Raw genomic sequence first — 72089 nt, 5'->3', positions numbered from 1 at the left:
CAAAAAGAAATGCAGCCCATGAGCTAAAACAATATTTCTCTCTCTCTCTCATGAGTCCCATTAAATATAATCATAACATCCTTTGTATATAGACTCACTAAGAGTCTCCTAGACTTTCCCTTCTGACCAAAAGCTCAGTAACAGTTCAGCTCATCTCTTAAAGCCAGTACAAGGCATTCAGGCAGCAAGTGAATGAGATTTCAGAGTCACAGTCAGACAGCAGGATAATTAGACAGCTTGGTGGTGAATGTAAGAATAATTTTAGTGTTAAGAACAAATCATTATGAATTCAAGATAATGCTACAAGAATAGTGTGTTTAAACAAAAAACAGCAGAAGAAAAAACAAACAAATAGCAGTGAGTGCTTTTGAACATAGGAAATAAGAAACATTAACAAACAAGAGGTTCTATGTGATCAAATCAAAATCACAAATCAAAATCAAAAGATCATAAATCAAAAGATAACTTACCCCAATGTTGGCATTGTTTAACATTTATATACATACTCTGACCGACACAGCCAAAATACCGCTCCACACCCAGCCCCACGGCTCTATGGACAGGGCCACTAACAGCGTGGCAAAAAGTTTTAGCACCAGAGTCAGCGTCATTTATTTTTCCCCAAAGATTCACCAGAAGAGACGCACCACCTGCCTGCTGGTGAAATGAATTCCATGAACATATATCAGAAACGAATGACACCAAGCACCAAAACGTAGCAGCACACACAAACACACACACAGGGGATATCACCGGAATCTGAGTAACTGAATCCTTAACTTGAGGAAGTAGATATTGGTGCTAATCCAATCGCTCCGGAGCGAGGACGAAGGAAGGGTAGCCGATTGCTGGAAGACAAACGGGAGTCTGGAGCTTGAATGACTGCAAAGAAAATCGTGTTAGTACATACGAGACCAGACAACAAGTGACTGAGAGTTGTATTTATAGTGAGTGGTGATTGCTAAATGAGGAGCAGGTGGTGCTGATTAGTACTCAGGTGATTGTGATTGGTGGTGAGTGAGGGAAGGACCTGGTGGCTCCATGACAGCTTTGGAGACGTGACGCCCTTTTTTTTCTTTCCATGTCTGATTCCCTAGAGTGCCCTGAAGTGGTGGAGAATGCGGGCATTATCAGACATGGAAGCTGAGCCAGCCCAGAGTGTGGAGCAAATTCTGCAGCATTTGCTGCAGTCCAGCTTACAACAGCATGGGGTGACCCAAGAGCTGAAGAAGAGCCTACATAGTGTCACACAGGAGTTACTGGATTAAAAGAGAAGCTCACAGGCAGCAAGGACCCATCTTCCTAATCCCAGCCGTGGCACTCAGGACCGCCTCTCCAAGTTAATGGCAGACAACGACGTTGAAGTTTTCTGGGACACTTCGAGCGCTCTGGGAGGGCTGGTCCAAGCTTGGGCCGATGCACTGGCGCCGCTGCTTAGCGGGGAAACATAGCTGGCCTACTATGTCCTGGAAGCCAAGGAGGATGTGGATTACGGCCTCATGAAGCAGGAGATCCTCATCCACTGATCCCCTGTCAATGCCACCGGCGATGTCCACAAGTGGCAGTAACCCCGTGACTAGAACCCGGTCCCAGATGGAGATCGGGCGTGAACCAAGGAGAGAGTTCCGGCCATATCGCTCGCCCAATCCCAGGGCCAATTTCTTTCCTAGTAAGAAATGGACTGCTGTATCACCACATGGATTAACCGCATGGGGCCCAATGTGCTCAAAAGCGAGTCTATGATGGCCTCGCCTAACCTTGGGAATTTTAGCCTGGAGATCAGGTAATGCTGCTCATCCTCAACGCTGCTTGCAAGTTCCTGGCAAGGTGGCAGGGCCCGTACATGGTCCTTGAGTGAAGAAGCCCTGTCAACTACACACTGAAACAGCCAGGTAAGTGTGCAGACTCACAGCTTTATCATATTAATCTATTGAAGAAATGGATTCCTCCTGTGCCTATTGTGTCTGCATTCGCTACCACTGACACAAATCCCCAAGAGCGTGCCCTGGTCAGGTGGGGAGAGGATCTCGCACAGGCCCAAGGACAGAACATCACAGAGCTCCTTGACCAGTTCTTGGATGTCTTTTCCTCCATGCCAGGCTTCACACAGCTGGTGCATCACGAGATCAAATCCTCTCTGAGGATGGTGGTCTGACAGCAGCCATACTGGGTCCCAGAACCCCACCATCAGGCTCTAGAGGCAGAAGTGGTACGGATGCTAAGGGACGGAATTATTGAGGACTTCGCGAGCCTGACGTTTAGCCCGATTGTGGTGGTGCCTAAGACCAACGGGAGCATTCGCCTGTGTAATGACTTTTGGCGGCTTAACCAGATGTCAGAGTTTGACATCTCATGCATCTCACCTCATGAAGCGCATGGGGAAGGCCCGGCTTTCTTTACACTCAATCTCACCAAGGGCTATTGGCAGGTTGCTTTAGCCCTGGATACCAAGCCGAAAAAGGCCTTCAGCACTGCCAATGGCCACTGGCAGCACCAGGTTCTTCCTTTTGGCCCCCGTGATCCATCACTGCGGACTATTTGGATGATGTCATCATCCACACCTCCACTTGGGCCGACCACTTGTGCCATCTGGGGAAGGTACTGCGGGCCCCCTGGAAGGCCAAGCTTACAACTAACCCCCACAAATGCCACCTGGGGCTGTCCAAGGTACAGGCATACTGAAACCACATGAAAAGAAGATTAACGTGGTCAAGGGCCATCCCCGACCAACAACAAATACACAGGTACCTGCCTTTCTGGGCTTGGCCTGCTATTACAGAAGATTTGCCCCTAACTTCTCCTCTGTAGATTCCACCCTCTCAGATTTAATGAGGAAGGGCCAGCTGGACCAGGTGCAGTGGAAGGATGAGACAGAGAAACCCTGACTTTGACTTCCCCTTCACCCTCCAGGCTGGGGCTCAGAGCTAAGGGAGGGGGGCCTGTGACGGTGGAGCATGCACCGCCTACACAGCCAAAATACCATCAGCCAAAATACACAGCCAAAATACCATCTCACCCCTGTAAGACTAAAACCTCGAGAAAGGCTGTGGTTTAGCACCACGGACAGCGCCATGTAGTTCCAATAGTGGGAAACCAATCAGCAGCGCTCACCCTCTGGCTAGGAGACACAGCAGAGAGCCAGGCTCAGCAGCTAGAGGGAGTTAAGATGGATGAGGATGGGATTAAAATGTGCTGTCTTTGTCTCCCTTGTTTTCCCCCACAGATTCACCAGAAGAGGACACGCCTGCTGAGACTGGGCCACACTCCTGGGTCAAACTTTTTCTCTTCTTCTACGCTTTGGAGATACCCGCATCTTTGCCTTTCTTTTTGGGACTGCACCATCTCCTTCACTCCCCTTTTACACCACCAGTTTGTTCCAATAAACTCTCAATACTGAGATTTTCATCTAACTTCCATTTCTGTGTCTGCCTCTCTCCGTGTCTGATTCCCTAGAGTGCCCTAAAATACTAATTAGCCATAATATTAAAACCACTTTTCTAATATTGTGTAAATCCCCCTTGTGTTGACAAAACAACCCTGACCCTTTGATGTTTGGATTCCACAAGACCTCTGAATGTGTGCTGTGGTATCTGGCACTAAGACATTAGCAGAAGATTCATTAAGTTGTAAGGTGGAGCCTTGTTCAGCCTGGTTACAAACACTTCTTTGTCCAGCACATCCTACAGAAGTCTGATCGGATTGCGATCTGGAGAATGTGGAGGCCAACTCAACACCTTGAACTCTTCGTCAAGTTCCACAAATCATTCCTAAATAATGTCTGCAGTGTAGGAGGACATTAGAACAAGAGGCCACTGACATTATGGAAGATGGCTGCTCTGAATACTTGTTCTGTAACAACATCCAAAAAATGTTAAGGTTTCCCAGCATTTTTCAGAGTGTCACAGTCATTCCTCCAGATTGCCTTCTTCATACACACACACACACACACACACACACACACACACACAGTCATCCTCTTCTCCCTACATGCATCAGCAAGTCCTGGTTCACCAGTTGTGCTTCCTTTGGACCAGTATTGGTAGGCAATAAACGCTACATTTCAGGAACACTCTACAAGACCCACTGTTTTGGAGAAACTCTGATATAGTCATCTAGCCATTATAGTAGCTCAGATCCTTACACTTACACTTATATAACGGTTTATACAGTACATATTTACAATAGGGTCCAATGCTCCGCAAACAGCAATCACAATTTTTTTATTTTGTATTCTTTTCAAATGTAATAAAATTACTTTCACTGATTTTAACATAAGTGAAAAGTAACATTTTTTAAATATTTACAAGAGTTTCAAAGTTACTTAGTATTCAATATGTCCTCTGTTTTGCTTTAATGACAATGTGCACTCAAATCTTATAATCTATTTTAGACCAAATACATTGAACATTTACTTTCTTGTTAAAAATACTTTACAGTAAAAATTTACTGTTATTACACTTCAATGCTAGAGCTTCAGATTTACATATTGCTCCTTTTTTACACCATGCAAACGGTGTTAAAATAGACTTTCTCTGATTCAGCCAGACTCATTAACAATGCCTCACACTCTGTGTAGTACAGACAGTATGTCTTTGTAAAGGTGGGCTATTAAATCTATAAGCAATTAATCCATGTGGACTTTCTTCTTTCCTGCACAGAATCAGGCAGTTGTTTAGTGTCAAAGTATGACAATAGTAACCATAGGAACAGGGTCAAAAGGCCAATGGGAACACAGTAGGTTACATGTCAAAGCTGTTAACAGGCTAACAAGTGAATTACAAAATAATGAGTTAGTTTTATTCACACCTCATGAAAAAGGATGCAGAGAGAGAGAGAGAGAGAGAGAGAGAGAGAGAGAGAGAGAGAGAGAGAGAGAGATGGAAGCTCAGTGCTTTACATCAGGTCTGCAGAATTCTTCACCACTAAATAACATCTCAGAAATCTCAGGACAGATCATATTGTGTGTGTGTGTGTGTGTGTGTGTGTGTGTGTGTGTGTGTGTGTGTGTGTGTGTGTGTGAGAGAGAGAGAGAGAGTCAAGTCAAGATTAAAGAAGCTCTTATTGTCATTCCAACCATATATAGCTGACGCAGTGCACAGTGAAATCAAACTATGTTTCTCCAGAACCATGGTTCTACATAAGAACAACACAAAGCTACATAAAACAACACAGAGCTACAGTTAAGTTAGACTATCCACATAAAATGCATAGTGTGTCACCTACTGCAAGACAAAGGACAAAGGACAAAGCAGACAGACAATACAATACACTACAAGACAGATACATTAAATAGTGCTAACCAGTAACATGTAAACATACCTACACATGTGCTAGCAACAGTGTAAAGATATCCACTTGTGTGATAGCAGCAGTTATTAGCAGCATTAAATGTACAAAAAGTAGAGTTTAATTAAATGTAAAAAAGATTACTAACACATTAGAAAAATAACTAAGTCTACAAGTCATAAACGTGACATAATACATAGAAATCAAAGCAATCTAACTTATCTTCTCTGCTTTATCATACCTCAACCTAAACCAATAAGCAAATCCAACAATCATATCATATTGAAATGTCACAGTAATGAAACCCAGAAAAAACCACATTCTGTCAGAAGTCATCTAACCATGTCACTTCCACCATATGGCAGCTTTTCTCTGATTGGTCCATGCACTGCGCTTGTGAAGGAAATCTTGCTTCACCCGTGCTGTTGTCATGGTGATTGAAAGTGATGGAAAGATTGATGAATGGCCTCCACATTTGTTACATTCATAAAACTGCTCACAGAGCATCGCATTGTGGGTAAACACATTACAACAGTAAATAACAGAGACGGCACGTACACACATGAACACACAGAGTGTGTACGTGTTAGACCCTCACAATAGACACAAACACACACACACACACACACACACACACACACACACACACACACACACACACACAGTGACATGTATGGGGAAATACAAACAAACAAATTGTTGATATGGTTCAATATGGTCCTTGTTTATTGAGACATTGTTTATTTATTTGTTTGTTTGTTAAGAAATGTCCAGAGTGTGCTATAGGTAATGTTGTTAACCTCAAGCCTTCCAACATGAATGTATATATATATATTAAAATGATTATCAACATGTATGATTTATGCAGATAAACTATGTACATATTGGTGTGTGTGTGTGTGTAGGTGTGTACGTAGGTGAGTGTGTAACTCAGAGACGGAAAGAGAGAAAGAGAGGGACAAAGATGGTGAGATAAAATGAAAGGAACTACTTGTGTGAGAACTTCAGTATCTCATCCATCCTGCTACAGTTGCATTTGCAGACTTTGCAAAGTAACTCTAAACAGATAAAAAGGCTGATTGTAACTGTTGGTACTGTAAAAGAGGACTGAAACCCTTGGGATATGTTGATATAGGAAAATAATCAACTTCGGGATAGTAGTGGTAGCCCATTTTATAACACATACGTACACACACATACACACACACACACGCACACACACACACACACATAGTTGCAAATTCATGCATAAAGTATACATACACCACATAATCAGTGTGCACATGTCCCATTATCACCCCACAGCATTTTGTCCCAGACTGACTTGAATTACAGCTCAGAGCATAGAAGACAATGCAAAGCAAGGAAACATCCTCCTCTTACTGAATTAACCTGTAATCATCACCAACACACACTATAGCACACAGCACATCTTTCACTCTCTCACATCTCTCATCACATTCCTTTTTCCTTTCTGTTTCACACTTCCTCGGTACATCCCACTACACAAATCAGCAAGCGTGTGCCTACAGAAATGACTGGCGCAGTGTGTGGTGACTGCACACACCAATTATACACACCTAGAGCAAGTGTCTCTTCAGTTTAATGGTTTCTCCTCAACAGCGCTGATTTTCACAAAAACCTGCCGATAAATTCGAAGTTGAATTTATAGAAAACAGCTCAGTTGGGGCATTGAGAGGCCCTGCTGCTCTTCCACACTAACGCACACACACACACACACACACACACACACACACACACACACACACACACACACACACACACACACACACACACACACATGACTACTATAAAGCATTCTTATGTTCAGAGGGCTCTCTATGAGATGAGTGGCCTGTGGGCTGTTAATTGTTCAGCTACGTTCCTTCATGTACTTCAGCATTCATCCGTTTTACATCTTCACTGATCTCCAGCTTCATTTAGAAAACATTTCTACAATCTAGACTATAGACTAATTCTATAGCTTTGATCCGAGGTCCAGATCGGAACTTTATGAATATATTTGAAGCCTGAAACTGACATATCTAATAGTGCTCTGCATCTTTATCTTGTTTAGGTTGATACGTCAAAATGTTTGTATCCACATTCAGTGGGCGTGGCTTAAAAAATGACTCTAATACTAGGTCTTCAAAAACACTGGAAAAACCTAGATGTAGTAATACAAGCACTCTCAGCATGGTCTCTTAATACACATATTTATCACTAATTGCTCTTAAACCAAGATTTGAATCTTGAGTTATCTATAATTAGATATCACTAACACTGCATTAAGTGTTTGTATTATTATAATGTGTAGTGTTTGTATAATGTACTGTAAATAACAGAAGTTGGAATTCAAGACAAAACCATAAATTGTCTATAAATTATCAAGCTTCATATTATCCACACCAGCTATACACACGTACAGTACCTCAAAATTCTCTTCAGTTTAATGTTTCATTAGTGTTATATTGTTGCTGAAAGTTAGTTCTGTGTAAGCATTATTACTTCCATTATCTTCTATTGTTAAAGATTTTTTAACAATATCAGAAAACACCCCATCAGAATAAATCTCAATATATAGAGGAAACTGTAATTGTATTCCAGAGCCTACAGTTTTCCAGAAACATTATTCATTTTTCCTGCTGAAGAAATACATAAATTTGAATCCCTTCGGATTAACCACATGGCTGCATGGGCACAGCACTTCATGTGCTCAATCCCCAGAGTCATTGTTTTGTTCAGAAATGAGATTCACTCTTGTCTTGTTCAGCAGGTCAATATTTAAATCGATGAATCTCCGTCCCACAAACAAGATTTCCTCCTCTTCCATTCAGTGCTTGAGTCAACAGATCTATGTTAAATATTTTGATAAATTCATGAATTGTGTAATTTTTTTACACAAATGGAGAATGACCTAGTCAGATGTTAGATTACTGATTAAAAGGTCATACATTTAAACATCAGCACTACCACACTGTCACTGCTGAGTCCTAGAGCAAGACCCTTAACTGCTCAGATGTATAAATGAGATAAACGTAAGTCACTGTGGATAAGGTCATCTGGCAAATGCGTATATATATATATATATATATATATATATGTGTGTGTGTGTGTGAAGTGCATTGGGGATTGTTTGTGTATCTATGCCAATCATGATCCATGCCCTGTGAGTCAATCCTTTCAGTAACCAAGATTTACTCTTCTCTTTAGTGAATCAGTGAATCATTTGTTCAGGGCCAATATTGGCATCAGTGTCATTTGTTACTGAATCACTGAGTCACTGAGTCCCATATGGAATATTTTCAATCCTTTTAGTGTAACAGTGGAAAAGTTTGTGTTCAGCTGTGTGAAAAATCAGACATACAAGTGTGTTAAAAAACACACACACGCACAAAGAAACAACAATTATTAGCTATTTTGGCATACTTAAGCTGTTTGTTGATGGCAGCATGACAACAATTCAACACTGATTATGTGTTTATTCAGATAAGGGTCCGTTAGGCAAATTGTTCAGGAAGTGTGTTAATTGGGCAATATGAGATCTTTGAATATTTATACATTCGACTTTTTGCTTTTGGATACTTAAAAATAATTAATATGCAGCTGAAGAGACTTGATTGCTTTGACTGCATTCCCATAATTCCAATGATAACAATATTCTTGTATCCTTAATATGTTATATTATTTGTTACAGCATCCTAGAATATTATTCTGACATTCATACTGGTGATCCAGTGAACCCCAAACCCCAGTATAACATTGACATTTCATCACAGAGCAAACACATTATAATAATAGGCCAGTTGTAACCAAATATAACACTGAAGGCAACGTCTGTGTAATGATGTGACCAGAATTACAACCATCACAGAGAGCCTCAGCGCCCACACAGTGTCCATGCTGTTCTTTTATCAGTGTGGATGGAAAATGGCTGTCATTAGCTTGAAAAGCTCAACAGTGTCACACCATTGACGTCCAATCGATGATGCAGAGGGAGAAGCAGTCATTATAAACAAGCCGGGCAATCACCTCTAACGTTCAGCATGGAGGAATCAATAACTGTAATCTCCACCAGCAGTGTTGCTCAGAGTGAACACTGTCATTGCAGCGAGATCCAGATCTACACAGCTTCAGAGAATAAAGGCCAATCAGTGGGTGATTATTACCGCCACAGGCTGATGTTCACACTGATGTAATCACCAGGTGCATGCTGGTACTATTTTATGCTGCAATCGTTTATTATTTTTTTTGTATTTCAAATAAATTATTGAAGTTGATTTTAGTAAAGTTCCTCAGATGCAAATGAGTCAAAACATCATTTCAAATTCAACTATATTTTAATAATTGATCATGCGGAGAACGGAAACATTTCACATGCACGCCTTCATCTGCATACAGAGCAGTCATCAATCATTCAGAACGAGACATCAGACACTATTTTTGTTACAGTACTTTAATAGCTGAGCCTCCAGGAACACCTTAATAGATCTTTCAGGGAAAAAAAAATAAAGTAATAATCTGTCCAAACAAATAGATTACTTCTACCCAGTCCACAGAGCAACTCTAAATGACAGCCATATCTCATGATAAAGCCAGTAGAGCACTGTTCATGGGGCAGAAATCAGAGATGACCCTTGAGGTCAAAAGCAGCACTGGATATCAAATGGACTCTATAATTTCACTGGTTACTACAGAAAACCTTAAAGACCTGGAAGTTCATCAAAGTATCTCAGATTATCAGACTGAACTCTATACATAATACATGAGTAACAGCTCACACGCTGTTCAGTCAGGCGATAGGTTTCACTCGCTTGTGCGAATCGGGTAACAAAACTAGTCATTATTAGAGACAGAGGTCACATACAGAAATAATGAAACTTTCTCCTCCCCCAACCCCCCCCCCCTCCATTTCACTCCCTCACTCTGTCTCTCTCCTGAGAAAACAACACAGCTGCTTACTGAATTATTAAAGCTTTTACAAACCTATAAACTGACACATGCACACACACACACACACACACACACACACACACACACATACAGAGACATGCCCTCACAAATACACACATATAGCTATCCATATATTCGAGGCCTTAGGGAATAGGAAAAACGAGGAACAATAGGCACACAATCTGACATGGTTATAGATGCATTAAATGCCAGAGAGAGAGAGAGAGAGAGAGAGAGAGAGAGAGAGAGAGAGAGAGAGAGAGAGAGAGAGAGAGAGAGCGTGAGAGAGAGAGAGAGACAGAGAGAGAGAGATGTCCATCACAGTTTAAACGACTACAAACCAAATTTGTTTGGTTTGGTCTCCCCACACATGCCCATAAACACACACACACACCTTTTAGGTGGTATTTTCCAAAATGTATAATCAAAAAGCAAACTGTAGGCCTGTCTGCTATTTATTAGGAATATTTAGTCTTTGTGCATCTTATACTCAAGAACATTAACACAGCTGTGAGGGGAAAAAAGAATTTACAGTATACACTTCAGGTAATGCTGTTATAGGAAAATAATCCACACTGGGGTGCTTTGATATTAATGATTACATTTTAAGTTTTAATTTTTAATCTCTTTATGAATAAACAAAGAACACACATCACACATTTTAGCCATTTATAGTTACATAGTATGTCCACAAAAGCAGTTATAACTTGGGTTACAGCAGCTACAAAGAGTCTTAGTTAAGAAGTTATTGAGGCCAAAACAATGTGTTAAAAATCCTTGTTTTGAATATATAACAATAATCAGATTAACAGTGCGATGAAAGGGAGATAGGAAGTGGCTTGCATGTATAGAGTGCTGTGTTTTTTATTTGTTTTCTTCATGCGTTACATAACGTTCACATAAATCAAGCGAAAAAAAATGCATGACACTGCAGCAGCCCTCACTAAGCTGGGGTTTGGCTTTAGCTCAGACTGACAGCAGAGCAAAGCTTTTAGTTCAGAGCTTTGGTGCTCAGCTGTGTGTTTTACTGCATCGAAACCACACAGCTCAAAGCACAGTGCCAGAGGGGGGAGAAAACACAAAACATGGCTCACTGCACTCTCTCTCTCTCTCTCTCTCTCTCTCTCTCTCTCTCTCTCTCTCTCTCTCTCTCTCTCTCTCTCTCTCTCTCTCTCTCTCTCTCTCTCTCTCTCTCTATCTTTGTGCACAGCTCAACATAGCTCACATGGTGCAATTGTTAAATTGGCAAAAAGTTTCATTGCACTAACCCAATCAAAAAAGTAATGAGAAAAAATAATGGATTGCCCAATTTCACTTTATCACTTATGAACAGTTTGATCTGTGAAAAATAGCCTCATTTGTTGACTCTTAATTTGATAAAGAACATATTTCGATGATGAGTGTGTGTTTCGTACAAATCTGAACACAAACTCATTTATGCTCATTTCATTTACAAAGTGGTTAAAGCACTTTAGGGAGAAGTTATAATTTCATGTTTTATCCTAGAAGATTTTTATATTACATGTTATGACAGTCTATTAAGAGCATCGTTTTTATTAGACATCAAATTTAATGACATCTCTCTCTCTCTCTCTCTCTCTCTCTCTCTCTCTCTCTCTCTCTCATTCTTATATCTCTACTCTAAGAGGTATAATGTCTTTGATTTGCTTAGGAAATTCACTAAAGCGGGGAAGTATCTCATTAAACTCACCATGTAAAACATCCAGATAAGAGCACACACAAATACACGTGTTTGTAATGAGAGGCTTTAGAAAGAAGACACCCCACTATTTCTATCTGAAGGTGCTCTCACCGTTAAATATACCATTACCATAACAAATCTCCCATGCTGCTTTGCAGAGCAGAAATGTCAACTCATTATCAGAGCCTTTCCAGATGCTCCATTGCCTTGATAGAGCGAACCCAATATCCTCCTATGTGCACACACACACACACACACACACACACACACACACACACACACACCAGCTGTATATGGCAATGCCAAAACTCTTAGCTGAAACTTCATGTACAACATAGACTCTCTAACCTTTTGCAACTAACTGTATTAAAATGTGTACAATAGTATGGCTATTTAATGCATGGCAGATAAACTTTTTAATCCTTAACTTTCTTTAGAAAATGTTTCTACAGAACATATTAAGCACAAGTTGACATTATTTATAAGCTACATGTTTTGGATTTACTGAGATTAAATCTATTCAGTTTGAGCAATCGGGGGGGCACGGTGGCTTAGTGGTTAGCACGTTCGCCTCACACCTCCAGGGTTGGGGGTTCGATTCCCGCCTCCGCCTTGTGTGTGTGGAGTTTGCATGTTCTCCCCGTGCCTCGAGGGTTTCCTCCGGGTACTCTGGTTTCCTCCCCCCGGTCCAAAGACATGCATGGTAGGTTGATTGGCATCTCTGGAAAATTGTCCGTAGTGTGTGAGTGTGTGAGTGAATGAGAGTGTTTGTGTGCCCTGCGATGGGTTAGCACTCCGTCCAGGGTGTATCCTGCCTTGATGCCCGATGACGCCTGAGATAGGCACAGGCTCCCCGTGACCCGAGGTAGTTCGGATAAGCGGTAGAAAATGAGTGAGTGAGTGAGTTTGAGCAATCAGTCAAATTGGCATTCAGTCGTTTTCTAATCTGTTTATCCTACACAGGATCACATGAAACTTAGAGATAATTTCAGGGATCTCAGGGCATACGTAAAGGGACACACTGGTGCCAACCCATCGCAGTGTACAATCACACACTCACATACACTATGGACAATTTAGAGATTGGCTAATCAGCCTACAAACCTATGTCTTTGGACTGAGGGAGGAAACCGGAGTTGAGCATTTTGAGATGCTTTTCTGCTCACCACAGTAGTAAAGAGTGATTAGAGACTTCCTGTCAGCTCAGAGCAGCCTGATAACTCTCTTCTGAACTGTCTCATCAACACGATAGTTGGCTGTTGAGGATGTTGTGTGTGAAATTCATACACAGTACACGCAGTAGTTAAATGCTTTTTACAAATGTCCTTTTGATGTAAGAACAGAGCCGGTTAGCACAAAAGTGAAAGAATAAAAATAGACACAAATAAGATGCAATAAAATCTAGAGAATATAGGGAAAATATGATGGAAAAATGCAATAATAAAAATAAATAGAAAAAAAATAGAAATGGTAGGATCTGAATAAAGTGATTAGAAAGAGCAGAAATTCAACAGTTCCTGAAATACCAACAACCCAAAGCAACAAGGATGATCATCGATGCATCCTTACATACTATATTTTCCTCACAATGTTTTTGTATACATTTAATAAGAAGTTGTATATGAAACTGTTTTAATACTGATGTACACTTTTGCTGCTTTACATGGCATTTGCACTGCACATACTGCTCAGTGCTATTTTATCTGTCATGTAATGTATTGTACTCTCTGCTCACACACTCTCTTGTCTTGCACTGTCTATTGTCTTGGACTGTTTGCATACATGCACTTTATGCAGATTGGATCATTTTAAAATTTAGCCCTTAGTTCTGTGTTGTCTTATGTAGCTCTGTGTTCTTCAGCTTTGGGTTACTCATGTTATCCAACTGCCTTCCAAATACACTGACTTATCAGGCACAGCATGAAAGTAATTGTAACTCAAATCTTTTATGTGAAACGTGAGAAGCTGTGAGAGTTGACGAACGCAAGCACAGTTATTAAATTTAATTGAATTTGAATTCACCAGGAGGTCTTTTAAGATTAAATATATCTTTTTTTGATATTTGAAGAAAGTTCTGGCCAATACGGCTCCACCACTACACACAGTTCTTGAGATTCTGCTCTTAAATATAAAAACGATTATAATTTTTTTAGCTGCTAATAACACTGCTCTACAAAGTGTGGCATGGTGAGCATTGTTTTCAGTAGATATTACTGTTACTGAGGCACCTGTGGCGAACAACACCAACTACTGACATCCCATAATGATCACACCAGAGGAACTGCCAGTCATCTAACACTCAAAATGAGAGAGAGAAAGAGAGAAAGACAGAAAGATTGTGATTCGCGTCTAATAAATTCTGAAACGTGGGCAACTACATTATACACACATAATTTACATATAAATCACAAATTCGTAATCTACACCATGTAGTCAAAATAAATCCAGCTGCCTGTCAAGATTAGATGAGAATCTCTGGAGCAGAAGGCTTTCTTACCCTCAGCTCACGTCCCATTGAAGGACACTCTTTCATTCTCAATCTTTCTATTTCCCATCCTCCACATATTCAAAACACATGACCATGAGATGTGAATAGGGAGAATGACAGAGAGAAAAGACTGAGAGAACTTGACTGCAAGAGCTGCAATACAATTCAGCTCTTAATAATATTAATAATATTTAGCATTCAGTCGTTTTTATCACCTGCAAATAATAACAACTCCCTCTTAGTTAATAAAGAGCATCCGAACAAAGAGTGAAATGTGTGGTCAGAGCATCATGCTACTGTTCAGCTAATTAAAATCCCACATCAATTATTTAATGCAAATACTGTATGATTAAGAACAGACACTTTTTGAGGTAACAGAAGATATTGAGGTTTTGACCCCAGTGTGTTCAAACAAATAATTATTTAAGATATTTTTATATACTTTTTAAATTAATAATTAGTGTAACATATTCTCTGGTTCCTTCTGGTCCAGAAGTAGGGTCCTGCACTCTCATTGCTGTGGCCTCGGTTTGATTCCCATTCAGGAAACTGACCCAGACCCTGTGGGGTTAAAATGGGAGGGTTGTGTCAGGAATAGGCACATTGGTTTAAAACCTGTGCCCAAATTAAATATGTGGATCGATTGAACCACTGTGGCATCCCTGAATATTAAGAAGTTATGACAACAACAGTGTAATATAGTCAGTGACTTGTAATGAATAGAAAAAAATGTCAAATAGAGCCTTATAATTTTTACCTGTTCACTTAGATAATACAAAGACATCTAGGAAGGATGACGGCATGGCATGCTCCAAATTAAAATAAAAACTGATGCAGAAAATTCTGTAATGAATGGATGGTCCAATATATGTTCATACTTTTTAATTAAAATTAGTAATAATTAATTAATTAAATATAGTAATTAATAGCAACAATGTGAAGCACCATTATGAGACAGGGTTCAGATCTTTTGAGTCTAAGATAAAGTCATGCAAAATAACAAAACTGAGAACCCAGTACGAACGTTTGGCTGAGACGACTTCTTTTTTTTATGGCCTAAGAACATGGAAGCAAAATGCCTACTAAAGATAGTATTGATTGTATGGTAACAGTAAAAACTGCACATTTTTGTGTACTGACCTGTTAGGTGTAACAGCATTCTTTCTTTGGAGGTTGGGGTCAGGACACAGGGTCAGCCATAATACAGCCCCCCTGGAGAAGAGAGGATTAAGGGCCTTGCTCAAGGGTCCAACAGTAGCAGCTTGGCAGTGCTGGAAGATCGGTGTCCAAGCCCCACCACTGCCAAGCTGGTATCACTGGGCCCCTAAGCAGGGCCCTCATGGCTGTCCCTGGACCCTCACCCCAACCTCCAAAGCAGGGATATGCATTATCCACAGTGCTGTGCTATAATGTAATGTTTGGCAATAATATAGGCTCCTTCTTACTCTTATACGAGGACATTAAAACTTTTTTTCATGGTAAAAAAAGAAAGAAGCATCTTCTCAGGACATCCTCATCCCATCGGTACAGAGAGTTCCAAGTAGACAATGAGGCACATGCAAATGACTTATTACTGCAAAACTCAGAGTAAGCACAGAGTGTTGGTATGCGTTTGATCTATTTAAAAGGAAACATCAGCTTTTTTGTGCTGCTTAAGAGTCAGCAAGGCAGTGTTCACTTTTATTGCAGGATGAGAGCAAATGCATGTTGCTTTTTTGGTATGCATTATGTTACACTTTAATGAGCTCAATTTAAAGCTGCAAGGCAAGAACAATTCTTTTTGTCATTTGTTGACAGCCACTCCTTCCAGAGGAAACTGGAAGGGTTCAAGGAAGTTATTAAAATAGTGTGTGATTCAGGGGTGTATAGTATCAGCACAGACAAGCTGATTGAGAACTTCAATAAAAAGGTATAGGACAGTATGGTCCCTTCAGTACAGGACAGTAGTGTCAGGATCCAGACCGGACTTTTGGCCATGTGCTTTTGTTTATGTTCTGTGTCACGTGTCTGCCCCGCCCTTGTTTATTCCTCCCCGCCTCTGCACACCTGTTCCTTATGTGTTAATTGTTATGAGTATTTAGCCGTGCCGCGTTGCCTATGGCAGCATGGAATCCTCATCGTTATTCGTCGTCCTTTGTCATGTCTAGTTTTGTCTGTGTTCCTGTTTTGTGTATTTAAGTTATTAAACCTGTAAACTCAGCTGGATAGCTTCAGCCTGGACCAGCTTATTGTGGGAGCATTTTTTTTCTTTCTTTATCTCTGGAATGTTTTCTCTGCCGTTTTACCCTGGATTTTTGTTTTCTTTTGTTTTTTGGGTGACATCGCTCTGCATTTGTTCCGGTAGGGGACGCCGCTCCACTTCAGGTTTCCCATGGAGGACGTCGCCTCACTTCTTGCCCGCGGAGGATGTCACCAGTCCGGTTTTGTCTTTTTTTTTCTTCTCTGTGTTCTGTTGGCAAGTGTAGTTATACTGTAAATTGTGTTCTATGATGGCAACAGGAAAGCAAACATTTCACAAATCCATTTTAAACAGCAACACTAGGACATCTATTTTTGTTCTTCTTTTTAATCACTTATTGCATGTGTGTAGCGGGGGGTAGCCTTGAATTCAGTGCATTGCATTGTGTTCCTGCAGATAAATGGCTTGCTCTAGGTTTCTTTGCTCGGCTTATTAAAGGTCAGAAGGCTTCCACTGTGCTATTGAACTCTTGCAGAAAGGCCACATAGCTCTTGGTCTCATCAACATAATGCTATTTGAGTGCAACTGAATGGTGCCTAATTTTTCTAGGTTGCACTGTGACCAAAAAAATGACAAATGGGGCAAAGGCAATATTACAGTCCTGCCTGCATAATAGTGATTGGAGTAAGCGTGTAGTTAACAATGTGTATAAGTACACTAGTGACCTCTTACATCAGTGTTTGTGATGACATTTGTATTACCACCAGCAATGTGCATTAAATACTATAATGACAAATACTTGTGTAATGTCCAAAAATGGACAATGTACAGAAGTAGAGACAGGATCCTATATACCATAATCAGAAAAGCATTATACTGACAAGAAACAGTACATTAGTCTGAAAACAATATACTCTAGGAAGATGAAAGCTATTATGAGTACAAGAAATCTTCAGGACATCCTCTCACATAATGGAGGCACCATCAGTTGAGCTAATGATGCACATCTGATGAGCAGTACCGACCCTCACAACCTGTTGAGACAATAATGGGGTAACAAGCTTGGAATGCAGACATTGAGACAGAAATCAGTGTTATTTACTGAGACAAATTTAAGACTCATTTTCATAGTCTTAGCAGGGGTAGTCATAGCAGGCAGAAAATCATCCGAGAAATATGCATAATTATAAACAATAACACAGACAATGGTCAAAACCAGGAAATACCAGGAAACATAGGACTGGAAACTAATTATGCAATAAGGAATAACATGATTATGACATCACAATGAAAAATTGAATGCCCCTGGCCAAACACGAGTATGTAAAGTGTACTAAAACAAAACATCAGACATGAGGAGAATATCATAAATATATCATACATTTTTTTTTTTTACAAAATATTTAATATTAGTTCCAGAAAATGTGAGCATATTTGGAAAAAAGGTTTTGTGGTTGAATTTGAAGACAGAATTGAAGTAATTTTTCAGCAAAGCATTCTAGCACAGACCAAATACGGTCCAATACCCAGGTAACACCCATTCCTACCATAAAGCATGGTAGTGGTAGCATCATGGTCTGGGGTTGCTTTTCAGCAAGAGGGACTAAAAATTGTATTGCTATGAAGAACCAAATACAAGCAAAATCTTGGGGCGAACCTGTTTCAGAAAGCCAAAAAGCTTTGTTTATGGACAGAAATTACATTTCAACAGGACAATAGACCAAAGCACAGGCAAGTTGTGTGACAGTGTGTTTCCTAGTAAGACTTTCAATCATAAGACTAGCATGACAAATTACATTAGCCACGACAATAAAACCACTGACTTGAATAACATTGATTCTCTCATTACAGTGGCACTTGTCAAGGGTTCAGATACATTCAGTTCTTTATGGCACTTGTCCAGAACAACTTACATTTATCTCATTTTACACAACTGAAAAATTGAGGGTTAGGGGCCTTGCTCAGGGTTCCAGCAGTAGCAGCTTGGTCTCCCTGTGATTCAAACTCACAACCTTCCAATTGGTAGTCACGACTTAACCGCTAGGCTACCACATCCCCCGTTCCCTTGCCCCCAATATACAGTGGGTACTACTTTGTAGCTGTTCCTGGATTTGATGACACACAGTATCTCCTAAAGCTTTTAATGACTCATCTAATGCAGAATCTCTCACATTGACAATAGTACAAGTACTTATTATATGTCAGACTGTGTGGAGCGTTAGAGTGACTCGATCAATCTTTCCACCTCTCACTATAACACAATCATAGACAACTAACTTAGCCAAGGTAACTACACAGGCCTGTTATTGTGCTGTGCTGACTAATTACACTCGTTACACAGTCTGAATAGAGGAAAAGACTCAAACACAATGCATAATAATTGCACCAATTATACTGGAGTTGATCATGCATTATACTTCCTTTTTATGAGTGGGCAAGGTGTGAGAGAATGAGAGATGAGAAAACCGACCTCATTCTATTTAACAAAAAAAGCACAACATGGTATTCCTTCTTCATCAAGTCGAGTGTCATCTTGCACTGTATATCAGTCTGTGTGAAATTTGTAATGAGCTCTCTACAACAGTTATCACCTGAATCATTCTGAGCTGGAATAAAAATAAACCTAAGGCTTGTTCAGATTCATTTGCTGGTTTTGTTGTCCACAAAGCATGCCCGTGACTTTTGTATCTGGTAAGAAAACTAGTTTGAAAATCATGCAAACAAACAAATAGAAACTTGAAACAATATTTATGTCATTATTACAAAGATAAGCAGTTTTCAAACCCCTATAGCTTGAACAGTTAAGTTAAATAAAATAAATAATACTAGTTTCTTTGTTTAATCTGTATTATACTTATTTGTTTATTTATTTATTTATCTTTTATTTATTTATATTAAAATCCTGTCCATGAAGTAGTTTTATAATTTTTAACACAGAGCTATTGAATTATTGAATCAGAAGGTGTGGACTATTTTTCTATAACTACAATTCTGACCATAGCTCAAGCTTCAAAGAATATTACACATTTGTTCAAATACATTATGGTTTCTATAGTAACAGCTTCAACAGGAAGCAAAACACAAAACCGTGTGTAATTGTAAACAACTGTTACCTAACAATACCATATATATAAGTTTTCCCATTTTGAGTGTGAACATGAACGTATTATCTGATCTTTTATGCTCTCCCTTTTTCTTTACATCTTCTTTATTTTGAAACCCTTTCTTTGGATACCCCCATCTGCAATATTTCCACAAAACTCTTCCTGACATCTCAGTTTGAAGTCTGTCAGGTGATACAAATTGCTTTCAGATAGATTTACACTCTATGATTTTGTGCCCAAATTTCTGACGCCTACAAAAATCGCACCTTTTGGTCACAAATTGAGATCAACACACTTAGAAGTCAACTGCTAAAAGCTCCCGGGTGACTGATTTAATGTCATTACAACCAGAAATTCAACAAAGTCAGAAGTTTACTGAGCGAAGATACTGTACGAAGCTCTTCTTAAAGCCAGCAATAACAGTACAGCATACAATTACACAACTCTCAAGAGACATCTACAAATACAGTAATGGCAACATTGAACTATGAATGAAAGAGCAGAATGGACAGAAAACACAAGCTCACTTTCTATAATGTTTCTGTTTTTATGATCTCGTTTCCTTTTGATGATATAAATGCAGATCTATTGTTAGAGGATCATCATACAGTCTGATGTGGAGAAGACTCTGTTCTTCCAATATTTCTTTTAAAAGATCTTAATTTTATCTTAATCTCAAATTTCTGATTCAGCAAAAGGATCATGTGCGCCTGCTGGCATGGCCCAGGTTGGTGTCATGGACAGGGAATCGACCCAGCCACTGAGGGGTTAATTCTCAGTTCTGGTTAAAGTCTGGAGGATTGCATCAGGAAGGGTATCCAGTATAAAAAATAAAAAACAAATCAAATATTGGGATCGGATGATCTGCTGTGGCGAAGCAGCTGAAGGACAACAACACTCTTAATCTCAAATGGCACAGAGTCAAACTGGCTTTGTTCAGATCAGGTTCAAATCTGAACTTTGACTTTTTTTGTTTAATTCTTATATATATATATATATATATATATATATATATATATATATATATATATATATATATATATATATATACTGTATATAAAAACGACCAGTGTCGTATACACACACATACATTATATATATATATATATATATATATATATATATATATATATATATATATATATATATATATATATATATATATATATGAAAACTAACTTAAATATAAACTGATGATGAGTTAATCAACATTTATTATGAATTCATGCATGAGAAAGGACCACTGTAATTACAGGCCAGTGAATGTTTGTAATGTATTAATCAACATGTAGGGGTGAAGTAAATGACCTGCTCTAAAAGAAAGAATATGAATTACATATCCATTATTTCAAGTTGTTTATATAATATATAAATTAACCTGAAATACTCTAAAACGTGGCGATTTGTCAGTTTTTTGGTCTGATGAGAATAAATTTAAATGACATTGGTCAGCAAATTGTTCAGATTAGCACAGGCCAGATACAGCCCAATATCTGGGGTTGCTTTTTAGCAAGAGGAACTAGAAATATTTTTGCCATCAAGAGCAAATACAAGCAGATTCTTCAGAATATCCTGATCCAGTAAACCGAAAATCTTTGTCAAGGGCAAAAAATACATTACAAAAGGGCACAGGGGAAAAACTGCAAAGGAATGTTTTAGGAAAAGAAACAAGTTATGTCTTGTCTGCCATGGTTGGTCATGTGTATAATACATTTTGCTGCTCTTCCTCCTGCACTCACTTAGAAAATATAGAGGTAATTAATTGAAGTTTCTTACAGAGCCAGACATTCATACACACACACACAGTATGTGTGTGTGTGTGTGTACTCAATTATCATTCGTAGATACACTGTGTTGAACTTTACAATCCTTTCCTCCATTCTTTGTCCTTTTCTGTTCCCTTCTTTCTTGTCTCCTCCTTGACCATCTCTCTCTTTCTCTCACACACAGCAGGATAAAAGCTGCCTGGGTGATGACAACTCGTTTCACACACCACTTATTACTGATGAAGCTCTGCTCATACCGAATGATCCCTGTCCTCTACCCATTTTCTCTCTCCTCCTCTCTCTCTCTATCACTCTCTCTCTCTCTCTCTCTCTCTCTCTCTCTCTCTCTCTCTCTCTCTCTCTCTCTCTCTCTCTCTCTTACCTGCCCATAAATAAAAGCGTGAGCATATGTGTGAGATGTCTCTCCACCAAACAGAACAGGCAAGAAATCTCCTCACGTCATGGAGGAGAGGTGAGTTTTCTGAAAGCTGATTATCCAGACTGTAAACTCTTCATATTTCATTTCTAATTCACTCACCCCTCCCTTCAGAGCAGGCAAAAAAAATTGTGCTCGGATGCTGAGTGTGTGCTGATGAAACTCTCTGTGAGGAGTTGTGTGTGGATGGACAGCAGAGGAGGAAATCAACCCAAGAGCACGTCTCTGCAGACCGAAGCTTCTATCAGCGAGCACATCGCCCTCATGCCTCGGGCAAGCATGATGGAACAAACAGCCTGCTTTACAGCGAGCACGATTATTAGATTGCTGTGATGTTGGCCTGCATTTCAGAAAGCATTGATAGAAAGGGCACAAGGGAATAACAGGACAAGGGTGGGCGATGTGGTCGTATTTACAATGAATGAATTGGCAATGACTAAATTGGGAGAAAATGGAGTATATAAAAAATTACTATTTTTTCCATGGCTTTGGGTGGTATACATTGCACAAAGCTAACAGACTGATTCTGCCTGACTGCAATATACAGTATGAATATTAAACAATGTGTGTGGAGGGATGAGTTTATATTTCATCTCATCCACAGTGTATTCCTGCCTTTCACTCAGTATTCCTAAGATTTCCCATAACCCATTCTGGAAAACAATACAGATTTTTTTCTCTTTTTTCTTCTCCCTCAATTTCACAGCTCTTCTCATTTACAGGTCTATCATTCAAGTGCCTTTTCCTTCAAAGACTCTGGTAAGTCAAATACCCCAATATGACCTGTTATGAACACGGATGCTTGACGCGTGGATGTGAATCCAGGTTGCTCTAATCAGAGCAGTTCACAAAAATAGGAACAGCTCGCAAGAAAAGAAACAGCTCACATTAAAACAAACCTTTCACAATATTACAAACAGTTTGCAAAAATGAAAACAACAAACAATCCAAAATCTAAAATCAAACTAGTTCAAGACAAGAACAGAGAATACAAAAAAAAAATTTCTAAAGTAAAAAAAAACAAGAAACAAGAGCAAAAAGGGCAGGCTTGTCAAGCATTACAGACACAAATGAACTGAATGCATAGGTCACAAATAATAAACTGAAACAAATGAGCTTTTAAACAATGCTAACAGAGGATACTAATTAAACACAGGTGTATATTATCAGAAGGATGGTAACTGAGAACAAGGGGGTGCAGTTGGTTGCTGAAAATGTGAATCCAGGGTGGCCATGTTTTTAGGCTGTGGTGAGTCCAGAACATCTGATGACTTTGGTTGTGGTAACAGCCCTCTTATTTTCAGATTCTCAGCCTTCTATTTTTTCTTCTTGAATATCAGTGAAGAATCTGTACAATTGCAATAGCCTGGTTCATATCTTACAACACAGACAGACAATATTTTATTATAAGTGACAGGCACAAGACCTATTACAATTTATCATGGTGTCCCACAGGGCTCTGTCCTGGCCCCATGTCTATTTATTATCTATGTGATTAATATTAGGCTGTTTATTCATGAATATCTTGTAAGGATACATTACTACACTGATGTCACTAAGATAAATAGTAAACTTTTAGCACCAAAACGATTATTTGACATTAAATACGGGATGCCGGCTTTTTATTATCGGGAGCGAGTGTGTTTGAATCCTGACGATGACACTACTGTAACATCCATGGCTTTGAACTAAGCAAAGTTGGCCATGCTCTCTGGGTGGGAGGGATGTAATACTGTCACAGCAACACTAGCCAATTGGAAGTTTGTGTAAGCTCCTGTACATGGAAGGACTTTCCTCAAATTATGTTACACTGTCATGTTATTCAGCATGAGCAGCAGTTCAGAAAGATACAGGAGTTGGTTTTGGTAACAAAGGGCATGTCTTTTGTATTAATACTGGTGATGTAAATAATGATAATAATGATGAGAGAGGGGGAGGAATGAGAAACATTGCTTGAAAAAAGACACATGTCAGGTGAATTTGTCAATAGCGATTATATCACATCATGCTTAATGTCACAAAACAAAATTCACATGTGAAATAATCCAGAAATATTAACAGTCCACACCGACCATCAGTACAACAGTGCAGCCACACCCTCATTTGATTGAGCTAGCTGCTAAGACTTCTGAGGTAATTTATCTATTTATAATCATGTAAGAAAAAGTATTTTTATTTTTTATTTAAAAAATATCTATACATATAGACATATATTACTTCATCCAGTGCTATGACATGACTTCCACCATGTCTCCAGGAACAGTCTATTACATAAAGACTAATCAGTGAGGAAAGTAATGCTTGCGTTTCTCTCTCTGTGTAACAATTTTAGCAATGAACAATTTTTTAGTGTCTGACCGTTAACAGCTAGCACTTTAAAAGCATTTACTGTACCACTTACGTTATGAATCCACATAGTTGGACACATGAGTTGGTTAAATCTACAACATTGACCGGATCATTTGCAGTTATGTGAAATTAAATACATCATAAATTATGATGATGTAATTATTACTGTTAGTTGGCTAGTATGCATACATGTTTTTTTCCTTATGTGTAACTCAAGCCTGAATATAACCTAAGTTCCTAATCCACTTGAGTTTTGAAGACAAATTAATGATGGTAAAGGTGTACAATCATGGAAGTTATGGTTCAAGCAAATGGTTGAGAGATTTTTTTTTTCCTTGAACTTGTTTGGTCACTGTAATGAAACCCTGAGCTGCAAGTACTTGCTTATATTCCAAGTTAGTGCAATAAAGTTTACTCAAAAGTACAGTACAAACAGCTATCAGGAAAGCAGACTATCTTTCAGTAACCGCAGCTATGTGACCCTGTGTGCTTTCACAGCTTTACATGTCCATCACAGCTTATTTAATAAACCCCCAGTGGACACTGCAGTTGCAGAGCCTCCTAAACTCAGTCGAGTCATCAAATTCATAACTGACCTATCATTAAATTCTTTATAAGGGGTTTGGACTGTAGGGATTTTAGATTGATATTTCACTTTGACTTTCGGTAATGCAGTAAAAAGCAATAAATATTCAGCTCCACCATGTGGCTACATTATTAATTTCAATCTTATTATTATTAGAATTATAAGAGCGATAGTATCAGCAATTTTGAAAAAAAAATGATGTGTACAACAGATCACTGAGCCTTAAAAGAAACTGATGATAAACAACCCAATAACTTTCACTGATCAATTCTGATTAGATTTAAAACCCATACACTTGACTTTATTAATACTAAACAAAGAGTTCCTGAGCTAGTAGCTGAAAACAGATATAAAGAAAAAAAGAATTAAAAAAAAAAAAAGAGAGACACAGAAAGTTATAAGAAAAAAATGTGGACAGACAAAAATAGAGAGTTAGAAACACAGATACAGATATAGAAACAGAGAGCTAAAGTCCAGGAGACAGAGATAGAAATTCAGCCTAAGAGACAGAAACACACTCAAAGAGAGAGAGAGAGAGAGAGAGAGAGAGAGAGAGAGAGAGAGAGAGAGAGAGAGAGAGAGTAGACAGAAAGGCAGAAAATAGGGATGGAAAGAAATAATGGAGACAAGAAAAACATAGAGGTTCAGTAAAGTGTATCCATGAATGATGATTGTGTGTTTGTGTGTGTGTGTACACGCATACCTGAGCATGTAAGAGGCAAATTACACAAGCACATCTATACATGCACACAAACAATTTCTAAAGGCACACATCATCCACCTTGGCAGGACAGACCCCATTGTTTTGATCTGTTACACAAAAATCACCCGGCTCACTCTGTGGCATGTGAAACTACAGTATCACCTATAATGTTTTTACGTTTCGAAAAGAAAAGATATTCAATGAAAAGATTAGCATCCACACAGCGATGCAAGGTGTTGGTAGCATCATATCAATCGTTACACTTGGCCTACGGTTAGGTTTTTTAAACTATTTTGAAAATAATTCATATTCTTCAGCTATACCCCTACATTTTTACATTTAAAAATGTATTACTTTTATTTTATATTATATAATTCTGAATATTAACATTATTGTTAGGAGCTACTGAGACAGTTCCCTTACAGATCACCAGACGGTGCTAGCAGGTGTTTCTTCATAGCAGTTTTTTTCCGCTCGTTGTTCCACATGAGTTGTGTTTTGCCCTTCTTCTTGTTCCGCCTTCCCACTATGTAACCCACTATTTACCCTAATGTTTTGCCCTATATATTAGTCCTTTTATATCTGTCTTTGTCAGGCATTGTTGTTTCTCTTAGTCTGGGAAGTGGAAGTGCAATGGTTAAGGTGTTGGACTACTGATTGGAAGGTCGTCAGTTCAAATCCCATGTCCACCAACCTGCCACTCCTGGGCCCCGAAGCAGGGCCCATAACCATCAAATGTTTAGCTGTATGAATGAGATAAATGTTGCCCTAGATGAAGGCATCTGCCAAATGTCTAATTGTATTTTATTTCTGTTCATTAAAGCCATACTTCACTTGATCCTGTGTTTGGTTCTTATTCTCTGCACTCAGGTGCTCAGGTTCGATCCCTGTACCTTACAATTATATTAATTCATATTAATATTGTTATTAATATAACCATTTCATTTTAAATGTTACTAATGGCATTTTCAAGATGGCAATTTTGAGATGTCTAAAATAAAATGTTTAAAATAGAAATAATAATCTTATACTTTAAATTTTTTAAATCTCATAACAAATTCACGTAATATATTTCTGGGGTTGATTTTTAGAGATGTAAGGTTTGGAATCACAAAAAGTAATATACACATCATACGTTTTTTGGATGATTTGTGTCAGTGAACACAGAAGCATAGAAAGTACTGCATCAAATGATACAGTGCATTAATGTGTAGCGTAACACAGCCTGATTTACACTATCAAGCTTTTCACTGTAATAAAGAGGGAGAGCCTAATAAGTGAAGCCGGTGTTTGGGATGCAAGGTTAGAGACAAATCCAGCTTGAAACAAACTGACAAAAATAACATTTGAATTCAAAAATGAGTTCCAGTAATTCAATGATTAATGAAGCCACTGCATTTAAATACTGTCATTGTAATACAGATTAAAAAAAAGTCATATATTTGGATCTAGAAGAAACATAGTAGGAAATGATACCATTACAACAGTAATGGTATCAGTTCCTACTATGTTTCTTCTAGTATTCTTCTACTATGTGTACATGCATGTGAGGGAAAACAAAAAAATAAGCATATAATATCTCTCCTACGTGTTGGTTTCTGAGAGGAGACATCTGCCTGACATCAGACATCAAGACAGACAGAGATGGGCATCAGCACTCTTTACCCAAACAGAGGAAAATAGTTTAACTTTGAGGCAAACAAACATAAAACTGAATGACAGAGAATTTTTTTTTCCCTTTCTGAAGCATCAGTGAGAGTCAGGAGAAGGAAAAAAGACATCTACATATGGAGACACAGAGACAGGGAGCCAATGAAAGAGACAAATAGACAGAGAGCAAGACGGATGGAGTTAGAGGGATATAAATGAGATATCACACAGACACAAAGAAAGAGAGTGTCAGAGTTCGGTAGACAGACACAGAAATACAGAGACACAGTCAGAGAGAGAGAGAGAGAGAGAGAGAGAGAGAGAGAGAGAGAGAGAGAGAGAGAGAGAGAGATGGAGACATAAAAACAGTCCAAAAGGCAAAGTGAAATATATCAGTGTTCTGACTCATTTATAACAGATTTGTTACAATAAAATAATTAATTTCTTTATTCTGATTGAAAATGTGCCATAAGTGGATCATTCCATTCTGCCGGCAGACTGGAACACCACTGTACTGATAAAAAAATGGTTAAGTGAAATGACACAAACATTGCATTGGTAACACACAAACTTTCAGTCAGACGGATGTGTGAACCAGTTTGATCCGATTCATTTAAAAGAATCAGTTTAAAAGAATGATTTATTTATCACTAAAAGAATGGAGATGTTGTATGATGCTACTGGCAGCTCTTTCTCATGATTCACATCTGTGCTTATTAAGCAATCATGAAAATGGTTAAAGGTGATGAAAACTCACTCATACCATTCATGTATCTCTGTTTCTCTGTATTTTTTACCATCTATCGCTCTCTATATTTCTGTATGTGTTACTGGGTTGAGCTGGGGTCATTTTTGGGTTGTGTGTTGCTGAGAAAAGGGAAAGTGAAAGCACTTGATTCTGCTTGTCTAACTCACTGATGTAATGAAACGGGAAAGGAAGAGTCATCAAACTAATGCACACACACACACACACACACACACACACACACACACACACACACACACACACACACACACACACACACACACACAGCAGGTATTTTTAGCTCTCCTCCCTGCTGAAGTGGATGAGGACAGATAGGACATCGGGTCCAGCCTATTTGGAAAATTGTCCCTGTCAGAGATGTGCAGATTTTGTCCCTAGGAATCAAATGAGGCTGAAGAAAAATGTTGAATTTAGTTGTGGTTTTGTAAAGCAATCTAGGCTTAACATTTGTTACGGTGTAAAACATGCGCAGCTAAATCCACTAAAATACAAATTGCTGATTTATACTTAATGCTGAAAGTGTTGTCAAAGAAGACTTTCCAAACCTTGAAAACACATATACACTCACATACACGCACACACATGAATGCACACACACACACGCATACACACACACGCGTGCACACACATACACACACACACACACACGAACGATAAATTCTAACCTGGTTAAATTGGCTATTTTTCTGCTGTTTTTATGCTTAAGAGCTGACATTAGGCATGTGTTTGTGTGTGTAGGTGTGTGTGTGTGTGTGTGTGTGTGTGTGTGTGTGTGTGTGTGTGTGTGTGTGTGTGTGTTTCCCACAAAGGTTTAGAAAGTCAGGAGGAACAAAAAAATGAGAGAGACAAATCTAGGGGGTTGAGCTTGTAACCAAAAAATGAAACAGTGAAATTCGGTGTACAGAGACAAAAATATTCAGAGAAAGAAAAATAAGAGAAAGTCTGAACAGAGAAAGAGAGAGAGAGAAAGTGAGAACACACAGCATGTGAAAGATGCTGACATTACACTCTTCTAGAGTTTAAGGACCCTTCATAGTGTTCCACTAACAGGCTCTTCACTGGAGGAGCGATAAAACATCAAAACACTAAGCCAAATGTCACAGACCTTTCCTCACTGCTCCTCTGCTCTCACTCTCACTTTCCTCTCTCAGTCTCTCATAATCTGCCAGATTCTGGGTAATGAGCAGCATGCAAGCACAGAAGGCCCAGAGGAACACACACACACACACACACACACACACACACACACAGAATAAAAAAGAGAGCACGAACGAACAAAGGGGAGTCACTAACACTACATGTACCTACTCTCTAATTAACGGGTACATGCACAGGTTCTACCTACACACACACGCTTCTCATTTCAGCCACTTGAACTTTATTATAGCCACTTACCCAGCATCCCTCACTATTAAATAAAACTCTTCACACAACCATAGCTGCTATATATTTTGATTAGCACTCAGAAGCACTCAGACCTAGCGCTCACACATACGGTACACAGCAAAGATATTTCAGGGCATAATTATATCATTTTCGTGTTTTTTAAAGCAATCTTCTCCCAAAATTTTCTGGACTTGCCCATAAAGCGAAATATAAAAGATTGAATTATTTCCACAGAGATCAAGTGCTGTAAAATTGCTAAATGGAGGTTAGCAAGGTTACAACATCAATGCTTGCTTTTAGATAACGCTTTCAGTAACAGATAACATAGAAGTTCAGTGTAAAAATGTGCTGCTTTCTGTTAACTGTTTTGAGAAAACGTCGGTCTTTTGATATTTATTCCAAGGAATGTGTTGACAGTGATTTCCTGTATGAATGTGGATGTAAGTGCTTATTCAAAATGGCTTTCTGATTTGCTCTCACACTAGTGCACAGTTTTAAAACTACATTTAACTGCAGCTCAGTAATTTTCACAACCACACCATGATAGGCACCATGTGCTGTTCACAGACTGAATCCTTACACTTGTGGCTTTCTGACAGAGAAAAACATACAATAAAGAAATTCTTTGGTTAGTCAGAAGCTTGTCAAAGAAAAGATAGCTAGCACGAGTTAATAGCTTTTTTGTTTAACAGAAAAAGTGCTGACAAGACGTTTGTCATTCAATAGATGCTATTTCTGTGTTGAATAAATAGGTAATAGTTAAGCATTAGGGATTGTGTTGTGTAAGAGAGATTTGTGCAAGAGTGGTGCATTCATACCTCCAAATGCAGCTTGTGTAAACTCTAAAACCCAACAGGTCTCCCTGGTGCAGCTGTGTGGAGCTCATTATCTTCCTCAGGATTTCTTGCCATCAAAGCTCTGCTCCGTATGTACACAATCTGATCACACAGCACCTGTGTGCTAACTTAAGACAGGGCCAAAGTGTGTGTGTGTGTGTGTGTGTGTGTGTGCACCTAGTCGTGTGTGTTCAGATTTGTTAAATAAGGTTGGATTAAAGAGGGGCTAGTGGTTGTTGTTGATGTCAGCCATGCTCATCAGGAAGGCAGTGAGATGTAACAGAGGCACGTATACATCATTATACGCCTGCAGGGGTAAACAGAAGACATCTGACATAGAACAATGGACATGAGGTAAGAATAGAGTGCACACCCATCAATGAAGATGCTGTTGTGCTAATATAGAGTGTAAAAGGTAGACAGTGTAAACACAGTCCAGAGCAAAGGTCAAAACACAGGCAGGCAGACTTAATAAAGAGCAGAACTTATTATTAAACAGAACTGAGGAAGGAGAGTCAAAACCAGGAAGCAGAATAAAACAGAATGTGGGAAACAAATCTCAAATATTAAGCTCATGACAACAATCATGAAGTTTTGAAGGGAAACAGAGTTTGTGAGTGTGTTTTGTGTGTCAGGTGTGTAACATCACTGTGCAGGAAACCACCAAACGTTACAGTTCCACCAGATGGACGCTGATGTTTTGCCTCTGGATGTCACATCTTCTGAATTTCAATCTCCTTTTAGGTGTACACAAGTACAGGTATATGACCAATACCACTTATATTGCTGCTTGTCATTTATCATGTAAAATCCTCCCTTTAAAGCTTAAAAATTGATTGCATGATTAGCCTTTGAGTCGAACAATGACAACAGTGCTAATCAAACTAATCAAGCTCTAACACAGAACAGATTAACACAATCAGAAAAACGACCAGTGCCATGTATATATATACAGTATATAACACTGGTCGTATATATATATATATATATATATATATATATATATATATATATATATATATATATATATATACATAAGAATTAAACAAAAAAAAGTCAAAGTTCAGCTTTGAACCTGATCTGAACAAAGCCAGTTTGACTCTGTGCCATTTGAGATTAAGAGTGTTGTTGTCCTTCAGCTGCTTCGCCACAGCAGATCATCCGATCCCAATATTTGATTTGGTTTTTTATTTTTTATACTGGATACCCTTCCTGATGCAATCCTCCAGACTTTAAACAGAACTGAGAATTAACCCCTCAGTGGCTGGGTCGATTCCCTGTCCATGACTCCAACCTGGGCCATGCCAGCAGGCGCACATGATCCTTTTGCTGAATCAGAAATTTGAGATTAAGATAAAATTAAGATCTTTTAAAAGAAATATTGGAAGAACAGAGTTTTCTCCACATCAGACTGTATGATGATCCTCTAACAATAGATCTGCATTTATATCATCAAAAAGAAAATGGGATCATAAAAACAGAAACATTATAAAAAGTGAGCTTGTGTTTTCTGTCCATTCTGCTCTTTCATTCATAGTTCAATGTTGCCATTACTGTATTTGTAGCTGTCTCTTGAGAGTTGTGTAATTGTATGCTGTACTGTTATTGCTGGCTTTAAGAAGAGCTTCGTACAGTATCTTCGCTCAGTAAACTTCTGACTTTGTTGACTTTCTGGTTGTAATGACATTAAATCAGTCACCCGGGAGCTTTTAGCAGTTGACTTCTAAGTGTGTTGATCTCAATTTGTGACCAAAAGGTGTGATTTTTGTAGGCGTCAGAAATTTGGGCACAAAATCATAGAGTGTAAATCTATCTGAAAGCAATTTGTATCACCTGACAGACTTCAAACTGAGATGTCAGGAAGTTTTGTGGAAATAATGCAGATGGGGGTATCCAAAGAAAGGGTTTCAAAATAAAGAAGATGTAAAAAAAAAAAAAGGGAAAATGGGAAAACTTTTTTAACAGAATTTTTTCTGACCACAGAGCAGAAGGGTTAGCAAGTGGGTGGGGAAATAGACGTGCATGAAAGAACTAAAGAGAGAGAGAGAGAGAGAGAGAGAGAGAGATCTGCCTACATATCTATTTATGTATCTGCCTGCCACACACTGAGGGACAGTGAGTAACCCACCCAAACACAAATACTTTTTCTTTTATCAATATTTTATTTATTTATTTATTTATTTATTTATTTATCTATTTATTTATTATTTTTCACAATGTTCCGTAAGCCTAGTGTACATACAGTGCATGCTCATTCTCCTTAATAATGACTAAAGCACACAAGCACATGGTAGTGGTCTATTTTGAACATTTTGTTTTAAATACTTTTCAATTTCTCTATTTTTTTTGTTTTGAAAAAAAGGTATAAAAAACACGACCAATTTCCAAATCCATTACTGATCCCACATGGCATCAGGACACCCTAGGTCGGAAGTCGATGATCGACTTTGTGGTTGTTTCACCTGACCTCCGGCCGTATGTCTTGGACCCTCGGGTAAAGAGAGGGGCAGAGCTGTCAACTGATCACCACCTGGTGGTGAGTTGGATCCGATGGCCGGGGAGGAAGTTGGACAGACGTGGCAGACCCAAACGTACTGTGAGGGTCCACTGGGAACGTTTGGCAGAGTCTCCGGTCAGAGAGATCTTCAACTCCCACCTCCGGCAGAGCTTCAACCAGATCCCGAGGGAGGTTGGAGACATTGAGTCTGAGTGGACCATGTTCTCCACCTCCATTGTCGATGCGGCAGCGCGGAGCTGTGGCCGTAAGGTCTCCGGTGCCTGTCGTGGCGGCAATCCCCGAACCCAGTGGTGGACCCCGGAAGTAAGGGATGCCGTCAAGCTGAAGAAGGAGTCCTATTGAGCCTGGTTGGCTCGGGGGACTCCGGAGGCAGCTGATAGGTACCGGAGGGCCAAGCGAGCTTCAGCCCGGGTGGTTGCAGAGGCAAAAACTCGGGTCTGGGAGGAGTTCGATGAGGCCATGGAAAAGGACTATCGGTTGGCCTCGAAGAAATTCTGGCAAACCGTCCGGCGCCTCAGGAGGGGGAAGCAGTGCCCTGCTCACACTGTTTATAATGGGAGTGGGAATCTGCTGACTTCGACTGGGGACATTCTCGGACGGTGGAAGGAGTACTTCGAGGATCTCCTCAACCCCACCGACATGTCTTCCACTGAGGAAGCAGAGGCAGAGGGCTCAGTTGAGGACTCGTCGATCCCCCATGCTGTCACTGAAGTGGTTGAGAAGCTTCTCAGTGGCACACTCCTCAGCCTCCCCAGAAAAGTCTATGCCAGGGTACTGGAGATGAGATTCCGGCTGATAGTCGAACCTTGGATTCAGGAGGAACAATGCGGGTTTCGTCCCGGTCATGGAACACTGGACCATCTCTATACCCTCACCAGGTTGCTGGAGGGTTCATGGGAGTTTGCCCAACCAGTCCACATGTGCTTTCTGGATCTAGAGAAGGCATTCGACTGTGTCCCTTGTGGTGATCTGTGGGGGGTGCTCTGGGAGTATGGGGTCCGGGGCCCTCTGCTAAGGGCTGTCCGGTCCCTATATGACCGGAGCAGGAGTTTGGTTCGCATTGCCGGCAGCAAGTCAGACTTGTTCCCGGTGCATGTTGGACTCCGGCAGGGCTGCCCTTTGTCACCGGTCCTGTTCATTATTTATATGGACAGGATTTCTAGGCGCAGTCGGGGGCCGGAGGGAGTCCAGTTTGGGGACCACGGGATTTCGTCTCTGCTTTTTGCAGATGATGTTGTCCTCTTGGCTTCTTCAAATCAGGACCTTCAGAGTGCACTGGGACAGTTTGCAGCCGAGTGTGAAGCGGCGGGGATGAGAATCAGCACCTCCAAGTCCGAGGCCATGGTTCTCAGCCGGAAAAGGGTGGCTTGCCCCCTTCAGTTTGGTGGAAAGCCCCTGCCTCAAGTGGAGGAGTTTAAGTATCTTGGGGTCTTGTTCACGAGTGAGGGAAGGATGGAGCGGGAGATCGACAGGCGGATCGGTGTATCTTCTGCAGTGATGCGGTCGATATACCGGTCTGTTGTGGTGAAGAAAGAGCTGAGCCGCAAGGCGAAGCTCTCTATTTACCAGTCGATCTATGTTCCTACCCTCACCTATGGTCATGAGCTTTGGGTCATGACCGAAAGGACAAGATCCCGGATACAGGCGGCCAAAATGAGTTTCCTCCGCAGGGTGGCTGGGCGCTCCCTTAGAGATAGGGTGAGGAGCTCGGTCACTCGGGAGGAGCTCAGAGTAGAGCCGCTGCTCCTCCACATCAAGAGGAGTCAGCTGAGGTGGCTCGGGCATCTGTTCCGGATGCCTCCTGGACGCCTCCCTGGGGAGGTGTTCCGGGCATGTCCAAACGGGAGGAGGCCCCGGGGAAGACCTAGGACACGCTAGAGGGACTATGTCGCTCGGCTGGCCTGGGAACGCCTCGGTATTCCCCCGGAGGAGCTGGAGGAAGTGTCTTGGGAGAGGGAAGTCTTGGTGTCCCTGCTTCAGACTGCTGCCCCCGCGACCCTGCCCTGGATAAGCGGTAGAAGATGGATGGATGGATGGATTACTGATCCACAATCCAATCAAGTCCAGATATTAACTTTTTCTCACTTACCTGCCTGCTAACTCATCTGTCTGATTTATTCACCTTTTTGATCCTTTTCGACAGCTTGGTAGAGTTCTATCAATCAGCCGTTTCTCCTCTATCACATGTAAAGAAATAGTGAAAGCACCTCTGAGACATGTGCTTCCTCTGAGACATTTGAAGCCAGTCATCTGGTCAAAATACAAAGAGGAATTTGTTATTTGTCTTCTTCACATACACAAGTTCACAAATGTCTACAATCAGCTCATTGTGATTGACAGGTTAGAGAGAGTATAGCATCCATCCAACACAGACAGCAGTCATTTTTTCTCCCTTGGCCCCCTGCCACTGATGGATTTGAACTTTTGCTCTTTCAATGATAGGGCAAACATTTTCCTGTTGTGCTGCTCGAGAGCCTGAAGTGTTTTCTTGTCTCTGTTTGTAACGTCTTGAATTTGACTCTTTTTTTTACGTCTGCCTTTTATTTTCATTTTGATTGCCTTGAATTCCTCTGTTTTCTTGACATCTGACCTCTGCCATATTTTGACCACAAGCCTGTCTGCTGATTTGGATTGTTAATAAATGGCTTGCACATGCATTCATCTGCCTGCACCTTCTGAAAGTCTCCAGTGCACTCAGTAGAACAGTCTGTTCTCCTTTTCTCTTGCTGCTGCTGTCTATACAGAACAGTCTGCATAGTAAATAGTGAATGATGAGTGTGATTTCAGGCAAAGTATCTGAGTCTACATAGATTTGCTTTTTATGTGTTTTTCGTATCAAATTAAACTCATTCACCTGCTACATCTGGTCATGAACTAATGATATGAGTCATGCGTGTTGGTGTGTTGAATCAGCTATGGCTTTTTACTAAAGGAGCTATTTTTGTAAGTATCACAAACACATACAGAGACACACACACACATCCACACACACATAGGCATGTCGCAATACAGGCAGAGAACAAAGACAGAACAATTATAACACACACAGAATGTTCATTATCACTATACCAAGACAGTTATATTCAAAATCTCTGTGGAATTGTGACATGAATGCTGTCCTGCTTGCTAATTACATGAAATGTGTGAAGAGAAATTCACCAATCTACATGTCTCCGGTTTTTAAGTCATCTCTGCACTGGCTAGTAATAAACAGGAGCATAATAATGTATTTCAAAAAGCTGTCTGTACCTGATGGCACTCACTGAGGCATAGAAAATGTCGAGACAGAACCGTGACTGAGCTTATCATTAATTTTGAAAAAAGAAAGAAAAAAACAACCCTCTAGTCTCACATTCGCTATGACAGACGCAATATGAAAATGGAGTGTGAGAGAGGTTTGAAGAACTGGGATTGTAAGTCCCGCTGGGTTTTCTGTGTCTGAAGATGATTTGAAGAAGGGCTGTGACTGAAAATGATTCCCCAGGTCTCTACTGAAGAGTGGATGCAATATTTAACCACTCTGCTGGGCCCATTTTCTAAAAATAATAGACAGGTTGAGAGGTTCCTGAAGCAGCTATTTAACACTTTTCCCTTGTTTTTATTTTTCTTTTAGCTTGTTCGTTCTTGTTTTCTTGATAAATCCAGCCACATTTAACGTGATTGGTTGCCATGTTTAAATGGTGAATCGACGTGCCTCTTTATACCGCACCACTTACTCTTTGAGAGGGGAAATGAGCCCCAAGAGGAGCTCCAATTTATTTATATATTTATTTTTTATTATTTAGATAGAATGTTAATCATCTTATTGACTTTGACAATAATAACTTTAAATCTAAAATTGGAAACCAAAGCAAGTATTTACTCCAGCAGTCTTCAGCAGTTCACATTATTTACCTCCTCTCTAATACCAATGGGTTTGTTCCAATTTAGGTCCATTACTGTCGGTAAGATGGAAGTGAAAAACCTGATTAGAACATAAATGGGATTGAACTTACTGTAACATTGGGTCTATTGCTATTTTTGAATTATGCCAACTATTTTGATATAACAAGGAAACCGAACGCTAACTGGGACAGACCCTTACATTCATGTTAACAAATGCACACCAAATGGAAATGACCAAAGGATGACTGAAGGCATGTGGGTATTCAAACAAAAGGGGAGTGAACTAGCAATGTTAAATTAGATGTTTGTAAATCACAAATATTTTTAGTTAAATTATTTGTTTGCATTTTGTTTGGTTGATCGTTTGGTTATGTTTTTCAAACAGCTTGCTATGTATTTGCTGTTTAAAAAGTTGCCCTGCGATGGGTTGGCACTCCGTCCAGGGTGTATCCTGCCTTGATGCCCGATGACGCCTGAGATGGGCACAGGCTCCCCGTGACCCGAGGTAGTTCGGATAAGCGGTAGAAAATGAGTGAGAGTGAGAGTGTTTAAAAAGTCTATATATGTATCTTGATATCTTATTGAGTTATCTTGAGTGTCAGTGTATATATTCTTGCTTGGACTTGACTGAACCACCTACAGATTAAGAGATGGAGCTAAACCACACTGAAGACCCACCAGCCAACCAATCACCCGACTGTATATAATAATTACTTGCCATGATGCAGTGTTTGAGCCTGAAGACAGTCTGAACTCTAAATCCTGCTTCATGTCTTTCTACATCATATCCTTTTGATTCACTTGCTTTGCCTAAAGACGAACATACATAATTAGCCTGACTCACACTTAATTAGCCTGATGAATCACAGGCAACGTTCCACAAAACATGTTTTTCACTTACGAGGACAGGCAGAAAAGGCCCTGAGAGAAAAATAAATCCTTTTTCCCTAGGGAGGCAAAACCCATCCGTTCATTTTACTAGTTATATTTTTGTCTGGTGCACTGCACTGATCATCAGAATGCTGCTCTCTTTTACTACTCTGATTAATGTGGTGTAATATTTCATTTATCACAGCATTTATTTACTCAACAATGGGTTGTGCTAAATCAACATTACTAGCAACAGACTTTTTCAACACAGTATAATTATTTGCGTCATTGGCTTTTCTGTGGAAATGATTTTCAGCCACTATTGTGTATAATGTCACAAATGAGGAATGATGCTTCAAGGTGAGATGGATACTGTGGCACAGGCGGTGCTCTGGTTCCCCCTAGTGGTAGATTTCTATCAAAATTAAAAATACATTGATTTATCTGAGGTTGATGAAGTTGACTATTAGTAAAACAATTAAATCAAACCTTTACCTTAATTTCTTCATCATGTCCCTCTGAATGTAACCTTTATAGGGTGTTTGTAGAAACCCTACACTAAAGTTTCAATATCAGATAAGTACAAGCATATTTGGAAAGCCCGGAAGTCCCTAACTATCAAGGAACCCTTGAGGAAGAATTTTAAAGTGAGAGAAAGGGGATAAAAATCTCCCAGCACATAAAAAAAGAAAAAAGTTCATTCTTACCTTAATTATCTAGAAACCTAATGTTATTATTAGAAATTGGATTCAACTGGATCAAATGAATCTTTCTCTCTGTACTTTTATCTTTGAAGGCTTTTTAATCCATACTTAAAAGAACTAGACATAAGAAGTAAGTTTAATTTCAGTCATAACATCCTGGTCGACAGCAATAGAAAGAGCTCTATATTAATTAAACCTTAACACTCTTTCTTATACATATATATTATACATACATATATATTACATATATACTGTAGCCTGTTTTATAAGGGATTTTATTGATTTATTTTTACTTCTGATACATGCATAGAATTTAGGATGGGTACCTGAATACATGAATTAATCTCATGACTTTATATCTTTATATCTAACTGCTGGTTTTAATGTTCAACCCAGCAATAATATAAAGAAGTGTCTGGGGCCTTCTAATGACCTCGTAGCTTGTACCTGTCTGCCATTCTATCAGATGAATCAATAATAGATGTTTTTTAAATGTAGCTCATCTGTTACTAAGCATCGTTTGCCAGTTTCATCAATGAAAAATGGCTGAAACTGGAAACGCTGTATATGCAGATATGTTTATATTGATTAAAGTGAGAAAATGATGTATTTCTTTCATCTCATCACTAAGCACAGTTTTACTTGTTCATTGAGCGAAACAATTGAATGTTTGTCCTCATCACAGTGAAAAGAGCATGTGCTACTGAACCAGAATCAACACTGTTTAACAAGCAAGTGCTGTTTATGCACAAAGCATGCAAGTCTTATTTAAAAAGAATTTCTGATTAAGCATTTGAATGAGTTCCTCTGTTTTCCTTTCTTCAGTGAAGAGTCCAATTTATTTGAAATGCTTAATTATGTTCACAATGCATTCTCATATTTGCACAGTGCAACATGGTACTGCACAGAAATGATGAGAGAGAGAGAGAGAGAGAGAGAGTGAGAGAGTGAGAGAGTGAGTGAGAAAAGATAAGACGAAAGTAAAAGACAAGTAACAAACTAAGAGAAAGAGAAGGCCATACAGTAAGCGTTTGCATATTAAATGCTGGCAATAGTAAGAGAGTGAATCCAGAGTGAAGGTCAGTTATTCTCGCACATGTCCTCTGAGAGTTGTATCACATCTGTCCACTCTGCTGCCTGTCTGTAATTAATCTTAATAGCCAGTCCTTTATTTAATTCTCATTCAACGGTCACTGAGGCACATGACTAGTCAGGAAGCACAGCCTCTACAGCACTGTAGTGTGGATAATACAGTCCAGTTTACTGACAGTCCCCTTTCACCAGCGGTTACTCTTCGCAGCCACGTCCTCGTCCATGATTCGTGGAAGGCGGCCACTAGCTCCACCTTCTAGATATCCAGGTTTAACTGCAGGAGCTTCAGGGACTTTCAGCATACTTTTATTCAAATCTGGGGACAAAAAGCAGTATACTGTATATGCAGTTATGGCAAAGGCAGACAGTGGAGGACACAAATGCCATCCTTTACAGAAAAATGTGTGTTATTCCATAAAATGTGAATTCAAATTCATCTTCATGTGAATAATATCATAAGTGAAGATATGTAAGAAAATCACATCTACAAAATTAAACAAACACAGATGCAATAGATGTGAAAATTTGCAAAACATATCATGGGAATTGTCTAAAATATGAGAATGTCACATGCGAATCATGTGATTATTTACAGCATCTGTCAGAAACCCTCATCCTGAGGGACTTTTACCTCATTTACCTCATTTTTATATAACTGAGCAAATGAGGTTTAAGGGCCTTGCTCAAGGGCCCAGCAGTGGATAATTGGCAGACCTATGATTCAAACTCATGACCTTCCAATCAGTAATCCAACACCTTAACCGCTAAGCTACCACATCCCAATTTCTATTGCTAGTGGTTATTTCTAGACTGGCACTAGATCATCTTCAGTAGAGTAGAAAAACTCTTCTCTGTTCTGGAATAAAAGTCCTCTAGATATCCAAAAGGCTGTCACTGATAGTCTTCAAATAACAGCTTATGTTCCAGAAGGACATAAATTAGCACAAAAAATGTATGTGTGTTTTTAATCTGAATTCTTTGACTTTTACCTAGTGAACTGGTACCAGAATGTATTTATTGATAAAGACTTAAAAGCACTTCTGTATGTCTGTCTGGATAAAGGAATCTGCCCAATGGCATACATGTAAAAGGAAAAGCCAGATAGTTCAGTAGGATTGGATTGAAAGTTGAAGTGAAAAAACCTCTGCTAAGTACCAGCCCGAGTGACAGCTGGCGCCCTGCTTACAGAATGAAAATCTCTACAATCTTTTTGCAGCATTTGCTAGAAATAGGCTTCCTTTCTTGAGCCAAAATATACAGTATACAATGATATACAGTATACAATAAATAAAATTAAGGTTAGATTAAGGTTCCAGTCACTACAAGCTCTACAAAACTAATCTAAAATCATAACAGGTTCATTCAATGCTATACAAGTAAAAGTGAAATCCAATTTTAACAATAAACGTTGTAGCAAAGGATGTACAGGAATATATAAATACTGTATATAAAATATACATTTTCATTTCATCGCCAGAGTGACTGGACTGTTAAAATATAACATGCAAAGTTTCAGTAAAATGTCTGTATTTTGTAGTGGGTACCTATTAAAGCTAATTATATTTGTATTTAATTTTACCAAGCTATCCAGATCCTACTGAGCCCTCTATAAAAAACCCAAGCATCTCGGCCAAATTCTTACCAGAAATAGCCATCAGCATCTTCCTCCTGGCCCCGAATGTGGATACACCCACTTCCTTCAGATCCTCTTCAGAAAGAGTCAGGAACGTTTGGAAATCAATCTGATGGAGAAAAAATAAGTGAGAGTGACCCAAGCAGCATCAAAAATCATCTGCACAGCATAAGCTTATGATTTCAAATGTTTTTTGGATTAACAAGTTCCTCCATGAATTTGATGATAACATGTATCAAATTACTGACAGTTTTCAAATGAGCTATAATGAATGTATGAAAAATGAAGACCTGCAATATGTTATATTTGTTTGATGTATTTCTAAAGTATTTATAATGATTTACGTTGTTAGATTGGTGAGGATTGTGTTCCATATTTTATGAAGTTCATGAACAGCTGAGATTTACTTGACACTCTCTAAAATTCAGAGCAAGCAAACATATTAACAAATATATACGATAGAAAGATGACTGTTTGAGAAGAATGAGTAACAGATTTGATGAAGCATGTAGAACAGCTGGAGCTGGGAGTAAAATAGTGTAATCATGGCTGACCTGGACTATGCCAGAGAACATTAAAGTAATCAATTGAGACAGTCAGAATAAACGCGGCAGGTCCGAGCAGCTGGAAAAAAGCTGCACTGGGAAATAGAAGGCCGTTAGAACAATCTAAACCCATAAAATTCATATTCTCTCTGATAATTTAGATTTACTTGTGGTTTTAGTAGTAAAAACATTTAGTGATGGAACCAGTACACAGGTGCCAGTGTGAAATAGGCAGTGTGTACAGTACAGGGGAAGTGCAGTGTAAGAGCATGTGTGTTTTTGTACCTCTTGTTCCCGGAAAACAGTGGTATATTTCTCCAGACCCAGCTGAATCAGTAGCTCGAGGAGGTCATCTTTAGGGTGAGGAGCAGGAGGAGGAGGAGGACTGGGAGATCCACAAATCAGTGATCTGGATACAGCTTCAAAGTAGCTTCCATTAATGAATGCATCAGCTGCAAATGTAATGAGATAAACAAGATGCTTTGATCTGATCACGGCTTCTTTCAGAAAAAGGTGTGCAAAATTAAAATGAATTACACCACATAACTCTTTGATTCAGATGTGAGTATGATTAGTATTTTTGGGTCTCATAGAGAAAAACAATACATTTTCCACCACGGAAAAGTCTTCATGACAGAAATGCCAGAAAGACAGAGGACCGAGGTTTGTCAATAAAATGACAACGTATATATTAGAATTAATTAACTTTAAGAAAGGGGACACGGTGGCTTAGTGATTAGCAAGTTCGCCTCACACCTCCAGGGTTGGGGGTTCGATTCCTGCCTCCGCCTTATGTGTGTGGAGTTTGCATGTTCTCCCCGTGCCTCTGGGTTTTCCTCCGGGTACTCCGGTTTCCTCCCCCGGTCCAAAGACATGCATGGTAGGTTGATTGGCATCAAAACTGTCTGTAGTGTGTGATTGCATGAGTGAATGAGAGTATGTGTGTGTGTGCCCTGGGTTGGCACTCCGTCCAGGGTGTATCCTGCCTTGATGCCCGATGACGGCTCAGGCTCCCCGTGACCCAAGAAGTTCGGATAAGCGGTAGAAAATGAATGAATGAATGAATGAATGAACTTTAAGAAAGCAAATATATATATAGTGAGAGAACAACTCTTTATAGCTGCTATAACATAAGTGATACAGGAAGTGACTTGGTTTACACAACTATAAAGGAATTAAAAATATGACATAGTTTCTGTGTGGTATATGGTAAATTGTAGTGGAGTAAATTAAAACATGTCTGTGATGTAAATATCCCAGTTTGGGCTTATTGATAATTTCCTGATAACATCATGAACCCAAATGGTTTATTCCTTACTATTCAATTTCAATAATGGACCTGTTCACGACTTATACCACTTCTCAGTCAGACAAACCAGAAACAAATAAAACATCTGAGGCAGCAACGTAGCTGTATATCTTGCATATATGGCAGCTATGTTCACACATACAGTGATTTTATTGCCACAGGAATTCAGTGGCTATACTATGAAGTCATGTGTAGGCATTTTCTTGCAGCAGAAATGAAACATTCTGGAGGGAGATTTCTATGGTTTGTCTATAAAAATTGCATCATATCGTACAAGATGAAGGAAAAGCAGTGTGTGTGATGTTTGTCATGGATCACGTGCGCTCTACTGTCATTTACATACATTTTTCTCAAATTTGTCGCTTTGTAGCTTCATAAAGCCATTCTACTGTTAACAAGCATTTGCTCTGTTTCAGTCTGATGTTTGAAGCTGAGTGAAAATCGATCACCACGTTTGGATAAACAATCGTTGGAGTTTGATTTCTGCCTCCGGGATGGCTGCCTCCCACAGCTCGTATCAATTGATCTCACCTCCGTAGCCACTACGTATAGAGCTGATTGTCTGAGATAAGAAGCATAGGAAGGAAGACAGTCCACTATTAAAGATGGCACTGTAAATCTAAGTTTTTAACTTTAACAAGAAGCTAAATAAAAGTTCACAGACTGTAGGTTTGAACTTCTCCAGTTAAGTTCAGTCCATGAATACTGAAGAAAGACTATGTACTGTATAACGTAAAAAACAGCCATTATAGAGTTACATCCTATATACCACTACAGAACTGTAACAAAACATCAGAAGATTATAACTCAAGGAGGTTAGGTTATTATAAAAAATAATGGAAATCAACTTATGAGATTTTTTTAGACAGTAAAAACAAAATTATTTTGTCGTCGCAAGTCTGTTATTAACTGGTTCAGGACACTGTTGGCTTTCAGTGTGAGATGTGGTTTGATATCACCATTTACTCTGAAGATAAGAAACAACTGTGTGGAAAAACGTAACCGTTTTTGCTTTTTGGAACTTTTCTATGAATATTTTGCCCATAGTAGGCTAGAAAGAACAACACTGTGGAGTGTGACATGATGAAGGATTTAATGCTGAACCTGGAGACAACAACATTTCACTTGATATTTGTATCAGGTGAAATGTTGTTGTCCCCAGGTTCAGCATTAATAATCCCATTTTTTGGCTTCCAGTAAAGTTAAAAATAATTTGTGGTAGAATAAAGCATGGAAGTGTGTTTCCCAGTTTCTTCAAAATGTCCTCTAAAAAAAAACAGCTGAACCAAAAACAAAACAAACAAAAGAAAACTGTTCATTTTGCGAGTTGAAATCAACTTACTCTCTTGGACAGTGGAGACTAAAAGTCTCGGACCACAGTGAAAATCTGATTTATTTTTTTTTCATTTAAAAGTGGAAACAAACTGAGAATTTAAGAATTTTTAAAAGTATTAAACAAAAACAAAAGGAAATGGGAAACATCTTGTATTCAATATTCAGGATGTTGAACAACACTCTGTTTCACTGAAGCATGTGTTCGGATCTGGTCTAATGTGGAGCATCAGGTTTTACACTAAGATGTATTCTGCATCAGCTCGAGTGCTCACTGTTATAATAGCAAAAACTGGACATACTAATTACAAAGAAACTTTGAAATGTGTATAAATATGTCACTTAAACAGTTAAAAGAAGCGAAAACCTTTATATCATTAACATGCTTTTGACTCTCATACACACACACACACACATACACTGACTCCCTCTCCTTTACCCAGACTCACATGTTTTGTCTGTGTTGGTGCGTCCTGAACCAGAATTATACACCATTATGGATGATGATGAAGATAATGATGATGATGAGGAGGAGGATGAGGAGGACGAGGATGAAGAGCAGGAAGACACAGGTGACGATGAGGCAGATCCTCGTCTTTCTCGCCAGTTCTCTGAATCGCTGCCATTACACACTCTCTCCTTGTTACTTTGAGAATTCCAGGGCTGCAGTGAGAAACACACACACACACACACACACACACACACACACACACACACACAGGCTTTATAATAAACTACCAGTTTATAATACTATCTTGAGGCACCAATGCTACCTGTGCCATTTACACTAATGCACTAAATACAAAAACCCAACCCCACAATTTCAATTGTCCTTGAAATGTAATTTAATACTATTATGCTTTTACATGATATATTATTATAATCATAATCATTAGAATGACAAACTCAAATCAGTAGCAGTGTCAAATATAGGGCCATGTATTTACCTTTTATGAAGGACATGATGTGACAGTAATACAGTAATCTCTCTCTCTCCCACTCTCTCTTTCTCTTTCTCTCTCTCTCGCCCCTGCTCTCGTGCTCTCTCGCATAACTCGTAATTGGAGTTCAGATATACACAGCAGCACCACATGACAGTAATCACATTTTCATTTATTGCTGTGAGCATGTATATGAGAAAGAGAGAGAGAGAGCAAGAGCATGAGAGAGATAGAGAGAGAGCGAGCAAGAGAAAGAGAGAGAGAAAGAGAGAGAGTGAGCAAGAGAAAGAGAGAGAGAAAGAGAGAGAGTTTTTTCGCTCTGCTCTGTAAATTCTCTTTCCAGGTAGAGAGCCTTGGCCTCACAGATTTAGTGTCTAAATCTGAGTTTTAATCTCCATCAGACAAGCACATAGATGTAATTTATGCCTGAGGAAATGTTCTCGCCACTTTCCAAAAGTATAGTCTAGTAAACATTTTATAAATCAGTTCAAAACCTAATCTGATCTAAAACAGACTGACCAGTATTACAATTCCAGAGAGCCTTGTTGTAAAGCATATATCATTCTGTAAATGCTGGAAGCATGATAAAAGAAATCTATGCTGAATGTATAGTACAGTGTCATGGAAGTGAGCTCGGTGCTGCTAAAGGTTTCATTTGTACTGAGTTATGATTGTAGCCTAAGGTTCAAGTGTAAGTCCATGTACAACAGGAGTGTCATTTTGACTTATAAATTATATATGCAAATGTCAAAACATTAGTATTATTAGAATCAGTCTCAGGAAATCCATTAATGGGCTCTGTTTTCTGGTTTAGAAAAAGCTTCCCATCCAGAGGCTCTAAATATTTCATTTTTAATTGGTGCCTTACGCATTTTAGTAAAAAACTAAAATGCGACTAGAATAATAACTTTTTCACCTAGAATTAAATTCAGAGTTATGTGTAGGTCACCCAGAGAGAGAGAGAGAGAGAGAGAGAGAGAGAGAGAGAGAGAGAGAGAGAGAGAGAGAGAGAGAGAGAGAGAGAGAGAGAGAGTGTTAAAGAAGAAGTGGAAAATGTATTTACCTACAGCTTGTTCTGAGAGGTGATGTAAGATAATGAAACATAAAGAAAAGTTGCTGTTTTTGACCTGCCTTCATTTTTGTATCCAATAAAAGTTAAACCTATGATTTACTGTAACAATATCATGACATCATTACATGACCATTACTAAATCATTTCTGATTGGTTGGCTGCATTCATTCAGATTGTACAGTAGTAACAATAATAATAATAATAATAATAATAATAATAATAATAATAATAATAATAATAATAAATAAAGTAACACCATCTAATTTTACAAGCATGACAGATATGGTCCAAGATAAAATATAAATCTGCTGTTATATAAAGGAGAAAATTGGATCCTTTTTGAAATATGATCAAGCTTTTTTTATGGAAGGAATCTTCGATTTCTACGTTACTATGAACATCCACTTCATCCATTTGTTCTCATACTAGACATTTAGTGGTCCCCTGTACAGTACAGTATACAGTACAGGCTTGATGTCTGTAGAAGAAAAAGCTGAGCTACGAGTGTGTGAGTGTGTTTGTGATATTGTGTACCTGTTGATTATTGAGGTAGGATCTGTAGCAGCGGCGGCTCACATTGCGTAACTCCTTAACAGCCTCAGCAGGCATCGACTTGGAGAAACCTAGACCACTCCACGTGTCAGTAGGGGTCCGAACCTCCGTCACTATTGGCTTTTTCTGCATGGCTGGCACGCACACAGACACACACACACACAGACACACACTGCATGGATCACAAACCAAAAATAAAATATGTACAGAGTAGTTGAGCAGTATTTTAAATTGCAGTGTTTGTATGCATTAGTATGTAGTAGATGAGATTGTAGCAGTTTGAGCTCCTGCTGTCTGAATTCATTACGAAACACCTGAAACATAATTAAAAAAAGGAAATGTGCTGTGAACTGGCTCTTGTGCTCTCCACCTCTCTCTCAAATGTATTTTTATGACTTTGAGTGTGTGTGTGTGTGTGCGTGTGTGTGTGCAGCAGATGGTTTATTCAGACTCATAATTCCATTAAGCACTTCTGTGGGAGCTCTAGCACATTTGGCACACACCAGCATTAAAGTGATTTAGTCAGAATCTGATTGATGGATAAACATTTAGTTGGTCCTTTAGGAGGAGTGTGTGTGTCTGTGTGTGTGTGTGTGTGTGAGTGAGAGAGAGAGAGAGAGAGAGAGAGAGAGAGAAAGAGAGAGAGATAGCAAAATGATTAGAACATGTTATTAAAAATCTAATTTATTAAAAATCTGGTGGCTTGTCACACTGAAGCTTGTGTCCTCTATTCCCGTTTATTGTGTTTTGTGGCCTAGTGGCCATGATGAATGCAGACTATATTTTATCTCAGAAGCTGCAGACATTTGAATATCGAATATATCCAGAGAACATAGCATAAAAATGGAAAAATTACTCATGGTTGAGTACAAAGTATTTCTAAGTGCATATTTAAACGTAACTGGCATTACTACAGGCACAGTAGGAAACAGTTGAATCTGACTAAAACACACACACACACTGCACACTGAACACAGGGCGGAAGCAGGAATTAAAATGTAAAATATGTATATAAAATCTGAAATCTACACTGATACAGTAGTGACACAGCTATAGGATGTTCTTATATATTAAACTCTGCCAAATGCTAGAACAGATGGCTTGTGATATAAAGGCAGATATGGAAGAGCCTCACTGAATGCTGATTGGTACAGTAGCTTCTTCTGTAGTCTCAGTGCGGTTTTTATAAACCGCGGTCACCCGTGATTCAGCAGAACTCATGTTTAATGCAAGACTCATTACTGTCATCCCTTCCTCCTGTGACGACAGGACTTCTTTACACAAAATGACACCATTTTAGCTGCTTGAGATCCAAACAAATAAAATATCCTTTACTGCATAATTAACTGTGAAAGGAAAGAAAAGGAAAAGAAAAGAAAAGACTAGAAAAGAAAAGAAAAAGAAAAGAAAAGAAAAGAAAGGAAAGGAATGGAGATGGGATGGGAAAGGAAGGAAGTCGGGAGGAAAGAAAGAACATAAAGAAGTGAAAGGAAGGGCAAATGGAAATAAAAGAGGGAAGGGTGAGGGTGAGGTGTAAAGGAAATAATGGGAGATTGGAGCTAGAATGGAAGAAAGGAAAGATAGAAGAGGGGAATCAAGGAAGGATTGTGGGAAGTAAATAGAGATACATAGTAAAAAGAAAGAAGAAAGGTGAAGGAAGGAAGGGAGGAAGGAAGGAAGGAAGGAAGGAAGGAAGGAAGGAAGGAAGGAAGGAAGGAAGGAAGGAAGGAAGGAAAGAAGGAATTAAGGAAGGAAGTAAGGAAGGAAGGAAGTTGGTATAAGGGTTTGATCAAAGAAAATAAGGAACAATTGAAGGAAGGATGAATAGATGTAAAGGATGACCAACCTTGAGTTGCTAGAAGCTTCTTCCTCTCATACTCATGTTTCTGTAAGAAATCCCACAACAATCAGTGATCAGTGACTTAGACAGGACCTTTGTTCACACTGTAAACACCCCTTATTCAGTCTGTTCCAGAAATATTGGCACCTTTGTTAAAGATGCATACTTCTCATTTTACCTCATTATTTGAGTTTGACTCCAGAGAGGGAAAGATCCTAAGACTACAGCGTCTGTCTCTGTTTAAATACACACCATCCAGCTCCATCCTTACAGACCTACTGCACACACACATACATTATGTGTATTATACTGTATTTATTATTGTTAGAAAAGTTCTAAAGTGCTTTTATGTACATTTTGTAGGCATATTGTTGGACTTCAACTCACAACCATTCAGTCACTAGACCCGAACCCTATGCAGTGCTTGCCATGACAAGCTTACCTCTTAGGGGTGGTGGGATTTGAGAGTTTGGTACCTGATAGCGTCTGAATGGCTGTTTCTTCTGACTGATCCAGCAGTCTTTACAGTAACCTCTTTGACCTCAGCGACCTCTGGAGCCTGCATTCCTGTGCAAGCTGTGTTTGTCACCTGGTCCTCGTTCTCTGGGATCTGAAATCGTAACACAATCACTTTTCTCTGTAATTAGATGCCCAGACATTATATAGAATGTGCATAATGTGCATAATTACTGCTTGATTGCTCACAAAATGACCAGACTGTGAATATCCTAAAGGAATTATCTACACAATTTGGTTTTTACAGATGGTCAAATTTTGTCCACTGATTTATCCACATTAAATTCCAATTAAGGCTTTAGTATAGATAAGTGCATCTAATTATTCACACCTTCTCTAATTTGGTGTCTGTCCCCCTCAGTCCCATTCGGCCCTCGTCTGCAGGAGCAGCCAATCCAGGTGGCGGAGAAGGGCGTGTCTTCACAGGGGCGGGGTTTGAAGCTGAATCGGGTGTAGTGACACTGCCTGAGCATCCAAGGTTAAAGAAAGTGAGTGTAATAGATAAAATACTGTTCCTTAGCATCTCACACACACACACACACACACACACACACACATACACACACACACACCTGTCTCGATGACATGCAGCTGCTGCATTAGCATGTTGAGCCAGTAGTTTGTAATTCCACTGTTGGCCAGCAGGGGGTCTGTTGTGCACTTTGGTACTGTAGTAACTTCACATGAGTTCTTTGTTGCCATGGAGACCTCACAGGACTCAAGGCCTAGCAAGAGTCTTCTGGCCTCATACAGATTGGCTATGTTTCTCTCCAAACCCTTCACCACCACAGACTGAGTAACACACAAATTATTTACGTTTGGGATTCCTGCACATCAAACTACAAAACCAGTCTAAAGCTTCTGTATTATACTTTAATTTAATGGAGAAAGTTAAGTATAATGTACAAAACTATGTAGAGTATATTGTTTAATGGTATTTAATTGTTTAATGGTCTTCAGCTGGTCCTGGATTCAGGGTAAGTCTTGGGGGACTGAATTAAATGTGCAATAGCATTGTTTGATCATAGTATGTTGGTTAAAATAACTGGGTTATATTTAGTCAAAGATGTGAAAGATATAGGTTCATCTAGATTCTGAATGCTCGTGGCTAATGCTCAAAGAGAGACACTTACAGTAAGTATAAAAACACCTTACTAATTATTTTTATTCATAGAAAACCCATTGCAAAACATATTAAAAAAACTTTAATATAACAAACATTGACAAAATCCTTCATTGTATATGCAGTAGATTGAGATAATATTTATTGCTATTAAGTGCTATACTGTAAAAATAATTAAGTGATTGATGTCCGGTGTACAATAAATTCCTCAAACATGGAAGAAAGTTCATCAACTAAAATAATATTTTTGGATTAAATGGCTGAAATAAGTAAATATGGTAAATATGGTTAACATGAGCTCAAGATATTTTCATGTTTTGTTTTTCTGACATAAAATACATAAGTAATACTTTGACATGGTTGCTAACAAGGAACTAAAAGTAGTGAACGTAAATATCATAATGTCGAACAATAAGACTCGTTTACTACACGAGTAAATAGAAAAAAGACTCGTTTACTACAGCCTCATTGTGTTTATACTCAAACTCTCTCAAACGATTCCATCTCAAACTTTTAGTTTATTCGGATTCACTTACAAAAAAATAGTACAGTGGATCCTTATCAGGGAACATGTTTTTAAGTATAGAGGGAACGAGGTGAAGCTTAGTGGCGGTGAGGTTGAAGTCATGTGACTATGAGTGGTGTAGTTCGTTTACAGCCAAACATTAGCATTTTGCTTCTGAATATTGTATTAATGTTCGATATTCATAAAAATTGTGCTCATTTGCATCTTTCTCTTGATGAACAAAACATGTAAGAATCATAAACTTGTTAGTCACAGAGTTTAATTTATACAAGACTCCAAAATGCAATGGAAAAACTAGCTAGCATGACTAGCTTTTTGTCAAGAGAACCAGGGGATACTAACTTTCGGGTAGGCCTATAAAAATACCTCATTTCTGCAGCACTCTATACATGCAGCATGAAAATAAATAACAGCGCTGTAAAGCCAAGACTCGCTCATGCAAAAAGCGACTCATCTCTGCTATCTTGCCAGTTAGTTCTGTATTATTTCCCAAAAAAGTTAAGTCAAGTAGTTCATTTACTGCTTATGTTTTTATTTTTGTTTAATTTTTTTTTCAGTTTTTCCTTATTTATATAGGTGTGAAGTTCATCAAACTGAATATTAGGTCTTGAAAAATGTCTAAATTAAAGTATTTTGAATTTTTCAAATGATAATCTAGTCATCATGAATTATACACTTTGTTATAAAGTATAGATGTTATTAAATTACTATTAGAGACAAGACTCTCTTTCATTGTCAAATCAAACATGGAGAGCGTTGTGGAAACTATCCAGTGTTTAAATCTCTATTATGAGTCTTGTGAAGTGATAAGATCCTTGTTGTTGTGAATTGGTATGAGATCGCTACTGATAAAACACTAACACACATATCTTCTGGATTATATGCCACAAAGGCAAACTGTGAATGGAAAGGCAGAGCCTCTCTGTTAAGATGGACTGTCTCATGAGAGGACGATGAAGGTGTAGTACCTTAGCAGCCTGCTTAGCCTTTGGTTTGACACTGATGAAGACTCCGAGACTCTGCATCATCTGTGCGAGTTTGCGAGGGTCGGACTCACCTTCATCCTTCATCTCGAACATGAGACACACCGGCAGACACTCCTGCACAGAGACACACAGAGAATCTAGACACACCTAATGACCACAGAGGACAGGAAAAGCTCCCTTCATGGTTGTGTACTATTTAAAAGGGAGCAAAAATGTTAGCAAATTTGCATATTGAAATTCAAAACAAAATTAATCTTATGGGTTCTATAAGTATTTAAGTAAAAAAAATTCATAAATGATAAAATGTTATCATTATTTATTTTTGAGAAATACAGAAACAAAGGGTCATGTTTAATACTCTTGTCTGCATTTAATAGTAGAAATGATAATAATAATAACAAGGACAATAATAATAATAATAATAATAATAATAATAATAATAATAATAATAATAACAAAAACTATGAGCACAAAAAAAAATTATGTATTTGTCAAACACATACATAAACACACGCACACGCACACATATACACACACTCACCATGAGTTGTTGTCTTGCGAGACACACTCCATCAGCAGTGCCTTGGATGAGAAGAGAGGGTGTGTGTTGAGGGGCGGTGAGGTCAGGCAGTACGATCTGTGTGTGTGTTTGATGCATGACGTTGAGGAAGTTGGCTCCGTTCTGGCCAAGCAGGAAGAGGTGCTGCTGAGACGTCACATCCAGCTGAGTGCTAACCATGACACCCGTTACCCCGGAAACCACCGGCGCCTCATGGCCCAGGAGCAGCTCCATCAAGATGCAGGTGGCCTTCTACAGGGGCCAAAGGTTATTTATTATCTTGTTAGTGTGTTTGTTTAAAACTAATAATAATTTAGCTTATGTTTGTGTGTGTGTGTGTGTGTGTGTGTGTGTGTGTGTGTGTATTACCTTCACAGCAGCACAGTTTCCTTGCAGGCCTCGGACCACACAGGTGGAACAGTAGAGTTTGGGTTGTGCTCTGAATGTCACACTCACTCCAAAAGTCTGTGCTACATGCTGAATCAGTGGTGAGCTCGCGTCTGTAACAACCCCACCCATCAGGGTCAGCGGCAGGTCAAAGGTCAAAACTAAAGGCTGCAGATCCTAAAGGTCACAGTGAGAGGGTAAATAGTACTTACACAATTCCAAAGCTATTTATTCTCTGTGTGCGTTTTTAATATTCAAAACATTTCATTATTGTCATGAACCTGCATCAGATCACAAGGTCATGAGGCAGGAAATGCATCAAATACGGCACCAGATCAACTTCAAAATTCTCTAAAGAAAGGAATGATAGTGGTTTGGGAATGAATATTAGTTTATTATTAACAATCTAGATTTAATTGGTCCTTATGTTTGACATACATTATACTATACACACCTCATAATTGTCAGTAACTACAGGATTTCAAAATTTTGTGCATCTTATGAATTTTTGTGCTATTTTTGCAGAACACTACTTTAATCAGTAAAAAAAGCATAGACTTGTTTTTTTTTAAACTCCTACCAGTGAAGTCAAGTATGTAATTACTGTATATTGTACTTATGTTCCACACACTCTGTGAACCAAATCCGTGATCTCAAACTTCTCTGAATGTCACTGAGTTTGTTTGATTTTGCATTAATGTCTGTGATCACAACAACATTAATGGAGGGACTGATTTATCTTACAGTAGAAAGGTTTACACTTCAAATTCACAAGAAACTGACTCTTATGTGTCTTCTTGCTGATTCAACACCCTGCACCGGTCCAGCAATTGACACCTGTCGAGAAACACAAAAACAACACAAAAACTATTTAACTTTTCAGATGCAGAAAAACCTTTCATCTAAATACCTAAATTTGGCTTTTAGTCTCTTATTACTGTATATTTGTGATTGCAATTCCTTCATTATATAGGAAATACAACATGCTGTTTTTGTAAAAAAAAAAAATAAAATTGTGAAACAAAAATTGGGGTGAATTACTGTTCCCATGAAATTTAATATTTTAAAATATTAGCACTTTTGAAGTGTTTTATTCCTCTTAAAACTATTTGCATATGAGTATAATGTTTAAGATTTATTTGCCACATCATACTTTGTAATTACATTTAATGTTACTATTTGTAGTTACATTTAATGTGGTACAAGTTCCTGTTATCAATTATATTATATTACACCTATATTTTAGATGGGTATAAAAAATTCCTCTAGTAAGTTAGGTAAAAACAGAAATAGTGAATAGTAAATACATTCATATGAATGAGAGCTGTTCCTATAGAAACTATATAATATAATATAAAATATTATCCATCCATCCATCTTCCCTACAGCATATCTGAGAAATCTGAGAAGTCGATTTGCTCTTTGCACATAATGTCTTGCACATTCAGTCAATTGCTGTTTTGCACAACTCATTACAATACCTCATATATAACTCCTGCTATTTTATTAAGTGTTCGTTTGAGTATTTTTGTACATGTACTGTAGAATATACAGTATGTACTCTGTTTTGCACTGTTTTTTGTCTTGCACTGTTTGCACCAGGTTGCACAGATGCACTTTATGTGGCTCGGACTAACTTACTTAAGTCCTTAGCTCTGTGTTGTTCTATGTAGCTCTGTCTTTGTTATATTTAGCACCATGGTCCTGGAGAAACATTGTCTTGGGTCAAGGACACACCAAGGCCAATATAGAAATGTCAGTCAGCCTTAAAGGCATGTATTTAGACTGCTAACTACGTTCACATTTCTGCCGTTTGGCAGATGACCTGATCCAGAGCAACTTACATTTATTTAATTTACACAGTTGAGTATTTGATGGTTAAGGGCCTTACACAGGGCCCCGAGGGTGGCAGCTTGGTGGCCCTGGGATTCAAGCTTACTTCCTTCTGATCAGTAGTCCAACACCTTATGAAAACCTTAACCACTGAACTACTCGACCACCCCACTGCTAACAGCTAAGTCTTCATGTCCCCAGTAATGTATCACAATTATCACATTAATAATAATTTGTATATGTTTAATGCTCTCTGACCTGGTTGCTTTTCTCTCCAGTTGCACTGTGGCGATTAGAATCCGGGAAATGGATGTGACAAGAAGAATCCTCCATGACTTTTTTGATATTTCCTCCCCCTTTTCCGATCACATGAGAGTGTTCAGTATGAGTGACATCCATCTTCAGGGTGACTTTATTAACCTAAAGACAGTTCGAGAATAGGAATAAGAAAACTATAAAATAGCATAACTGTAAGGACTCTGCCCGGACTCTGACCACGTGCGTTTGTTTACGTTTCTCATCACGTGTCTGCCCCGCCTTCGTCTGCTCCTCCCTGTCATCACACCTGATCCTTATTGTGTCATTGTCCTTTTTGTATTTAACTGTGCCGCATTGCCTCGTGCAGCACGGCATCTACTGTGGTCTTAGTCCTGTTTAGTCCCGTCTCGAGTCTGTGTTCCTGTTTTGTGTTCTGTCATTAAACCCTGTTTATTTATGCTATCCTGCGTTTGGGTCCGCTCTGTTCCGTGTTCATGACAATAACAACCACACACAATATGTATATACACATATATTTGTGTGTGTATGTATATATCTTCTTCTTCTTTCGGCTTTTCCCTTCAGGGGTCGCCACAGCGAATCATCTCTCTCCACCTAACCCTATCTTCTGCATCCTCAACACTTGCACCCACTAGCTTCAAATCCTCATTAATTACATCCATATACCTCCTCTTTGGCCTTCCTCTTTGCCTCCTGCCTGGCAGCTCCATGTCCAACATTCTCCTACCAATATACTCACTCTCCCTCCTCTGACCATCTTAATCTCGCCTCCCTAACTTTGTCCCCCAAACGTCCAACATGAGCTGTCCCTCTGATGTACTCGTTCCTAATCCTGTCCAATCTTGTCACACCCAAAGAGAACCTCAACATCTTCAGTTCGGCTACCTCAAGCTCTGAATCCTGTCTCTTCTTCAGTGACACTGTCTCTAAACCATACAGCATGGCTGGTCTCACCACTGTCCTGTACACCTTCCCCTTGATTCTTGCTAATATTTTCCTATCACACAGAACTCCTGACACCTTTCTCCACCCACTCCAACCTGCCTGCACTCGCTTCTTTACTTCTTTTCCACTCTCTCCATTACTCTGGACTGTTGACCCCAAGTACTTAAACTCCTGTACCTTCTTCACCTCTTCACCCTGTAACCTTACTGTTCCACTTCCCTCCCTTTCATTCACACACATGTACTCAGTCTTACTACGACTGACTTTCATTCCTCTACTCTCCAGCGCAAACCTCCACCTCTCCAGGTTTTCCTCCACCTGCTCCCTGCTCTCACTACAGATCACAATGTCATCTGCAAACATCATCGTCCAAGGAGACTCCTGTCTGACCTCCTCTGACAACTGGTCCATCACTATAGCAAACAGGAAGGGGCTCAGAGCCGATCCCTGATGCAGTCCCACCTCCACTGTGAACTCCTCTGTCTGACCTACAGCACACCTCACCACTGTCCTGCTCCTCTCATACATGTCCTGCACCACTCTGACATACTTCTCTGCTACTCCTGACTTCCTCATACACTACCACAGCTCTTCTCTTGGCACCCTGTCATACGCTTTCTCTAAGTCTACAAACACACAGTGCAACTCCCTCTGACCATCCCTATACTTCTCCATCAACATTCTCAGAGCAAAAATTGCACCTGTTGTGCTCTTTCTGGGCATGAAGCCATACTGCTGCTCACAAATTTCCACCACCTTCCTTAACCTAGCTTCCACTACTCTTTCCCACAACTTCATTGTATGGCTCATCAACTTTATCCCCCTATAGTTGCTGCAACTCTGCACGTCACCCTTATTCTTAAAGATTGGCACTAACACACTCCTTCTCCATTCCTCAGGCATCCTAGTGTCTAACCTAGTGTACAACTCTTCATATGCCTTCTGCTTGGCCTTAGACACCTCCCTCTTCACTCTGCGCTGTAACTCCTTGTATTCCTGTCTATTCTCTTCAGTCCTGTCCATATCCCACTTCTTCTTGGCTAATCTCTTCCTCTGGATACTATCCTGAACTTCCTCATTCCACCACCAAGTCTCCTTATCTTCTTTCCTCCTTCCAGATGACACACCCAGCACCTTTCTCCCTGTCTCCCTGATCACTTCTGCTGTAGTTTCCCAGTCATCCGGCAGCACTACCTGACCACCCAGAGCCTGTCTCAACTTCTGTCTAAATTCCTCACAACATTCCTCCTTTTCCAGCTTCCACCACTTAGTTTTCTTCTCTATCTTTGACCTCTTCCTCTTACAGACCATCAGAGTCATCCTACACACCACCATCCTATGCTGTCTGGCTACACTCTCTCCCACTACCACTTTACAGTCACTAATCTCTTTCAGATTGCCTCTTCTACAAAGGATGTAGTCTACCTGTGTTCTCCTACCTCCACTCTTGTAAGTCACTCTATGTTCCTCCCTCTTCTGAAAATACGTGTTAACCACAGCCATGTCCATCCTCTTAGCAAAGTCTACTACCATCTGTCCTTCAAGGTTCCTTTCCTTAACTCCAAACTTGCCCATCACCTCCTCATCACCTGTGTTCCCCTCACCAACATGTCCATTAAAATCCGCTCCTATCACCACTCTCTCACCCTTGGGAATACTCTCAATCACCTCATCGAATTCACACCAGAATCTCTCTTTCTCCTCTAACTCACAACCTACCTGTGGGGCATAACCACTAACAACATTCAACATCACCCCTTCAATCTCTAACTTCAGACTCATCACCCTGTCTGACACTCTCTTCACCTCCAGAACATTCCTCACAAACTCCTCCTTCAGGACTACACCTACCCCATTTCTCTTACTATCCACACCATAATAAAACAGCTTGAATCCTGCTCCTATACTACGAGCCTTGCTACCCTTCCACTTGGTCTCCTGTACACACAGTATATCCACCTTCCTTCTCTCCATCATATCAGCCAGCTCTCTACCTTTCCCTGTCATAGTACCAACATTCAGAGTCCCTATTCTCAGTCCTACACTCTTACCTTTCCTCTTCTCTCTCTGTCTGTGCACTCTCCTCCCTCCTCTACTCCTTCGACCAACAGTAGCCCAATTTCCACCGGCGCCCTGTAGGTCAATGGCGCCGATGGCGGTCGTTGTTAACCCGGGCCTCGACCGATTCGGTATGAAATTCTTACTGACAACTCGCATGGTTAGATTTGGCAATGTTTTATGCCGGATGCCCTTCCTGACGCAACCCTCTCTATTTATCCGGGCTTGGGACCGGCACAGAAGTCCCCCATGGCTAGATTGTGTGTATGTATATATATACACATATATATTTGTGTGTGTGTGTGTATATATATATATATATATATATATATATATATATATATATATATATATATATATATATATATATATATATATATATATACACACACACACACATATATATTTGTACATGTGTGTGTGTATATATATATATATATATATATATATATACACACATATATATTTGTACGTGTGTATATGTGTGTATATATATATATATACACATATATATTTGTACGTGTGTATATGTGTGTATATATATATATACACATATATATTTGTACGTGTGTATATATATAGAGAGAGAGAGACACACATCTTACTCACCTTTGTCTCTAGAACTTCCAGAATTTTCTGCTTGGCCTCCAGGACGTCATCTCGCTTTCCTTCCACTTTTACATGTGGATCTGTGACACACATCCAATCAGAATAACAATTGCAATTATTCTCCAATATGGTGTGTGTCATTATTTTTCTAGTTTTTAAAATTTGTCCCTTATTTTTATTGTTTCCCAACATGAACAGCACAACTTTGATTAACGTTTCAAATTAAAACACGGTTCCAAGTCTCAGTGTGTAAATATGAGTACTGTAAATATGAGCTTCGAAAAGTTTCAGGTTTCACACTGCTCATACTTTACGAGGGGTTAACAATTACTCCTGGCTTTTCATAAACTCACATACCTGGGACGATTAATTGAGTGGAAAATATTACCGAAAACACGGTTTGGGTGATGAGCTAATATTGACTGGATGGATCGTTATTCAAATCGCTGACCGTCTGGACTGGGGCTGAAATAGCTGAGAGATGGGTCGGCTTTGGGACACTTGTTGTGGACTGGGAGGAGCAGTGCTGGTGAAGGGTAAACTGGAATTAACTCTATCCTTTGATGTGCTAGCAACAGAGACACAGGCAGCACTAGTAGTATTGCTCTATATATTTAAAACGATACATTGCACAATGCATCAAGCTGTAACGGTAGTCAAATAAACCTTATCAAATTTAATGTTGGTCAGATAATGAGATTTGTTAGCTGTTGCATGGAAATCACAAAGTGGGAAAAGTAGGTAACCTTTAAAAAGAAATAAAAATAAAAAGTCAGTACAGCGCTACAGCGTGACGAACTATAAATAGCGTGAGGTGAGTGCTGTAAAAGTCTTCTGTGCACCGCGGGGGGGTGGGGGGGTGGGGGGGTGTGTGTGTGTGTGTGTGTGTGTGCCTTTGTGTGGGGCTCCAATCATAAGTTAGAAATCATGCTGGTATTTTTTTGTGTTATTTTACTTCTTTGGCTAAAATTGGGAAAAATTTGGGTGGGCAAGACCCAAATTTGGTTTGGATAAACCCACGTCTGCCCACTGCTGCCACCGGCCCAGATTAAGTGCAGTGTAAAAAAAAAAAATAAAAACATAAGCCTATCTTAAATCTGCAATTTGCTTGAAAAATGCTCAATTCTCTGCCCTTATCTAAAGTAGAGTAAGACAACTTCAAGCTTAAAATGAGAAAATATTTAGAAATAGGCTTTGTAGAGAATTATTAGTATACATTGCACATATTCAAAATATTTGTACTTGCTATCACTTTATATTTTTTTTCTCAGTCAAATAATATATTTAATGTGTAGTAATATTTCTTAAAAAAAATTAGAATTGCTGTATCAGTTTGATTTGATCCATTTGAATTCTAGTGTGTAGAATTTGCCAAAATGGCAAATCACATTGATAAACTACACTGTTAATATTTAGACTATAATGTTGAGAAGAAGTTTGTTATTACAATTACAAATGAAACAATACTTTGGTTTGTTTTTTGCTGGAAATTAAATTTGACAGTATTTTCTTTAATCTAGAAAGGACCAATCCTCGAAATCTGACCTACAATCTAACAGACATATGTTTCATCTCTTCTCAGAGCCATGAGATCACCTTCATCTCACCTTTCTTGGACTTAGCGCCAATCTTCAGTTTTGATGGCCATTTCACCTGAGTATTAGTTTCCCTCATAACCTGGTGAAACAGACATGTGAGTGTGACAGTGTGAATGTGGAAAAAAACAGTTGTAAAAAGACAGTGGTTGTCAGAAGGAGCTGTGTGTGAGAATCCAAGAGAAGAAAGACAGATGTGTGGGAAACGAAGGCAATCTAAATAGTGACAATACACTGTTAACATCTCAAAGCAGCACATTATTAGTCTGGCATTTACTACTGTAGGCATTTACACAAGTGTGTAGTGCATCAAGTATACTACTGATCTGTGGAAATGTTTACAGAATCCTACAGTTTTTAATTCATACAAGCTTCCTGTCGGTTGTTACAGGATCCCAGGTTCTCTCACCTTCTCGAAGAACTCCTCTCCTCTCAAGCCTGTTCCATCTATAGGACCTACAGGAACACAAACAGGGAAATCTGTGTGTAAGATGTGTGTCTTTAAATGAAAAAGAGGATGAATGAATATATTGTTATTCAACAAACATGACTGTAGTCTCTACATCATTGAATCTAGGTTGTAAGGATTTACCAAAAGCCATTAAGGATTTTCATTAGAAATCATTTATCTATAGATCCTTTAAGGAGAAATCACACGTGTTTCAGATGTTTATCTTTATATGAGATTATATGAGTAATATGTGATTGCAGATGTACTGTATGAGGCTGCGTTTCAGCGCCACATGCCCTGAAATTGGACAAATGAATTCCCGTAAATATGTGACATCATGTCAATAATATCAAACCAGAGCACATGATTTATGTGTGAAAAACTACCCTGGGAAAATCAATGAAGAATATACAATAAATAAAATGCTCTACATGTGGAAAGTCCCTATGTGCTAAATAAAATGGTATTATTGTTGTTGTTGTTGTTGTTGTTGTTATTATTATTATTATTATTATTATTATTATTATTATTATTATTATTATTATTATTATTATTATCATTGTTGTCTGATGCCTTCTGCTTGGAGTCTCATAACTCAGAGGATCCACATGGACAGCCTGGATATACATGAGATTGTTGTGGAAAGTACAACTGAGAAACAACGAAGATGATTCTGTACTGCAGTTTCCATAACAAACAGTTATGCACTCAAGTCTGAGTACCGATAGACTTCATGTTATATGTACACCTAGTATGAATCTCTGCGTTACACCTTTTGATCATAAAATACACAGTTATAGAATGGAAATAATATAGAACTATAGAACTCATCCACAGGTGAGGATGAGATTCTGAGATGAGTCTCAAGGATTTTTTTCTTTGTCACTGTCTCATGGTTTGCTCATTAGAGATATATTTAAATCTAAATGCTATATCCTTAATTTAAATATATCTGCAATGTGTCCACTGTTAAAAGTGCTAAGCAAATTAAATGGAATTGAATTAAATAGTGTAGTTTAATTAATATTGTTTTGTTTGTGTTCCAACTTCAACTTTATTCATTCATCATTCATCTTCTACCGCTTATCCGAACTACCTCGGATAGTTGCCCATCTCAGGCGTCATTGGGCATCAAGGCAGGATACACCCTGGATGGAGTGCCAACCCATCGCAGGGCACACACACACTCATTCACTCACGCAATTACAAACTAGGGACGATTTTCCAGAGATGCCAATCAACCTACCATGCATCTCTTTGGGCCGGGGGAGGAAACCGGAGTACCCGGAGGAAACCCCCGAGGCACGGAGAGAACATGCAAACTCCACACACACAAGGTGGAGGCGGGAATCGAACCCCCAACCCTGGAGGTGTGAGACGAACGTGCTAACCACTAAGCCACCGTGCCCCCCACTTCAACTTTATCAAATCTATAAATCATGATACATGTATTTGTGGGAACAGATTTAGGTGTCATGTCATAGTTTTGTGAATTAAATGTTTCTTACCAAGTTTGAATCACAGAATCAGTGTAATGACTTCAAACTGAATCAAATTGTTCATGGTTTACAATTTAAAGCTCATTAAAAAATATAGTGAACACTTAGTTAAGTTAATAATATACTAAATACAAAAATTACTTGAAAAAACTGAAATCTATTTATGTGTTCTCTGAATCTTATTGGTTTGTGTAAGAGGGGCTCCAAACTCTCACTTAGGTCCTGTCCAAGACCTTTTATTTCTTATAATGTGTGAATGTTAAAGTGTGTATACTGTGTTCAAGGATACAGTAAACTCATTTGTCTCAGTTCAGGTTGGTGATGTAGAGAAATACAGAGACAACGGTACTAACAGACAGAACATGTGTGTGTGTGTGTGTGTGTGTGTGTGTGTGTGTGTGTGTGTGTGTGTGTGTGTGTGTAGAGGTTAAAGTTAAACACAATGAAAGGCCATGGTTATCTGCTGACATTTACAGGGTTAGAGTGAACATCCCTCTCTTTTCTTCTCCTCTGTCTTTATTGCCATGGGTTACGCTGCCCTGCCAGTAGGAATGGCCAGTTTGTGTGTATGAGAGAGAGAGAGAGAGAGAGAGAGAGAGAGAGAGAGAGAGAGAGAGATCCAAAAGCCAGTTCTGAGAAACAGCATCAAGCAGCAAAGGCATTTAACTCACAACAATGCTGACGCAAACAACCCCCCACCACCACCAGCACCACCACCACCACACACACAGACAATCTGAGAAAAAGTAAACAGCTGATAAACCACAACATCCACTCGTTCTCCTCCCCGCACTCCACTCAGAGAGTCACAGAGGCTAAGATAACATTCCTCTAGTGGTCCTGCTCAACATTCTGGGGATCAGCTTCACTTAAACTTTCATTGTTCTGGCAGGAACGCTGCTTTCCTCTCTGAATATCAAAGAGCAGCAGGGACGAGTGAATTGCAGCATGTGAGAACGAGCACTTCTCCAAACCCAACAGTCAGCAAGCTGCGTCTTGCCGATAACACTCTCTCTTTCTGAGAAAAAACCTTGCCATCGCTGTGCCTGCACATGGCACATGGAGGAGCATGTAAACATCAGCACGAGCAGCGAACACACTTTGGCATGTCTGACAAATCACTCATCCTGATTCTCAGCAGCATGACACAAGAGTGACTCTCCTCTTACTCACTAACAGCCATCATTCTACAGACATCTCTTTCTGTTTTCCTCTTCTAATTTTTTAGACTTTATTTCCTTATATTCTTCCCGCTTATTTTTATCCTTTCATTTTTCTATCCTTTTATTTTTTTACTTTATTTGCTTTTTATTCTATTCTTTTCTTTTCTTCTCTATTTTTTCTTCTTTAACTCTTTTGCTTTATTTCTTACCTTATTGTTAATCCTGTCTGTCTGTCTTTCTTTCTTTTAATAAAGAACAGGTACACAGGTTTTATGTCACATGAAACTAAGACTAAAATCCCCCCCCCCCCACACACACACACACACACACACACTCCCTCTCTCACCGTAAAGCATGGTCTCCAGTTTCTTCCTGTCAATGCGGAACCTCTCCTCTATCCAGTCTGTGTCAGATTGCTCCGAGTCATTTGGCTTTAACTCCATCCTGGAATTTCCTCCTTCCTCCTCCTCTTCCTCTTCCTCATCATCATCCTGCTCGGTTTTGTCCTGAATCAGAACTTTCTTCTCTTGCTCAGGGTCTGAGCCCATGTTTTGATTCTGTTCAGGCCAGACACAGGACTTGGTATCAAGTTCCACAGGGTCCACAGAAGTGCCCTCCATGCTGGCTGTCTTGGTTGAAGTGTGTGTGCTGGAGGGAGCAAATGTGTGTATATACACACAGACACACACACACACACACACACACACACTCACACTCACACACAAGTCAGCGTAACCATAGAAACGGCAAAGGGGGGTTTGGGGGTGGGGTAGAGTGGGGCAGAAGACCCATAACTCTTTACAGCATCACATACACGCTCCTAAAACTTGCGTCTTTGCTCACAGAAAGAAAGGGGGAAAGTGTATGCATGAGGGTGATGCACCAACACACCGACAGAGCCGAAAGCACAAAAAGTAGAGAAAAAATGTGAAAGAATTCTGTTGGTGAGATGCGTATATCTTATATTTTTAACAAAACAACCAGAATACTTCAACTTCAACATTATATTGGAGCTTAAAAATTGCATTCACAATTTGTGTATTTGCCCCTTTTTCCAGTGCTTTATATTTTTTGACACTCAGTCGGACTTCATGTAGACACACAGCCGTCCAGCCTGCAGGCAGAACTTTAAATAGTCCAATAGTGATGGAGCAAACAGCATTCCTGAGCTGAAAAAAAGAATGTGATGAAGAAACTGATGAAGTACACATATACACACACACACATATACACACACACACAGGCACACACACACACACACACACACACACACACACACACACACACACACACACACACACACACTGTTCCAATATGAAATAAATTAAAAAAAGAATTGATTAATCTTTCACTTTTCCATTACCTATCTTCTGTCTTTTATCATATTTTCCTTTTTTTATTTTTTATTTTTCTATTCCGCCCTGTCTTCATTCCTTATTTCTTATTTTATTAGAAAGTAAGAATTTTTTTCTTTTCTCTTCTTTTGAATCTTTCCTGTTTTGCCTTCTTCTCTCCTTTTTACATTTCCCTTGCCTTATTGGTCTTTTCACTGGCTAATTTTTCCCTTTAAATTGTTCTTTTTTGTCTTCCTTTCAGGAATAAACTATGGTCCAACAACACAAAATGAAATGATAATTGTATGTACTGTATATATGTATGTTTGTATTTATTTATTAAATGTAGGCTGTAACTGTGCTGGGAATGTCCTGGCTACTAAATTACAATAGCTAGTGAGCTAAATCCAAATGACGTTGTAATAGTTACACTCATGTAATAGTGTCACATGACTTTTATACCTGACTCCATGGCTATTGCAGATAGAGAGGCAGATCCTACATCTCTCCAGATTCATGCTTTCCTGACTAAAGCAATCAAAACAAATTCCTGCACCTGCTGCTCGACTTGGAGCTGATCACAGGAATGTGCTGTTTTCTTTTCTTCCCAAAAGTGAGGTGGTGAACTCTGGCTTTTAATAAAAAGAGCTACCCCACAGCCCACACACTGCCCCCTCACTGCCCCTCAGCACCACCACCACCACCACCACCACCATTGCCACCAGCTTTCTGCAGAAGAAGAAGAGGGGCTGTTAGTCCGAGCTCAAGGGGGGAGGAAAGGACTGTTACAGAGAGACCACTGAAATAATTACAAACTGAAGAGAAGAATAAGAAAGAAGGACAGTCAAACAACACCACACTGTTTTGCCTGTTACCTGGCAACGTTGTTTAGCAGCGAAGACGACGAGAAGGTCATAAAACTTAAGAACCCGAGGGAGAAAAAAACTTGCGTTTTACTATATACCTTTCTTTCATCTGCATATGAAAAGCATCGTTTCTTGACATATTTAAATAAACCAAACCCAACAGTTTGATTATTAAGTTGTCTGTGAAAAATCAAACTGTTTATAATACCTTCCACAGAGAATGCTGTCATCTTCATCACCATCATCATCATCACAGTCTCACAGTCATCTCTAACATATTTAATTATGTTGGCTTTGTAGAAGCCAACATTCTGTTTTCCTATTTAAGCTTAGACAAAAATTTATCAAGAGTAACTCCTCCTAGGGCTTTCGAGCCACATGAGCCAAATGCGGATATGTTGTAGACCCTGGTCTGATGTTTTAGGCTATTACTTTTCTAAGCGATCTGAGTACCGGTACGTCCGGTACCGGGTCTCAAATTGGCCTTTTTTCCCATAGACTCCCATTATAAACTTTGGAGGTTTATAACTCAGCAAGCTTTCGAACTATCTACACCAAACTCGGCCAGCTCCTTTAGGGTGATACTCTGAACAAACTTTTAAATTGGTGTACCGACTGGCCTTTCGGTTGTCCCGCAGCCCCACCCTCAAAATATGCAAAATCAAACAACTTTTTACAACATGGACATGTGACATATCAAAACACTCAGAACAATGAGGGGAACTTCATTACAGGTATTCTGATGATGTCACGTGATGTCACGTGAAAATAAAAAATTAGCACAACATGGACATGTCACATATAAAACACTCAGCACAATGTGGGGAACTTCCTCAAGAGTATTCGGATGATGTCACATGCTTGTCTCCACTTGCCTCCAAATGTTTTTGCACCCTAGCTTTCTGTCCACTTGCCTCCAAACGTAACACTGATCCTTATGTCCACCTCCAAAAAACACCGGCTTTTGCAAACACTTGCTTTGTCAAAGCCAACATCAAGTTTGTTGCGACAAACTTTACAAATCTAGTTTCATCTTATAATCATCTTATACTGTAACTCAGAAAATAATTTTGATTTCCATTTTCATTTTAATCTGTTCCTGGTTCCTTATGGTAATTTAGTTGACTTTTATGTAATCTTATCATATATATATATATATATATATATATATATATATATATATATATATATATATATATATATATATATATATAATACTAAAAATATTCAATTGTGAATCATCTACGCATGCAAAGAAGACCTTTTGGGTTTCTGCTTGAACGTAACATTAATTATTCCCCTAAAAGATTTGAGTATTTTTTTTATAGGCATGGCTGAAAATAAACAGAGGTTTGTTTCATCTGATTTGCATATTCTTTAATCCTCCCTTTGGCAGTGAATGACTAAGGGATTTTTGGCATCCGTGTCATGTCATATTTATACCGCAGTGATACTGCAAGACATGGATGACAGCTTAAGAGTCCCTAAGCACTGATGTAAAAGCAAAATATAACCGTTGTGTTTGTGATGGGAACCTGAATTTATAGAAGTGCGAATAATTAGAACACTTTGTTCTTTAAGATCCGTTAATTTACTTCAATTGAATGATTCTACAAAATTATATTAAAAAATATTTTCAGTGTGAGACTTTTATTAATCATAGAATCAACACTCTCACTCACTCATTTTCTACCGCTTATCCGAACTACCTCGGGTCACGGGGAGCCTGTGCCTATCTCAGGCGTCATCGGGCATCAAGGCAGGATACACCCTGGACGGAGTGCCAACCCATCGCAGGGCACACACACACTCTCATTCACTCACGCAATCACACACTACGGACAATTTTAGAGATGCCAATCAACCATGCATGTCTTTGGACCGGGGGAGGAAACCAGAGTACCCGGAGGAAACCCCCGAGGCACGGGGAGAACATGCAAACTCCACACACACAAGGCGGAGGCGGGAATCGAACCCCCAATCCTGGAGGTGTGAGGCAAACGTGCTAACCACTAAGCCACCGAGAAAAGAAAAACTTCCTTAGATGGAAGAGGAACCTTGAGAGGAACCAGACACAAAAGAAAACCTCATCTTCATTAGTTAAAACTGGAAAGTGTGATTATAAATTAGTATAAACACCAGAGGGTGTTATTATGAATAATGTCCTTTCTACAATCAGATACAGTCTGACAATCACGTATTGATGAGGTGGTTGTTGTCCTTAAACACCACATGGAGTTGGCATCTAGTTCTAGTTGGAATCTGAAGTAATGCTGTAGATGATGTAAATGAGGTAATGGTGTCATAGATGCTAAGGTTTTGAGGTTGGGTTAAATTTCAGAACTGCCATAAAACTATTACTGGATTAATGGAGTGATGTTTAGTGAATCGCTAACAAAATCCAATACAGGAAGTGTGTGTTGTGCAGACAATATACAGAAAAGTCCAGAGTCTAAGTGTTGTCCTTGTTGAAGGTTCTGAATGTTTTGCAGTAAAAAGCTTCTCCTCATTCTCTCTGTTTGCCATCAGTGAGCAGAAGTGCTTTCCTGACCACAACAGAGAGAAGAGTCCATGATGGCCTGAGGTTCTTCTCTTCTTAGCCCGCAACACTTACTGTAGATCGCCTTCAGGTCAGGATGACCAGTTAGGATAATTCGCTCAGCTAATCCCACAACCTTCTGGAGTTACGTCTATCCTTTTTTGTGCTGTTCCCAAACCAGGCTGTGATGCTTCTCATTAGAATGCTCTCAATGGTGCAGGTGTGAAAAGAAGGCATAAAAAGAAGGACGATTGTGCAAAAAAAAAAAAAAAAAGTCAATGATCTGTGATGTGGCTTATCCTCAAATCCTTGTTAATGGAAGTCCAGGAGATTCGAAATAAAAATATCCTTGCTTCTGCTAATAAGTGACGACTGGGTCATGGTTGAAGCTTCCAGCAGGAAAATCATCCAAAAAAATTAGGGGTTAAATATAGGGTTAAAAATGAAGGTCTGCAAGAGAGAGAAAGAGAAATTAGGACACTGGAGGCTCCAAATGCTGTATCGAGGACATTGTGTGCTGTTCGACCTGCGGCTGTGTGTAGAAGCAGTATTGTACCTTCTGTTTGCTAAAGTTATATCTAAAGTTTCATCTGCTTTACTGTGTCGAAACACAATACTGTGTCTTTTTCTTCAACATAAATAACTAAATAAATAAAACTAATTTTTGTCTACCATATTTATTCTACATGTGACTGATTGTGTGTTTCTCAGTGATAGATTAATATCCTGGATATTTCAGAGTAGGTTTTCCTAGGGCACAACGGATTGTTTAGTAATTTACATTTTTACATTTCAGACAATTGAAACAAAACAAAAGTTCATATTACAGGGAGACGGAGGAGTTTATGCGCATTTTTCATTATAATTCTGAGAATTCTAGCAATAGAGGCATAATTATACCAATCATTTATTCCCTGCTAGCAAAATGATTAAGCTGTTAATTGCCTCTGTTGCATGGAAACATGATTTATTGTAAGCACTCAGTAAAAGGTCTCAGCAAGAATAGGAGAATTTGACAGTGGGAAAAAATGTGCACTTTTTAAAAGCCTGAACAGTATGTGGTTCATTTGGTCTTAGTGAACTGTAAAAAATGTTCTTTGTAAAAATATTATAAATATTCTGTATAAAGAGATATTAACAAATGAAGAAACGGAGGCTGGATATTGCAGGGACGATGTTTCAAAGCAGCATCAATAATGTATAGTCAGTGTACAGTGAAGCATCATTGCATGAATACTGAACACTGATTTTTATTCATCAGGTACAACAGACAAACTGTCTTGAACATGAAACCTTAAAAGCCTACAATAGACCGGTTTTCACATTTACATACATTTGTTTGGGAGAAGAGTTTATTCATACTGACACACAAGTGAAGTACAAGTGAATCTGAGAAAGAAGCAAAGGAAACGAGGGCTCACATGTTTGCTCAAAGGTTCAGAAGTGGTTCCTTTGTTCGTTTTGAGATTATTCAGCTTGGACCTCTGGAGCACTATCCTGAATCTTATCCTTTCCAAAGCCTATATTTGTCCCATATACATTACCTCACAGTGAATATATGATGCAGTACACTTGGAGCAGGGAGGGTTAAGGGCCTTGTTTAAGGGCCCAGCAATGGCAATCCTTGACTTTAAGACTCCAAGGAACCAAAGTGAGAATACACAAAAGAATGAATGCCAGTCATCACCAGACACCACGCCACATGCCACATGTCACAGAGCAAGAAGTCAACCTTCCAGCATATTCTTAGGAGCTGGAAGTAAACGAAAAGCCCTGAGGAAACCCACAGGGACAGAGAGAACAGACAGTAACCCGTGGCCTGGATTAAACCCTGGAGCTGTGAAATGACAACACCACTTTCTGCACCACTTTTTATACTTCATATTTTGCTGGAGTTCAGCAGCAACTCTTATTCTTTACTTTAACTCGAACACATGCATCCCAGATCCTAGATAAACACTGGGTTTAATACAATCACTGGTGTATTATCACACTTTGCTCTCCAGCACTACTTAAATCGCTCAGGGTTCTGTGTCCTGGCACCCAGGCGGTGGACATAGCTTACTCGCATGAGGATGTGTTTATGATACTTGTGTAAGTCAAAAATGCCTCAAATATAAAATGCAAAATGTGTTGATTTAATGTATGGATTCTTCAACCCTTTAAATTTAAATTGATTATATTCCTAAATATACTGTAGACTGTCAGAAAACGCTAGAAGGGCTGGTTGCTGGTTGGTGCAGTACATCAATGTGGCCACTAGAGGGTGGTCACAGATTTTTAAGAGACACATTCACACGCTGTAGAAAACACTCTCACACTCACAATCTCACTTACTCTCACTCACACACACTCACTCAATCACACTCACACTCACTCTCTCACAATCTCACTCACTCACTCACACACTCAGTCTCACACTCTCTCACACTTACTCTCTCTCACACACCTAAGGGCATTTAGCAAACCCATTCCAGCCACCTACATTTTGTGAAACCAGAGAAAATCTACAAAGACACAGGAGGAACAGGTGAAATTCCACACACTCGGAGGCCTTGTAGCTGTGAGGCAGAAACACAACCATGGTACCACCAACTTTCTGCTAGTAATACATCTGTAAGATTTACACACACACACACACACACACACACACAGGTTCGGTTTTACAGCTCTCTCACACTCACACACACACACCTCTATGGATGGATGGATTGATGGATGGATAGATAGATAGATAGATAATAAATTGTACATGGGTGCTTCTGACATAAACTGAACAGAACTTCATTGTTACATTTTACTTAAGCTCAGTTGATGTACAGTACGTAATTCCCATAACAAGCAAACACAGAGCACTGGCCAAGCAGGGTCATGAAATTTACCGTCCAGCATTCACTGACAATTTTAAATCGTTTCAGTATTGTAGGCGTGTGAATTGTCCCCTTATGTACCTCACATCAACAAAGATGAGACAAACTACAGGAGCGAGGTGAGACGCCTGGCCGGGTGGTGCAGTGATACAATCTTTCTCTGAACATGGAGAAGACGAAGGAGATTGTTGTCGACTTCAGGAGAGCGCACTCACCATGCTCCTCTGACCATCAATGGTGCCACTGTGGAGAGAGTGAGTAGCACCAAGTTCTTGGTTGTGCACATCACAGAGAACCTCTCCTGGACTGAAAACGCAGCAGCACTGACCAAGAAATCACAGCAGCGTCTCTACTTCCTCCGCAAACTGAGAAGAGCCAGTGGTATGGTGCTTGCAACGCATCCTGCCGGAAGACGCTACAGGGATGCTACAGTGCATAGTGAGAGCAGCTGAAAAGATTATTGGTGTCTCTCTCCCCTCCCTCCAGGACATTTACGAGACCCGTCTCACCCGCAAAGTCCTCTGCATTGCAGGTGATCCCACCCACCCATTACACAGCTTCTTCAATCTGCTGCCATCAGGGAGGAGACTGCGGAGTCTCCGGGCCAGGACCAACAGATTGAAGTACAGCTTCATTCATCAGGCTGTCAGGAAGCTGAACTCGCTCTCGAACCTGCCTCCACTTCCCTTTTCTGCCCCAGGCACCACAGATCTATGAACCCAACCCACCCCTCCAGATCCCACATCCCCAGGTCCTTCCACTCCCCCCTCCCACTAACATACGACAATATGCACCAGTCACTTTGTACAACATTGGTCTGCTCATTTGCACTTTATCTGCATATGCCTTGCACTGCTTTATTTAATTTCCATTGTTAATATTATCTGTATGCACCTTGGGACTGAGAGAAATACAATTTCAATTCTCTATGTATGTACTGTACATGTGGAAGAGTTGACAATAAAGAAAATCTTGAACTTGAACTTTTATCTGGTCTTATTATTAAGTAGATATTGTGTTATTATTTTGTGTATTGTTATGTCTTGTGCAATGTGGAATATATATATTAAATATATTTTATTGACAGCTGCACCTTTTTAAAAACTATCATAAAAGATTTAAAGTAAATACCTTACATGAAGGAAAGAGACAAGTGAATAAAATTATAGTAATTACAGCAGCCCATTTATTTTATCTGTTTTTGTTCAATTGTGGCAGGCAGCCAAGCCACAGTGCTTGGGTTTTACAGCACACACACACACACACACACACACACACACACACACACACACACACACACACAGACACACAGACACACAGACACACACACACACACACACACACACACACACACACACACACACACACACACACACACACGATGTTTATCACCCCAAATTACTTGAGTGGGTGTAAAAAAAAATGTAAAGCACATAAGTCATCTGAGGTTGCAGTTCATTTACTGTCA

General features: G+C 39.3%; 1 protein-coding gene across 1 annotated transcript; it reads right to left on the bottom strand.

Annotated features, from left to right (window-relative positions):
* Window positions 1-39098: 39098 nt before the first annotated feature.
* bicc2 (bicaudal C homolog 2) lies at window positions 39099-63455 on the bottom strand. Its single transcript, XM_060887160.1, has 19 exons — window positions 63359-63455; window positions 60309-60355; window positions 59912-59981; window positions 58305-58384; window positions 54672-54833; window positions 53364-53417; window positions 52563-52757; window positions 52176-52445; window positions 51617-51748; window positions 49572-49791; window positions 49331-49464; window positions 48960-49093; window positions 48662-48761; window positions 48490-48529; window positions 46626-46777; window positions 44528-44741; window positions 41723-41889; window positions 40902-41001; window positions 39099-39575 (listed from the first exon to the last, which is right to left on the bottom strand). The coding sequence occupies exons 1-19, from the start codon at window positions 63453-63455 to the stop codon at window positions 39445-39447; spliced, it is 2499 nt and encodes an 832-aa protein (XP_060743143.1). The 3' UTR covers window positions 39099-39444.
* Window positions 63456-72089: the final 8634 nt, after the last annotated feature.

Source organism: Tachysurus vachellii, chromosome 14, assembly GCF_030014155.1.
Source record: "Tachysurus vachellii isolate PV-2020 chromosome 14, HZAU_Pvac_v1, whole genome shotgun sequence".
Taxonomy (NCBI): Eukaryota; Metazoa; Chordata; class Actinopteri; order Siluriformes; family Bagridae; genus Tachysurus; species Tachysurus vachellii.
The sequence above is the reverse complement of the archived record's forward strand: the minus strand, read 5'-3'. Positions and strand labels throughout refer to the sequence as shown.

Coding starts and splice junctions, on each gene's coding strand:
- bicc2 (XM_060887160.1), bottom strand. CDS start 63,455: ATGGAGTTAAAGCCAAATGACTCGGAGCAATCTGACACAGACTGGATA. Junction 60,356..63,358: donor ACTGGAGACCATGCTTTACG/GTGAGAGAGGGA, acceptor GTGTTCCTGTAG/GTCCTATAGATGGAACAGGC. Junction 49,094..49,330: donor CAGACACCAAATTAGAGAAG/GTGTGAATAATT, acceptor TTACGATTTCAG/ATCCCAGAGAACGAGGACCA.